Below are 71,820 nucleotides of genomic sequence, written 5' to 3'. Positions count from 1 at the left end.
CAGAAAGAAACACAAACTCTGACAAAAGAAACAGAAGCTCACAATAAAGGGTGCAACAGAAAAAGAATTTGAGGACCACGTGGCTGAAAACATCAAGGCATGCAATAAAAACTTCTTTAAACGTATCAAAAGCAGGAAACCTGCCAGGGAGGAAGTTGGATCCTTGGATAACAAGGGAATAAAACGGAAGGTTAAAGAGGACATGGAGACTGCAAAGAAATTGTACCAATTCTTTGCACCCGCTTTCACTGCAAAAATCACAGGGCAATAGCACATGCCTGAATGGAGTCTCTCTGGAAGACAGACTGAAGAACTGAGTGCAATAGATAAGATGAGATTATTTGAAGTGTATTGGCAAGTAAAATGTTAACAAATCACTCCATCTGGATGGCATTCACCCAAAAGTACTTAAGAAATCAAAATGTGAAAATGCTGATCTGCTCACAAAAATACATAACCTTCAGCGTGTGCCCTCCCTGTTAGCCTTCCGGCAAGGGCTGAAGACTTCCCTTTTCTGCCTAGCCTTGCCTTCTTAAATAGTTGCTTTGGGGGTTTGGAGGTGCATTTTCTGTTTAATTGTACTCTTTATGTTTTTATGATTATTGTACTATAGCTTTCATTTCCTAAGTTGGCATTTCACTGTTGTTTTCTCTACGTTGTACACCACCTTGAGTGCTCTGTTAATTTGGAGGAAAAGGCGGGAAATAAATCATTTAAATAATAGTCAATATTATATTTTTAAAAGAGATAAGGGGAGGAGGAATTCAGGACATTACAGGCCATCAGTTTAATTCTGTTACTGGTGGAAAGCATAATTATAAAATTGTTATGCATATGTGAGCCTTTCAGGAGAATTGGTATGGTACATCCTTCCTTACTAATCTTCGAAAGTTCTTTGAGAGTGTCATGAGACATGTGGATAGAGACAATCCAGTTGATACTGCATTCCAAAAGCTTTGATAAAGTCCCTCACCAAAGGCTTTTGCATGGGATAAGCAAGGGGCCGCCAAAGTACAACCTGCAGTGCATGGAGAAAATCCTCTCAGGCACAGTGGTGGCAAAGCCTTACCGTCCCACCGTCTCTTATCTTCATGCCCAATCTTTGCAGAAACTCGTACTGGGCATCTGCTTCTGTTACTGATCACTCCAGAAGGCTCTGCACCCCAGTTTCCCTGGGGAAGTGCACAAGTTTCTGAAGAAGAAGAAGAACTTTATGATGGTCATAAGACCAGCCACATATAAAATATCAAAATATGTATATATACAAAAATATGCAATATATTATGATTAAGTTTAAAACAATAAAACAGTTTATAATTATGTTTAAAACAGTTCTGAGGTAACCAACAACAGCTTCCAGCCATCTCCCCTAAAGCAATTCCAATATACCTAGCAGACTATGCTCTAACTGCAGAGGTTAGCACAAGTTTCTGCAAAGATTGGGCACAAAGATAGAAGTAGGTGGGGCGGAACAGTAAAGCTTCACCATATCTTGCCCAGGAGAAATTTCTCAGTGCACCAGATCTGGCCCACAAGCCTTAGTTTGGAGGCCCCTGGATAAGAGAGCAGATTGTTTTATGAATTGGTATCTACTTAAAGAACAGAAAGCATAGAGGAGGAATAAATGGACAATTTTCACAGTGAAGGAAGAAGTGTGGTCCCCAAGGATCTGTGTTGGGTCTGATGCTTTTTAGCTTGTTCATAAATGATCTGGGTAAGAAGCTAAGTTCAATAAAAATCTTGGTTCAGTGTGCAGCAGTGGTGAAGATGGCAATTTCCATGCTAGGAGTCATTAGGGAAAGCGGTAGAGAGTAACAGCCCGATCTTAAAGCCGGCAGCTCTTCCAGGTGCAGCAGTGCCAAAAGCACTACCGTTGCATTCAGCAGCACAGCCGAGGCCATCCCAGGTCTCCTTGGGGGAAGCACCAAGCCCTGCAATGGTGCTTCTCAAGTCTGTGCTGGCTAGTGGTCAATGGTATGCCACATTTAGAATACTGGGTACAGGTCTGGATGCCAAACCTCAAGGATATTGTAGAGATGGAAAAGGTGCAAGACGGCAAACAAAATGATCAGAAGGCTGGAGTACTTTTGTTATTGGGAAGGTTTACAATATTTGGGGTCTCTAACTTGGAAAAAAAGCAATTAAGGAGGCTCATATTTGATATGTACATATTTGATAGTACTTTTAAAATGATACATGGAGACAGAGAAGTTCTCTGTCTCACGCATACACAGACACACACAACACTGGAAGAAGAGATCATCCAATGAAATTGATTGGTAGGGGATTTAGGTCAGACAAATGGGGATGCATCTTCAAGCACCTTATTAGTTTGTGCCGCAAGGATATGGTGATGGCCACTGGCTTGGATGCCTTTTAAAGGGGATTGGATAAATCCATGGAGAACAGGTCTATCACTGACTGATAAAATGGGAAGGAACCTATCATATCATTGAATCAAACCCCCTATCAATGGAGGCTGTTCAGAATTACAACATCCCTGATAGATGGTTATCCAGCCTCTGCTTAAAGACCTCCAGTGATGGAGAGTCTACCACCTTCTGAGACAGAGGTCAGATGATGGCCATGCACCACCACCAGGTTCAGAAGCAGTATGCCTCTGAATACCAATTGCAGGGAAGCAAAGGCAGGAGGGAAGTATGCCTTTTTTTGCCTGCTTATGGGCTTCCCAGAGGCAGCTGGTGGGCCACCATGGGAAACAAGGCACTGGTCTACACGGGCCTTTGGCTTCACCCAGAAGGCTTTTCTTATGCTCTCGTGGTGAAATTTCTTCTGCAAGAAGGCAGCTGTCCTTCCAAGCCAAACTGTGTGCATGCACTGGCTCACTCACACTCAAGTCGGGCTTTCAGCAGCACCAACCACACCATCACTGTTTCAGTGGTGAGACACCCACCTCCTCAGATAAACCAAGTCTGTGGAGAAATGAAAGCCACAGGGGTCCAATCCAAGCAGAAAAGTACCATGCATAGACAGAGGAGGAAGTAGTGACAGAGACTGAAACCACAATGATGCTCATCAGGGTGGAGGGGGAGAAACAAAAGTTCCTATTTTTAGTCTCACAACAGTTGAGGGAAGAGCTTACCAGTGTCTCCAATACTTTCCCCCTGCCTCTGGGGTGAGCGTACTAGTTCCCTTCCAGCAGGGTTATTACAATGCAACAATGCACTCACTTCTTTCTTGGCACCAGGAGTTTGTAAAAAGGGGGAAAAGTAACTTGAATTGTCTCAAGGAGTTGCACTTCTGGGACAAAAGCAGAATATAAGAGATGCTGGCATCATTTCTGGACTGAGTGCCCCCAACCTGTGCACTAGAAGGAGTCTTGTGAGGGACTAATTTGTGTGTGTGTGTGTGAGAGAGAGAGAGAGAGAGAGCACTAGCTGTGGGGTGGATTTGTCCTGCAGACCACCACTAGTTAGCCACTGCTCTCCTTAGGAAACTCCCAAGCATTGATACTGTTAAGGTTGTGCCCTTGCATGAAGACAGTGTGTATGTTGTCATCATGTTGTGAGGAAAAAGCTAAAGAACTTCACTGCCATTCAGCTTTGGAGCCACCTGCTAGCGTATCAGAAATGATTTAATGAATGTGCCAGTCCCTTAGTGGCAGAACAACTGGTTTGCATGCAAAAGGTTTGAAACTCATTTCTACAGTAGAGCACTAAGCATAGGCTTAGGTAGTAGAAAACAGTCTCCTGGCCACCACAAGAAGCAACTGGTGACTCACCACAGTGGTATGAACACAGCCTCAGCCCTCATGTCTATTACTTGTCCAGACACCACTTTTCTGTGCTTGTGACCAACAATGCGTTTGTGCCTGTCAATGGCTGCGGACAAGTCCATGTGCATCTGCCTCTGTGCTTGTCTAGCAGCCTGTGTGCACAGTTCCCACCTGGTGTTCAAAGAGGCAGCTAAAGCAGAAACAACACTTGCATTCCAGGGGGCTTGGCTTTTGCCAACACAAGTGCAGCAGTCCCTACATGCAAACTGATTGTGACAGGCCAGTTGGTTCAGGCTGATCAGGAGCATTCGCTTGGGTTACGATGGCATCTGAGACACGGAGGCAGCTGGAAATAGCACCCAGGGGCATTCCACACCTAGCACTGTGGGTGTGTCTGGAGATTGGTGAGGGAGCTCTGAGAAAGTCCGCTGGAGACAGTCACAAAGAAGCCCTGGCTTCTAGGCCCTTCATTACAACAGAGAAGACCATAGTGCTCATCTAGAATTAGCAATTAAACCTAGAAGCCCTAATCCCCAGCCTGCTAGCATTGCCAGGGATTCTGTGTCTCCAATAGCTGCATGACTAGTAAAAATACAATGAGAGAAGCTTTAGCCAGCATAAAAATACAAGGAAGGTAAATTTTTGAATTTTTCCCTCTGCTGAATTTTTCCCTCTCTTGAATTTGTTAAAGACACTAAAGGCTTACTAGGAACAAGATGGCAAGCTTATCCTGAATCGACTTTGCTTGTCCACATTATTTTTGCTGACAGCTGCTTCCTAAGCAGTTAGAATACAGTATTAACAGATTGGGGGTGGGGGGAAAGTCACCCTTGTCCCTTGGTGTTTGTGAAACTGAGTTGAGCGTGATCACCTGCTAATGTCTACAAATCAAGTTGTTATTAAAGGCAGGGCTACAGGGGATGATTGAAAAGTTAACAACTTTAAACTAAACTATTCTGAAACATTCAATGACATCATAGCCTGTCAACCAATAGATAGGGAAGTTTACAGGCAACAGTCCATTTGAATCTAGTTTATATGCACTGATATTATATCTGTCTGTATGTAGGGTGTTTTATATAAGTGGGTGGGTCCTTTTTCTTCCAGAGGTAAGCTTGATGCATGTTACAAAAATCTCCAATCCATATTGATCAGCACTAAACAATAAGTATGGGTAACATTTTCTAACAGATATCTGCCTGCACATGTTCTTATAACTATGGTATCTAGAAAGGGGATGAAAAAAAAATAACCACTGCATTTAAAAAAAAAAAAAAACAAAGCCAGCAGATTTTGCACTGTAACACTTCTTCAGTTCAAAAACCAGTCATAGCTAAGAGCATTTATAAACCCTCTCTCTGTGACTTAGGAACAAATGACTTAATATTCCCATACACTCTCTGTGACCTCTTAGGTTGCCCTTCCTCCTTTTTCCTTAGACTCCATTTTGTAGGCAGCACTACGAAACATGTGGGCCAAGCTAAAATTCCGGGTGTATTTTCTGCTGTGATTCATGCTGACACTGGTGGGGATAAGATTGGATCCTGCTGTGTCACATGACCCAAGTCACATACTATGTGCTTTGTCTCCAGTGAGTTACCTAGTAGCGCATTTGGCATGGAATCTAGCCAGGGAGCAAGCAGTCACAGGCAGTCTAAGAGGAGGGAAGAAGATTCTGGGGCTGCATCTTGAGCCTATTATGCAAAAGGCTATAAAGGGGCATGTGGCTAAAATGTGATTGGTGTACTCGAGGTTCATCCAGCTTCTTTTCCTGCCAGGTTTCCTGTGGGATCTGGTGTAATTCCTGCTTGGAAACTCCCACCCCAGCCTTTCCTGTAACAGTGAGGAACCAGGATACTTTAAAGGATGTCTCAAACTGAATTGAAATTTACTTCCCCCCCTCCCGTTTTTAGGGAACATGGATTCTTTTTACAAGCACACCCTGGGTTATAAAATTGCCAGATCTTGGTTCAAATGGGACTAGCTGACTTAAAAATCTGTCAGCCAACCTGAGGCAGATGCAGCCTCTTCTGCCTTTGATGTGGGAAGCTGCGCTAGCTTAACTTTCCTTCACTATACCAATTGCATCCCTATCGCAACAGTGAAGGAATGACTCATGATGAACCCAGCCTCACAATAGTCTTAGGGTGCTTCAAGGCAAATATGCAGTGATATGAGTTTCAGTTGATTAATCAGCTAAACCATTTGATTGATTAAATCAATCAACTTGATTAACTTTGCAGAACTTGATTAAATTTGCATCTATTTGTAAACATCTTCAAAAAACCAATAGTTCTAGAACAGGGGTGTCCAAACTTTTCAGCAGGAGTGCCACATCATCTCTCTGACACTGTCAGGGGCTGGGGGGAAAAAAGAATTAATTTACAGTTCAAATTTGAATAAATTTACATAAATTTACATAAATGACTATATTAGAGATGGAACTTATATGAATGAATGAAGGTCTTGCAATAGTTTAAGGCCTATAAAAGGTCTTGCACAAAGCAAGTCTGGCCTTTCCATCACTGCCAGTACTGCACCACAGATGTGAAACAGCAAACTGCGAAGCTTAACCAGTTGCCCTACACAGAGAGCAGTTGCCTCGGGCCAGCATGGGCTCCAGAAAGTTTCTGGAGGGTCAGAGGCTCATTGGAGACTGGGGGCTCCCCTTGGGCTGGATTGGGAGGCCCTGAGGGCCGCAAGTGGCCCCCGGGCCGAGGTTTGGGCATCCCCGTTCTAGAAGAAGAAAAAACGTACTTTCTGGATCAAGCTTTTCGGAAGTCAGTCTCACTGATTTCAATTGGACTCACTCATAAAGAAATTCTGTCACAGTCTTCCAGTCTACTTGGAAGAGCATGGTATGATGACTTGCCCAGTAGCGTAGCTAGAGGGGGACCACAGCACTAAGTCTTACAGGACACCTCAATGCACCATGTAAGCAGGCCTGCCCCCCCTCGTCATCAGAGCCATTACGGGTGGTGAGAGCAAAGCAGAGATGTCTCCTCCACCTTTGCTTTACTCTCACTGCCAGAAATGGCTTTGACAGTGAGGGGAAGGAGCAGCTTATATGGCACATTGAGGTACCCCGCAAAACTTAGTGCTGTGTTCCCCCTGTAGCTGAGCTACTGGTCTTGGTGAGGTGGACTAATTGTCCTTTTTCCTTGACAAGCTTGTTCCTCCAAAAGTCAAAGGATGGCCCCAGGAAGAGCAGCCTCCTCCACCATGCAGCTCATGCTAATTTGGCACCACTGTACCAGCAGGGGGTTTCAATAGAATCGGGCTGTTAGTTAATGAATTGCGCCTTCTTTAAAAACCTTCTGTCCAGGCCTAAAAATGTTTCTCTTCAGATTAGCATTCTGATAGTATTATGGTCAATTCACTACAGTGGGCCCTTCTTATCTTCGAATGTAAACATTTGCAGATACCCAGCCTGTGGCTGGAGGACCTCAGAGACCTCCTAGACACAACTGGAAATGCCTCCCAGAGCATTCTGAAAGGCACTTCTGGTTTGCTGGCTACCCCCCCCCCCTAGATTTCACTATCCATGGAATTCAGATCCCCCTGGTGATACGAGGGCCCACTATATTGCATGTTGTGCAGGTTTTGTGGATATGTTTTACAGGTGTTTTGGATTTTATATGCTTTCCTCTTATACTATTGGATTATTGCTGCTGGTTGCTTTTAGTGATGATTTAATTTTTTATGAAATTGTTATATATTTTTGTAAGCACCTTGCATGTCCATCTTGGAAAAAGTGAGGTAAAAATTGAATGAATGAATGAATGAATGAATGAATGAGCAAGCCCAAGTAAATAACTGTCTTATTCTCAATATCAATACGTTTTAGCTTTGTCCTTATGCACCCTTCGTCACCCAACAGTTACCTGTGTCTATAAAAAGAACACTTTTCTTTAATGGAAGCTTTGGCAAGAACTGGCACAAGAAGCAAAAGTACAAGCAACAGCATTCTTCAGTGCTACTTATCAAATGTAAGTAGATATTCAGTCTGTGGTGGTTCTTAAAAGTAGGTAGACAGTGTAGTACAAGAGGCATATGCTGTAATCCTGTACTATAGAGAAGTGATTCTACCTTGCGCCACCTACTGGACAGAGCAGCAAATGCAACTATGATACTGGCAACAGATACCTCTTTGGAAGGAGACATAGAACTCTAGTATGTTTCTTCTTCCTGTAATCAGATTCAGAAAAATAAATATTCAGGTACTAGATCTGTAATAACCTTTTCAAGCTGCCAGCTCGCTGCAAAAGTTGCTTCCTGGAGCAACATATTCCAACACTCTTCAGAACAGGAGTGTTTCTTACTTGGAATAAGGTGCTCCTTCTTGAGCAATAGCAGCAGAACCTCCACTTGTTGCCATATGTTCCATTGCTCTGGGGTGCATTCATTTTGAAATGAATGGAAATTGATACAGATGGGACCCATTCATATCTATTTCCATTTGTTCCAAAAACAAAAGCCCAGACCCAGCACTTTTTAATATAACATTTGCTTTACTATACTTACAATGTACAAATAGACTATACATAGAAGCAAGAAAGCATTCACATTCCTACAAGGCTATACTGCAGCAGGTTCCTAGAGAGAAGAGTACTCTGAACCTCATGAGGCGCAGTCAACTGTATATCTCAAATCAAAATTGCTGTTCCTCCCCCCCCCCCACCAGACCCCTTACAATAGCCCTTCTCCTTAGCAAGAGGGGTCATCTTCACCAGGCTCTGTTGACTAATACTCAAGAGAGGACTCCAGATAGCAAAAAGACCATCTTTTAAATGGAAGACTTTTGCTGGAAATCTTACAGGCAATCCAAGGACATCCAAAGGCTGGATTCCTAACTTGGCATTCTGTTGAGTTACTCTCCTCCCTCATATAGAAGACATTAATGACAGATGCAAGGGAGGGCATCAGAATGCAAGTCTCTTATTGTCTTGTGTGCTCCCTTTGGCATCTGGCGGGCCATTGTGAGATACAGGAAGCTGGACTAGATGGGCCCTTGGCTGGATCCAGCAGGGTTCTTCTTATGTTAGAAGACCCACAAACATTTTACAAATAATCAAGGGTGCAATCCTACCCTGCGCTGGAACAGGCAAGCCAAGAGGCTTGCGCTGTATCCAGCTTAGGATAGGGACCCAAAGCGACTCAGTCAGTTGCAAGGGGAAACTTTTCCCTTACCGCCAGGTAAGGCGCCTTTGCCCCTATGGATCTCCTTGGACTTGCGCCACCTCCTGAGGTGGCACAAGTCAGAGGAGAGCAGAGTGGCTTGAAGTTGCTCTGAACTCCCCAGAAATGGAGGTTGGAATCCAGCATAAGTGCTGGATTCCAGCCCCGCCCCCCTGCTGTCCATTGCCTGTCCCCCCCTCCCCAAGAACGCCCTTACCTTGATGCTGGAAAGTTGGTTAAGATTGTGCCCTAAGTTGCTGATTGCTAATATGTATGCACCAATCTGACTTTTTAACACTTCCCCAAGTGAAGGTAAACTTCTGCCCATAAACAGCATTACTGGTGATTGACTAGTGATGTGATCCTCAGCTGCTACAGGTAAACTTGACAGACCATCTGCATGTGTATGGGCTGTTTTCTTGTAAGTGGAGTTTGCCAGGAAAAGAGCCCAGCATTGCATTTCTGCTGCAATCATCAAAGAAATTGCCTCCTGTGGATTCAGAGTACAGAGGCTGATGTTTAGTGATGAGAGTGAATTTTCTTCCATTTACTGTTACTGATTGAATTTCTTCCCATCCCACACTAGACTTAAGGCAGCTTTGTCGATCTGTGCATAATTACATTCTGCTACTGGCAGAGATCTGGAGGCAAATGCTATTGGCCATTCTTGACAGTCAGGCATCACATGAGGTAGTACTGCTCCTGTTCCATGAGGGGAAGCATCACATACTAACTTGATGGGCAAGGATGGATGAAAGTGTGTGAGCACATTCTTCTCATGCACAAAGGCTTCTTCACAGGCCTGTAATGAACTTTTGACCCTTCAGTAACCAACAGTCCAGGGGATGCAATACACTTGTCAAGCTGGGCGTGAGTCAGCTATAGTAGCTGACACAACCAAGGAATGATTTAAGTTGAGACACATCATTAGGCTATGGGGCTTTCCAGGACTGCATTAATTTTTTCTGGAGACTTATGTAAGCCCTGTGCATCTATAATGTGCCAACAGTACATTATTGATTCCTTTAAAAAAAGAAATTCACATTTTGCATGGTTAGCTCATAATCCATACTCTACTAAGCATTTCAGTACAGTATGCAGCATTTTCAGGTGTCATTCATTACTTTCGTCACAAAAATACCACCCAGATTGCACTGTGTTCTTGGGTTAACTTGCAAAGCTTGATCCATTGCTCTTTGCCAGGTAGCTGCAGTACCAAACACTAGTCTGTTTTATTGGTACAATTTTTTTTGAAGTCTTATTGTACAGTACTTTAATACTTTAAATGTTCAAGTTTAGAATCTTATCTGCAAGTGATCCTTTGTTAAATCAATCTTGCTGAACTGCTTCTATCTCACAGGACTGCAAATATGTCGGCAATACATGGTGAGGGGTAACTGCCCACTTTCAGAACAGGGTTAATAGTACCCTTGAAGCCTCCCCAGAGCCTAACTGCTCCCCCACCCTATATTCCCTCAGCCCCTTTCTCCTTAATACCCAGCCCAAAGTATAGCTCTGGGGAATTAAAATCTTGCTCACTAAGTAATGTTAGTTAGTGTGAATGATGGTACTGTGGCTTTCAGATTACTGTATTCAAAATGGCATTGATTCAAATCCTAGTGTTTAACATTGGCTGATTCTCACCACAGGAGGGCAGCACAACACAATCTTGCAGGATTAACACAGCCCAAGGCACGTGTCTGATGCAAAAAAATCCAACTACCACCCCCACAACCACCAGGAGGTTCTCCTGCACAACCCCACTGACCTGAATGGAAGATTACACAAGAACATAGATAACTGATGTAAAAATACTCCCTCATGGTAGATTGATGCCATGGTAGATTGATGAACAAGATTTGTTTCACGCTTGAAATCCAACTGATCTTGGAATCAACAAAAAATGTATTACCAGTTTAAACTGGAGAGGACAGGATAAATGTAACTTGGTTCACTTCCTTAAGCCACCTCAGCATCATAATAAGCTATTCCTTGATTCTTTTAGGTATCACTAGCATCAGGGATCTTGTTTGCTCCACCTCTTTTCAATCAACTTAATATTGTATAATCAAATTCATTGAGTTCTATAAGTAGATGCCACCTCAATCAAAATGCTATGCTGTAAATAGTTCTTGAAAGACAGACTACCTTAACTAATTAATTAATCAATCTCTCCCACACATACATACAAATGGCACTGTTAACTAAGCACGGTAACTAAACAACAAAAAATGTTACAAGCAATTACGTAACACAGTGCTCTTCAACCTGTGGGTCGTGACCCCAATAGGGTCACAAAGCCACACTTGGGGCTCACAGCAACCTTTCAAAGTCTGTACAAGAAATGGCATGAATCCAATCCAGTAATGGTACTGCTTTATTAAAACTGAGCTCTTGATATAATCCCTGCACAGCTTCTTCTTGCTGTCTTCCCCCTGCAGCTCCTAAGGCAGGCCCTACCCAATCACAGGATTGTTGCAAAGACACAAGAATCACGGGAAATGGGGCGGGTGGGGGGAGCACTGATGGGAGCAAGGTGTAGGCAGATCAGGTCCTGGGGTGGAATCGGTGGTGGGTCCCCACTTTATTTAAAGATGGGGGTTGTGGCACAAAAAAAAAAGGTTGAAGACCTAACATACTTCATACTGATCTAACATACTTCACCAGAAATCCATTTTATATCGTTCATTCTTTAAAATCTATCTTTATGTGTGCTAACAAAAGTTCTGGTTAAAAAAAAAACCACAAAGCAAAAAGGGAAAAACATCATGAGTCTCCCGTAGTCTAAAATGGCTTAATAAGTATAAATCCCAACAGTTTGCAGTGTGCTATTTATTTCCAGAAATTGAGGGGATAAGGGGAAAAACTCAGGGCCCAATCCTATCCAATTTTCCAGTGCCAGTGCAGCCTTGCCAGTGGGGCATGCACTGCATCCTGTGGTGGGGAGGCAGTCACAGAGACCTTCTCAAGGTCAGAGAACATTTGTTCCCTTACCTCAGGACTGCACTGCGGTTGCACCGGTGCTGGAAAGTTGGATAGGATTGGGCACTCAGTGTGAACACAAGCTCTGCACATCCATGGACATATGCAGGCCTGCAAGTCGAGTTTTCCCACCTCAAGGGAGCATCTGCAAAGCAGGTGGTGCCCTTCCCTCCACATAATGCCACACACTTGGGACAAACACAGTTGCCCAATCTGCTGGGCAGCAGAGAGATAGGTGGGGGTGTGGGGGAAGTAGGGAGGAGGCATTCCAGGGTAGGGAGGAGGCGCACTGGGGGAGGAGCAAAGCAGGAGGGAGGTGGAGATTTGCATCAGTGCTGGAAATCTGCATAGGATTGGTCCCTAAGGCACATACTTCTAAATACACTATACAATCTGTATGCACTTTCCTGAGAGCAGGGTTTTATTCATTTATTTAGCATATGGCATATAATACATGGATTTATGGATACATGTATCCATGTTAGACTAGATCAAATGTCAAGAGCAGGGTGACCAGATCTCACAGGGGACAAGGTCCCCCAAAATGTAGAACATCCAAGAAAAATGTAGGATATGACAAAATAAAAACGAAAAACACTTGTATATTGATTTCATGTCATTAAACACTATATTACTAATTATTAAATTTAAAGCTATATTACATATAATTTATTGCATATAATTTATTAATTACAAGAAGGCTACGTGTTGCCTGCAGGGCCTTATATATTGGCAACCTTCAGTCTCGAAAGACTATGGTATCGCGCTCTGAAAGGTGGTTCTGGCACAGCGTCTAGTGTGGCTGAAAAGGCCAATCCGGGAGCGACAATCCCTTCCACACCGGGAGCAAGTGCAGTCTGTCCCTGGTCTGTCTCCCTGGCTATGGGCCTTCCTTCTTTGCCTCTTAGCCTCAGACTGTTGGCAAAGTGTCTCTTCAAACTGGGAAGGGCCACTCTTCAAACTGCAGGGCCACTCACAGGGAAAAGTAGGTCTTCAAACTCTTCAAACACAGGGAAAAGTAGGTCTTCAAACTCTTCAAACTGCAGGGCCACTCACAGGGAAAAGTAGGTCATTTAAGTTCTTTTCCAGGACATGAGGCTAAAAAAGTGGACATCTGGTCACTCTGCCTGAGAGTAAGCTCAAGTAAACACAATATGAGTTATTTCTGAGTAGACATGCATAGGATTCTGTCCTGAGGCTGCACACTATGCACACTTTCTTGGGAGTAAGCCCCAAACACAATAGAATTATTTTGAGTAGACATGCATAGGATTGTGCCCTAAATTTAGTCTAATCGAATATGAACACAAAATCTACAATTGGCTGAACCAGCCGTTAGTTTTCCACACTCTATCCTACATTAGCAACCTTCATATATGGCATCAGTAGCATCAGAGAAACTCAGAGCCCAATCCTATGCATGTCTATTCAGAAGTATATCCGATTATAGTCAATGGGACTTACTCCTAGGAAAATGTGGATAGGACTGCCCCCTCAGGCAGCCCAATCCTGAGCAAATTTATTTATTAATAAATCCAACTGAGTACAACTGGTCTTATTTATGGTGTTTAGGATTGCACTCTTAGGGCACAATCCTAACCCACTTTCCAGCACCAACATAAGGGCAATGCAGCTCCAAGGTAAGGAAACAAGCATTCCCTTACTTTGAGGAGACCTCCATTTGTGTCCCCCAACTGCAGGATGTAGCACACATCCCATGGGCACAACTATGCCACTGCTGGAAAGTGGGTTAGGATTTGGGCCTTAGTGTCATCTGTGAAAACAAATGAGTCATTTGGGAAAAGAGGCTACAAAAGCAGCCTGCAGGCACATCCCAAGAAACAGGTAAACAATTCACCCTCTCCTATGGCTTTTTCCATACAGGAAGGTTTGTGAGGCAGTCCTAAGTATAATGTATTTATTCAGAAGTGAATCCCAGAGAGTTCAGTAGCACCTACTCTATTTTAAGTGTGTATATGTAATAGATTGTGCTGTAAGGCTGCATCCCTATACACAATTACCCAAAAGAAATCATACTGAAGTCAGCACAACTTCCTTTGGGGGAAACATGCACTACATGGTGCTTTTTAAGTGTCATGAGTCAGCGTTGTTAATGGAAAAGAGAAAGTGCATTCTGGCCAGCCCAGGTTTAACATGCGCATTACAACACCCGGGTGCCAAAAATGCTTCAAGCCTTTGTGCTAAAATAGTCTCTTAAAAACCGGAACTGCTCAGACATTTGAAGCTGGCCAGGGGTTGGCCTTTCATTGCAAACCAGGATGTTGATGATCATCTTTGTAAAGTGGAATGGCTGCAAGATTCTCTCTCCCTTGGGCTCCTTCATCCTTCATGAGAAAAACAAACATAAATTAACTCCATTTTTCATGTGGCTCAAAAGTTGAATAAGAACTGGGCATTCCTTGCCATACATCCATCCCTCCACTTCCTACAGATGTTTACTCAATAGTAAATCCCAGTGAATTCAATAGAGCTTAAGCCCAAGGAATAGCATGCATTATAGCAGCTCAAGGCCCAAGCCAAACATGTTTACTTTCAGAAGTAAGTATAGGTCAGAAGTATATCCCATCCCATCCAATAGGATTTTTCCCCACGTAAAGCTGCAAACTTTCTTAGGAGTAAGACCCACCCAACTCAGTGAGACAGGATTGGGCTATCAGGATGCATGGAACTGCAGCCTTTTGATCCAGAAGTAAACATGGAGGTAGACAATTTCCCCAAACTTGTAGCTCAGACATACTGTTCCCTTGCTGGACCACTTTTTCTTGATAGAGAGGCACTTTTCACACATTGGTTTTTTAAAATAATTAGTTATGTATACAGTATATATTGGTTCTCCAAGAGCTCACTTTCACTAACTATGTTTATGATCAGTACCTTAATGCTGTTTCTCTTTCAGAAATCTAGTATGTGGGGCAAGGCTGCCCCCCCCCATAATGCACTTCATCTCTTCCCATTTTTTTCTAGTGCCATTAACAGAAACAAAACTTGTTTTGCTCCTAAGTATGCTCACAGTGCAATCCTATGCATGTCTACTCAGACTTAGCCCCAGGTAAACATGCATACAGGATTGCAGCCTTAAGACTACACAATCCTATCTGCTAAAATATAATAACCCCACACTGTGTTCCTGCTGGCTGGGTTTTGGGGGGCCACTCCTCCTGACAACAGTGTAAGGCTACAGTCCTGTCCACACTTACCTGGGAGCAAGCCCCATTGACCATAAGGGGACTTACTTCCGAGTAGGCATGCACAGGCTTGGGTTGTCAGCTACAGTCCTGTCCATACTTACCTGGGAGCAAGCCCCATTGACCACAAGGGGACTTACTTCCGAGTAGGCATGCACAGGCTTGGGTTGTCAGCTACAGTCCTGTCCACACTTACCTGGGAGCAAGCCCCATTGACCATAAGGGGACTTACTTCCAAGTAGGCATGCACAGGCTTGGGTTGTCAGCTACAGTCCTGACCACACTTACCTGGGAGTAAGCCCCATTGACCATAAGCGGACTTACTTCCGAGTAGACGCGGCTCTCCGTTGCTTCGCCCCCTCTGCTTCCTGCGCTGCTTATGCAAGCGCCGCCGCCCACCCGCCCCAGAAATAGCCGGCTGGCGGCCAGGGCTCTGCCTCGTCGGCGCGGCCAGGGCGGCGGCGCGAAGACAACGCCGGGGGAGCCGCGGGGCGTGTATTTCGGGCTCGGAGGCGCCTATTTTTAGCCGCGCCGCGCTGGCCGGGATTCCGACGACGTCAATGGAGCCCGGCGTTGACGTCACGGAGCCTCCTTCCTGGCCGGGCGGAGCTTGCAGAAAATAACGCGGCGGACGGAGGGATGGAGCGGCCGGGCGCAGGCGGGCAGGAGGCGGGTGGAAGGAAGGAGGCAGCGGCCGGCCAGGCAGAGAGCGAGGCTGGTGGCCGGGCAGAGTGGGGCTGCAGGCGCTCGCCTGCCTGCTGGCGAGGACGCCGCCAGAGGAGAGGGAGAGGATGGCGCTTGAGCTGCAGGTGAGCTGGGCGCACGTGTTGGTGCTTCTCCGAGGTCTGCTCCACAGCTGTGGGAAGAGCCGGGAATGGGTGGGGGATGTTCTTCTCCTCCTCTGTGACGTGTGGGGGGGGGCCCATGTGGACTCTGTGGTGGGGGTGGCGGGAAGACACTTTTTGCTCCTGGATACGCTGTGTGAGGGGCCCAGCACTTGTGGGGACCTGAGGCTGATGCTGCTGTGGTGAGGGCTCCTCACAGCACTATGTCTTCTATGGTGTACTCGCCTCCCCCCACTGCACCTCTATAGGCACCTAACCTGGGAGTAAACCAGTGTTTCTCAACTGGTGGTGCAGGTACCACCACTGGCGCTTGAGTGGACTTAGCCCCTGCCAGCCAGCAGCAAGACCAAGAACAGGACACTACAAGCAGTGGTAGGAAGCTCAGCTCGGCAGTCATAGCTCCACAGCAGGCTTTTCCACGCTTGGAAAAACCCTCCTGTCCACCCTGAGCCTCTTACTGGTGTCTGTCAGATTGCATCTGGCCTCCCAACCCAAAAGCAGTTGGTGATGTTAGCACCAGTTACTTCCTGTGGTACTTTGAATAGGTGGACCATGTGCAGTGGTACAGGAGAGAACAAACACTGGAGTAAACTATTGGTTTCAGTGGGGCTTCCTTCTGAGTGAATACGTAAAAGCAGCCTAGTACTATCTCCTTAGGTTGTATCTGGGACTCCTGTTAAAGTCCTGCCAGGTGTCATGACCTCTTCCCCTCCCCCAAAAGCATTTGGACTTGAACTCATTTCTCACACACACAACTTCACAAAGCATGTTTGCGTAGTGAGATAGATGAAAACAAAACCATTCTGTGTCCCCAAAGGGCTCACAAAATATTTTTACCAGCACAAAGGAGACATCGACAAACAGACATTAGAAGAGATGCTTTGCTGGAGTGAATAGAGGCAGTTGCTTTCCTCTTTCTAAATATAAAAGAGCCAACATGCAAAAGGTGCCTCTTAGCCCTGTTGGCAAGCATGGGTCATGGAAGTCTGTGGCTAGACTCTGCTAAGAGGATAACTTTCCAAAGACGTCTGATCTTTTCTATATTCATTCCTTTCCTGGAGTTTGCAAAGCCAAGGCTACTTCTGGTTGTGCACCAAAGTTCAAAGATTGTTGTGCTCAGGAGGTTGGAAATCCCTTTCCTCCCACTCCTGTGACATTAATTCCAAGTTGAGGTCTGTTAGTCCATACTCTTTCATATAGTTTGCAGTTTTGCTTCCATCAAGGTGTGGGATAACAAAAAATAGAGTGACCAGGAGCAGCACCCAGCAGTTGGTGTGGGCTGGGTACTCTGAATGCAATCAGTAGTGCGGCAACTACTAGATTTGCATTTGGAGTAAATTGAAGCACTTGGGTCAGGATCCATGTGCATTGCATAATAATTCCAAATGACTTTTCGATGTTGGCCTGATGCAGGTTTATTCTGTGACACATGGAAGCATTTCTAAAAGAACAATGCAGAGGAGGTCAGCTTAAACCATCTCATTTCCCGTTGCGCTTGTAGTCTGCTCAAAAGCATGTTCCATGGAGTTCAGTAGAACTTATTCATTACTAGTATGTTTGTATTTAGGTTTGTAGCCTTAAAGATGGTTTAATCTGCGCGTTGGCAGCCACCAGACCTCACCTGACTGGACAGCAACAGTATCTTAAATGTTCCCTATAACATATGTGCAGCACTAATTGCTGTGTTGTGCTCATTGACCACCTAACAAAGGTCTGGTACCTACTCCCCCCCCCAAGTTTATGACTATTCCTAGCAGAATCATTGACTTCTTGCCATCTTCTCATCACCCACCAAGCAAACATGCTTGAGATGTAGTTATGTCTGTGCATATTACATAGCCTGTAATCTTGATAAGCATGGAATGGGATTTCTGTCATAGAATTACTCTACTTTTTTTAATAGTGCAAATTTTGTAATAAGCAGGTGGCTAGTCCTCATGGCTGTGAACTTCAGCTTTAAAATAATCTTTGAACAGAAATGTCTTCTCACTCTTTTGTAAAGCACTATGTACTGTGTAGTAAAATGCTGAATCCAAAGTGAAGGATGAGCAGTGATTCAGGTAGGTGAACAAGCCTTCAGTATCGTCCATATTTTATCCTCTACCTGTGGCTAAGGGATGTATTGGCACCAAATAACTCATTTTGCATTACAACTGGCACACACTTCTGTATAGGTGCTCACTTGTCCAGGCTTATTCCATAACGGGGTGCCCAGTGCAGGTCTTTGGCCCAGCATCCCTATCAATTTGATACTGGGTGATCCTGCCAGAAAAACTAGATTTTTAGATTCAAGACAGAGCCCTGGAATATGGACTTCAACATCTTTGGAGCCTGGAACTATAGCTGTACCTCTGACACCAGCTTTCAAGACCCAAGGATGGTAAAGGCCTAGCGAGCATAACCGTTTGTTGGGCTAAGGTTATTATTTAGCTCACAAGAAGTGGTAGCATGCTGCTAGTGGTAATGTGCTGCTCATCTAGACTCCATTTCCCACATGAAAACTCCTTACTAGAGATTGAATCTGTTCCCCCTCCCCCTTCTGGTGCATTACTCAAAAATATCTTGGTTTGGCTACTCAGTGCCAGTTTATAAGACTGGCATGTCTTGCTGCAAGTCTCCACTGGGCAGACTTCGGGGAAAAAGTTTCAGGGAAGCAGGAGATTCTGTCTTTTTCTTTTCCCAACCCTTTGGAAAGTGCCTTGCTAGACTTCTAGACATCTAGATTTTACCTTCTCCCAGACTGTCAAATGAAAGAACTGTGTACTCATTTGGTATTTCTGTAGAAAATAAAGATACTTATCAGGATGTTGATAATGGCAAGATGCCTTCCTACTCCATTCAAGCAGGAGAGTCCTTGCATTCTTGATAACTAACTTGCTGAGCTGGAAATAGGAATTATTGGGCTTCCATGGTAACAGCTCTACGTAGAATGATTATCGGTCACTTTCCTCTGTGAAATTTCAGGCTAAAAAAAGTCTTAAGTATTGGCATGACATAAATTGCTCTCCTTTATGGTGCTAAGAAGTGTGGGAATTGGTTAACTTTAGGAAGTCTGGCCTTCAGTTCTGGCAAAACAAGCTCTCTTTCATAACTAGGCTTGTTTGCTCAGAATTGCGCTGGTTTGTTGGCATAGGACCGGCCTTATTGGGACTCCCAGGTTCTCTTCCCAGCTTTGGCCAGAAAGTGTAGTTTAGAAGGTTAACAGGGGAGGGGAAGGGAAAATTCCTGGTTTAGAAGGGATTCCCCATGTGGCCTATATATGGCAGTTGGTGTGTACTTCCAAGACCTGCTGACGGGAGCCTTTGCCTGTCCAGTTGCTGACGTCCAGCGGTGGGTGGGACACCCCTTACGCTTCTCTGACGCCCCTGTGGGCTTGGCTTCCTCTTCAACACAAACATGCGTGCATTTAGCCTGCTGGCTGCCAAACCTCACTAGCAGTTCCTGGCCCAGCCCCGGGTGATTGGAACCAGCTGTGGCTGTTGCCCTCCACTACAGCCAGCAGGCAGCCAGATGGCTCCTGCACAAGGTGCTAGCTGCTCCTGCAGGCTTTTTTAAAGGAGGAGGAAAGAACACATCGGATTCCAAGCTGATCAAGGAATACCCCTTTGGTCAGCAAGTAGCTAACCCATGGAATTTTTCTGTTACTGGGAACTGAAGTCAGGAATGTAGCAAGAGGCCAGGGCAGGGGCAGGGACCAGAAAAAGTGTGGACAAATGTTTTTTTAGCCCAGAGTGCTGAGTTTGTTGTTGTCATGTTATGGAAGATGGAGGATCCTGCTGTGTGGATGGATAGAGAGGGTGACCGTCTGGAACAGGGTGTTAAATTAGTTATCTTTTTTGAAACTTAGTAAGGTTCAATTGCTTTCCTGTTTGAATGTATGTCATGCGCAGCCCAGTCTGAACCTGTGCTTACGCAACAGGGTGGCATGGCCTCCACCTTATCCAGCACTAATTGGGAGCTGGCTGGAGGTCTCCTTGGGGTAAGGGGATATTTTCCCCTTAACCCAGGTAATTGCCCAACCTACCCTATGGGGCTACTCAGATCTCCACCAGCGATTTAGCTGATGGACATTCAAGAAGCCTTTTGTAAGGCTGCCAGGCCTGGGAGGGAGGCTAGGATACAGGGGAGGAGGCTTCTACCAATCCTGCTTCCCTCCCTCCTGGGACTGATCTGCCCTCCCCGCTGTCCAGAAACAACCCTTCCCTGTTGCTTTCCCCAAACGCTTGTGCCATTCAGCACCAAACATACCTCCACTCCAGCCACGGGCTTGGAGGGGCTTGGATCCACCGGCGGCAAGGGGCTTTATGGTGCTTTTATGATGGCTCACCTTGGCATAGTAACCGCTGCACTGGTGCTTCTGCCAAATAGGATTGCATTCTGAGTTTTGCAAACAGAAAAAGGCAAAAGCAATCCAACTTAAGAGTGAACCGAAGAGCTGGGGGGAGCCCAATTAAGAATAGAAAGGTGTTTATTTGGGTGGTGGAAACCATTTTAAACTATTGAGAGTTTTGTCATGTTCCTTCTCATGGAAGAAAATGGTTATTTGAATATGGGACTGTGAGGATGTACCCATGGAGCGGTACCAAATTAATTCTGATTGTGTGAGAGAGGATCGTAATGATGTACGAAAGGACAGGAAGATTCCCTAAAAATAAAATGACTTCCTTTCAGGACTGTACTCTTCTTCAAACCATGTTGCTTTTCTTGGAAAGTTTCACTAAATTTGGTGCTCATCTTAGATTGTTTATCCACCTTGTCTTTCATCAGTTGGGCTGTGCCAAGAAAAGAATTTTCTTTCCTCTGCCAGCCAGGTTTGTTGTGGCAGGTTTCATGGGTGCTGCATATGTCATAGATGCATATTGCATAAAGGATGAAAATGTGTTTAATGCAGAAATTAGTACATCTCAAGAGGACTTGGACTCCAAGGATCTTGCTTGGCTAACCAGTTATAACATCTATTATCTCTTTTAGGATATTTCTAATTCACCTTTCAGTTTCATAAGTTGGTACTCAGGGTGGTGAATGATGATAATAAAACAATATTAGACTTAGATAAGAGGAGTTTGTTTCCTGTGAGTAAAATAGGATTGCAGATTAAATTTTACTGAAGACAATGGGTTTAATTCTGAGTAAAAACACCATTTTCAAACACTTCTAGCCATAGAACAATTTCGCAAAGCTCCCAAAAAGTAGACAAAACAATCAACTACAATTTTTTTCAAATTTGTGCTCCACCCTTTTTCTAAGGAGCTCAGGGTGGCATACATGGAGAGTACTATATAGATAACTTCACAACAACCCTGTGAGGTAGGTTAGACAGTGACTGGCCTGAGATCATAATGTCAGTGCTGTTGCTAAATGGGGGTTGAAAATTGGGTCTCCCTGGTCTCATATTGTATCCACTGTTCCATGCATGGTCTCGTATTTTATCCCGCAGGTGGGTACAGCTAGGGAATTTTGACTCCCTAGAATATTGGTTTTCAAACTCACTTGGAGTTTGAGCTGGAAGGTAAGTCTTTGCGGGGGTGGCAGTGATGCAAGTGGGTTGTGGAAGTGGGTTGCAATTGCTTTAACTTTCTGCAAGCTGTGAGGAGACCTGCAGACTGCTCTGCAGGACTCCCTGCACCCCCAGATCCTGGCAGCAGGTAAGTTACATTAAAAAGCCTCCTCTTACCCCACAGTGGTCCAATCCTGATTCCCCCTGCCCTTTAAATGGAAAGGGGCAATGGTTCTCCAAACCCACCAGTTTGAGAACCACTGCCCTAGAGAATCTTACTGAGAGTTGGGATTCATACTATTTAATCCACTGGAACCCTCAGCTCTCAAGTGATAACAAGACAGCCTTGAAAAAATATCAAGTTCTTTAATGTGTTTAGAAAATGGATTAAGTGACCTTCAGTGGAGGGACTCACCAGCTTTCTTGTGAATGATTTAGCTCCTTGGAAACATCTACTGTATCCTATCTTGAATATGCCACATTCCCAGGCAGGAACTCCAAGCCCCTTGGCACATTCCTGTTGGGAATACTCAGCCATGGGATAAGAGGACTTTGTACATTTGGCTAATCTGGTTTGCACCTGGGCTGTTGGGAGCGGGAGGGGCACAACTGCCCGCTTCTCAGCTGTTCCCTTCAACTCCCGAAGCTCCATGTCCAACAGGATATTGGATTGTTTCTGGGCAGGATGTCTGCGGAACAAGAAGCAATGAACAGGGAGGGTGGAGCAGCTGCCAGCAAAGCAGCAGGCCAGGGACTTTATTCTGCCTGGGGAGGGAGTAGGTGTTCATGTGTTGAATTGTGAGATGGCAACCAGGATTCCTAAACCCTGTTCTAGTCTTTTTGAATACAGAGGGATCTAGTGGCTGAAAAGGAGCCCAGATGCTGTACACAGTTTTGGCTCCAGAACATTCAAAGGACAAGCAGCAGCCTCTAGGATCAGCATCTGGTGCCTTTACTTGCAGCACATCTTTCATTGACACTTAAGGGGAGGGGCAAGCTGCACAGAATAGTAATGAACTGCTGAAATGCCTCCCTTGTCAAAACAGCAGAGAACAAAAGTATACAGTTGTGCTTAGAAATATGCTCCCATGTAGACCCTCTATACTGGTCGTATACACCTGGGCTATAGGGTTGGGCAGGTGTTATGCACAGGCAGTTGGCAGGCACTGATTTGTAAGGATCAGGTGTGCTGAAGAATTACCCTAGAGCAGTGGTTCTCACACATTTAGCACTGGGACCCACTTTTTAGAATGGGATTCTGTCAGGACCCACCAAGTGAAGTCATGACCAGAAGTGACATCAAGCAGGAAAAGTTTTAGCAATCCTAGGCTGCAATCCTACCCACACTTACCCAGGAGTAAGTCCCATTTACTATCATTTTTAAAAGAATATACATAGTAGCTTGTTAAAAGTACAGGTCTGTAAACATTTCCCCAAATGCAGTCACATACTGTAGTAGCATCAAGCCTAATATATTAAAAATAAAATATTGAAATGAATGGGGACCCACCTGAAATTGGCTCGCGACCCACCAAGTGGGTCACAACCCTCAGTTTGAGAAACACTGCCCTAGAGGTTTGGGGTGAAAAGCTCACCAAGTAATGTGTTGCCCTCCCTGCTCAACCCCAACCACCCAGGTTCAAGCTCTCAAGTTGTACAAAGAACTAGGAACACTGTGAAACCCAAGTGTTGTCTTAGGAACATAGCCTGAGTACCAAGCTTGCAAGGTATCTTTCATTTGGAGCTAGGCTGTTTTGGAACACTTTGTGGCTCAGCTTTTTTCCATGGGATAATTCCATTAGCCATACATGCGATTAAGTTGCTGGGTGTTAAGGCAAGGTCCATCTTGGCTGCAGGACTGGTCACTTGCTCAGCTCTACTGGCTGGCTAAATAATGGTCAACTACTTCAAGAATTCATGTCTCAGGCTGTAAAAAAAAAAAAAAAGAAAAAAAGACTTGTGCTAAAGCAAATCTGAGTTGGTTAATGCTTGTAAAACAATGAAAATAATGCATTTGTACTCCACGTCTTGGCCAACACTGGCTTCCATAGTAGCTTGCTTTTTAAATCCATGAAAGGGTACCATCTATTAATGTTTGTGGGAGTCTCATCTTGTTCCTGGCAGTTGCCCAATTTTCATGTGGGCTGCTGTTTCAGCAGTAACACCACAGCACTGATCAGCAGCTGAGAGCCTGAGGGCTGGATAAATAGCTTCCAGGGGCCGCATCCGGCCCCCCGGGCCTTATGTTTGACAGCCCTGACTTATAGCTTTCTATATTAAAGATTGCCTCTTGCCAATTGCAACAATGCTCTTTGAATATAAAGAATAATTCTCCCTCTTTCCACTATCCTTTTAAGTCACTGGGGAAAATGCTGTGCCTTCTTTACTTTTTATGAAATGTACTTGATCCTTTCTGCCTAAAATTCTAGGCTTCTAATTCAGAAAGCAGCATTGATGAGCAATCTTCCTCGAGCTCAAGCTTGCATGTGTTTGTTTTGGCTCTGAGCAGTTGCATATATTACCATTTGTAGGAGCACGTTGGTCAAGTACAGTGTACTGGGTGTTCCATGTGTACATAAAATTTTCTTCCTCTGACAGTTTGACCGAAACTGGTTGAGTTCAAGGGAGGAAAGAAGGCTTTATCTGTCTTTCTGAAGGAACGGAGATCTGAGTGGGTTTCCCCTAACACCCCCCCAAGTGGCAAGCCATAGATTTCCATGTGCTCAAGGAAGGTCTTGGCTCGCTCTTAGACATCACTAAGCTACAAGCCTCAAACCACTTACTCTGAAATACCCTTGTTCAGTTCAGTGGAACTTTCCATTTGAAGATTGGGTTGCTACATATATGCTTCTTTCATAGCACCTTTCTGAGGTCTGCCAGCTTGTTTATTTCTGCCATTCTTTGTTCTGGAATCACCCTTAGTAGCACTTCACTGGCCAAACAAATGTTTTTCATTTTTCTAAAACTTTTCAAACTGACTTCTTGCACCTTCTGAACACAAGCTGGCATGTATGGGTTATTCCATTTTCATCATTGCAATCCAAGCCTGTGAAGCAAGTTAGACTGAGACACAGTGACTGGCCTAAGATTACCTCAGGAGCTCTTGTAGCTGAGCTCACTATAGTCCAGAAATAGTTAGTGATTTTCAGTAATATTTTTACAGGGAAACAGAACTGAAGCTTGAATGCTTTGTTAGGATAGGGAATTGGCTAGATCAGGGGTGTCAAACTCGTTTCATACAGAGGGCCGAAGTTAGCATTCACAGTGTCTGCTGAGAGCTGGAAATGTCATCAAGCAGAAAGTGACATCATTAAGCAGCTGACGGCCAGAAATCAGCATCTTGCTTTCATATAGAAGTTCATTAACTGCAAATGACAGAAGAGAAAATATGCAAATCTTGATCATATTTCAAGATATGGGAAAGCCCAATTTTGATGTGGGCCGCTGTTTCAGTGGTAACACCTCAGTACTGCTCAGCAGCTGAGAGCCTGAGGGCCGGATAAAAAACCTCCAGGGGCTTCATCCGGCTCCCAGGCCTTATGTTTGACACTCCTGGGTTAGGTGATCTGGATTTTCAAATAGCTCTTGGATTCTGTGCCCCTATATTAGGGGTGTCCAAACCCCGGCCCTGGGGCCACTTGCGGCGCTCGAGGACTCTCACTGTGGCCCTCAGGGAGCCCCCAGTCTCCAATGAGCCTCTGGCCCTCCAGAGATTTGTTGGAACCCACACTGGCCCCATGCAACTGCTTTCAATGTGAGCATGAGGGTTACTGTTTGACTGATGAGGACTCCCTCCACTGCTTGCTGTTTCATGTCTGTGATGCAGTAGCGGCAGCAAAGGAAAGGCCAACCTTGCTTTGTGCAAGGCCTTTTATAGGCCTTGAGCTACCGCAAGACCTTCATTAATTCATGCAAGTTCCACCTCTAGTATATTAATTTATGTAAACTTATGTAAATTTATTCAAATTTTAAATGCAAATTCTTTTTTCCCCGGCCCCCCCCCGACAGTGCCAGAGAGATGATGTGGCCCTCCTGCCAAAAACTTTGGACACCCCTGCATATAAAGCATCTGAGGCTACCCTGAACAGAAAAAACTGTGACAGAGATCAGTTAGGGTTGGCTGCAGTCTCTGGTTTAGAAGCAGGTTAATATCAGTGCTACCCCAAGCAGTCCTGCTCCATGTGTTTTGTACAGTCATTCCCCTCAGTGATCTATTAAGAGTCTTTATTTTTTTTTATAAAAAAAAAAAGAGAGGAGTTCCACATTCCTTAAATTTGGGCTTTGCCCTAAAAAGCAAGCTACTGAAGATCCTGGAAAGATCTGACGATGACATTCTTCCCTACACCAGCTGCTCCGGGGAATCTTGCCAGGGCTTCAACTCAAACATGCAATAAAAACGCATCTTGTTACGTAGTCTGTTTTTACAAACGTTAGACCGTTAAGCAAACTGAGAGGCTAAAAATATTTTTAACAATAGGAAAATACATCAGTTTTTCCAGCTGCCAAGTTATCGGTGTCTTTTTTTTTTTTGCTTGGCCTGCTAAATTCTAGGTGGAAGCTGCATTCCCTGATGTATCACAAGTTTGGGAACTGTAAAATGGAGACTAGACGGGGAAGAAAAACTACCCAGCAGGGGATGGACTCTGCAGAGTGCCTGGGGGACAGACGCTGGGGGGGGGGGAAGAGAGTGTGTGCAAACTTCTGGTTCAAGGTTGAAACTTGTACCAATCTGGTCCTTCCTCATCCTGTCTAAACACAGCCTTGTTTCTGGGATAGGTGCCAGCCATCTGGGATACAAAATCCTGGGGCAAGGAAATGGCAACCAATAGTGGACACAGGATCCAGGTGTCTACTTCTGCAAAACTGGCAGGCCTCCCTCCCTCCATCATTCAGTGGTCTGAGAACCCAACCATGCTCTCCATCCTTAAGCACTTTGCATTTCAAACATGACATCAGGGAGGACCAATTGGAGCAGCAAATACAGACACCTTGGAGTAGGTTGCCCTTGTGAAACTTGTAACTAGAGCACACCACACAAAATATTGACCTGATCATCCTGAATGACTTCTATAAGTACTGATTCTTACTTCCAAGTACTCTTCCTTGGCCATCCCTTCTTTCTCCTGGCCCTAATTTTCAGTCTCTCGTTTCACATACTGTCAATAGCCATGTTATAAAACTAGTACCCGTTAACAATGTTGCAGCACCATCCCATACGATCTCAACAAAGTCATGTGGCAGTTGATAAACCATAATTTGTATATTTCAAGTCCTCTAGGACAGTGTTCATCCTTGGGGTCAAGACACCAGTGGGGTTGCGAAGCCTCAGTTGTGGGGTTGTAGCAACTTGCAGAAATGAAAAAAGTTGAAGATCACTAGACTAGAGTACCACCAGATAAATGGGGAGGCATCTGGTGTACCTAGGTACCAGGAGATAGTATATCACTCCTGCTCAGGTTTTTAGCAATTGTACTAAAATAGCTATCACTAGTGTCAGGCTTCATGGTAACATTTTCTGCTCTCTCTAGAACAGTGGTTCTCACACATTTAGCACCAGGACCCATTTTTTAGAATGAGAATCTGTTAGGACCCACTGGAAGTGATGTCATGACCAGAAGTGGCATCATCAAGCAGGAAAAATTTTTAACAATCTGAGGCTGCCATCCTACCCACACTTACCCAGGAGTAAGTCCTATTTACTATCATTGTAAAAAGAGTATACATAGTAGCTTGTTAAAAGTACTGGCCTGTCACATTTCCCAAAATGCAGTCACATCCTATTGGGGCATAATCTAATGTATTAAAATAAAATATTGAAATGAATGGGGACCCACCTGAAATTGGCTTGCAACCCCCCCTTGTGGGTCCCGACCCACAGTTTGAGAAACACTGCTCTAGAATATTTGATTACAGTGAACAATGCTGAGAGGACATAATAGGGGTGGGGAATGGGCTGCATTGGGGGCAGGGAGTGGGAGGATAGAGTCCCAGGATAGGACAGGACTAATGTTGAGTTCCCAGTTGTGACATGAAAAAGGTTGAAGACCACTGTTCTAGGATGTTGTTGAGCCATCTTTTCTTCTGTCTTCCTCTTGGTCTTCTTCCAGTACTTTTGGCATCATATTCTTGCTTGACTAGACGGGAGTTGTTCATATGCAATAATGGCCAAACCAGCACAACCTAGATTTTAAAACCTGCACTGAAGGTTGTTTCTCATCTGCTTGAACCATACATCTTTATTTCTTCATCTTTGCTATCACCTAACTTTCATTATTTTACATAGACAGCGGGTGGAAAGACTGTTCATTTTCTGTTGATCACGTTTCTTAAAAATTCAGGTATCACAGCCCTATAGTAAAGCAGGAATAAATGTGGTCTTAAATAATTTTTGTGCTTCATTAAAGGTAACTATTTCACACTTATTTGCATATGTAGCTGTTAGGCTAGCTACAATTTTCAATCAATGGGGCTTATATGTGCATAGCAGCGGCTCTCACACATTTAGCACCAGGACCCACTTTTTAGAATAAGAATCTGTTGGGACCCACCGGAAGTGACAACATGAAGCAGGAAAATTTTTAGCAATCCTAGGCTGCAATTCTACCCACAGGAGTAAGTCCCATTTACTATCATTTTTAAAAGAATATACATAGTAACTTGTTAAAAGTACAGGTCTGTAAACATTTTCCCAAATGCAGTCACATACCATGGTAGCATCAAGTCTAATATATTTAAAATAAAATATTGAAATGAATGGGGACCCACCTGAAATTGGTTCATGACCCACCTGGCTGGTCCTGACCCACAGTTTGAGAAACACTGGTGTATAGGATTGTGTGGTCTTGTTTGGGCTGTTTGAATGGGGGCCTGTTTACAACCAACTACTCCCTTCCCTCCTGCACACCAGCAGACCTTGGTATTCAATATTTTCATGTAATATTTTACAAAAGGTCGGAGCTAGCTTTCTAGGGAGAGAGCAGCATTTATTTAATTGGTAGTTGTGGGGTCCTGGCAAGTCAGGGGGATCCTGGCAGTAGTTTATTTTGATCTGTAGTGTTTCTTTCTAGGAGACTAGCCTCCAGTGCTGCTTTTATTTTTGCTATCAGTTATAAAAGCAGACCTCCTGGATCAGATTTGAGGTCTATTTAGTCTAGTTTCTTGCATTTGCAAAAAAAACCTCCAGGAGGCCACAAGGAGCATGTAAAGGCAATAGCCCTCTTCCACATTACTAAGAGGGAGGCTTTCAATGATGGTCTCCCTTTGCTTAGCTTTTGATTACAGTGATGTTTACTGATTTTGGCCTTGGCAAGGCAGTAAATGAAGAGAAAGGAAGGAGGTGCAGCCTTCAGGCTCCCTCCATCACTAGAGAAACCCACAAGCAGGACAGAAAGACATTTCTCACTCCCATCATTGCTCCCTTGCAACTGGTAATCTGATGCATATTGCTGCTGAACCTGGAAGCAGCATGTAGCCATCATGACTAGTAGCTATTGGTTGATCTGTCCCCTGCAAGTTTGTCCAACCCATTTTAAAGCCACTTAAGCTAGTGGCTTTTGCCACACATTGTGCCAAGAATTTCACAGACTAATTATGTGCCATGTGAAGTCCTATCTCCTTTTGTCTGTCCTCAGTTTCTCATCAGTCAGGTTCTAGTATCTGGAAAGTGAGAGAGAACTTCTCTCCCCTGCCATACCATGCATAATTTTATAGCTCTCTATTGTGTCCCCCTTCAAATCACCTTTTTTCCAAGCTGAAACTCCCAAGTATTCTAGCCTTTCCTTGTAAGGAAGGTGCCTCCATCCTCTGCTCATTTTGGTAGCCTTCTTTCAGTTGTGTACTCGGGGGGAGGGTCCATGGGAGCAAGTGCTTCCAGACAACAGGGTGGGGGGCATGTGTGGCCTCCCTGGCCCTCAGAATGCCTCTAGATGTGACCGATGGGGAAGGTGGCATTTTCCTTGGTGGGGGGGGGGGTGTTCATTTTGCAGTTCTGGCCTCAGGCAGCACAAGGGCCAGGATCACCACTGCTGCCTTTAGCACCTTTTTCAACTTGCCAATATCCTTCAAAATGTGGCAACCAGAACTATGCACCACAGGTTTGTATAGGGGCATAATATTAGCAACCTTATTCTTGATCTCCACCCTAATGACCTATAGCTTTGAATTTACCTTCTTCACAGCTGCCACATGCTAGCCTGACGTTTTAATTAAGCTACCCACCATGACCCAAAAGACCTCTTTCCTGGTTCATCACAGGCAGCTCAAACGCCATCAGTGTGTATGTGCTTGGGATTGTTTTTACTGCATTGTGCATCATTTTACACTCATCTACATTCAATGCACTTCACTTTTGGGTGCCTCAGTTTGAAGAGGTCCTTTTGGAGCCATTTACAATCTTTGGTTTTTTCCACCCTGAATAGTTTGGTATCATCTGCAAGCTTGACCACCTCACTGTTTACCCCTAATCCCAGATCCTTTATGAGCAACTTTAAAAGCACCAATCTCAATACAGATCTGGGGAGGGGGGACTCCATCCCTTCACTATGAAAATTGCCCATTTATTCCTATTATCTCCTTCCTGTTCTTTAATCAGTTGCCTGTTCATAAAAAGACTTGTCCTCTTGTGTCAAGGATAAGATGGGAAAAAACGGAGAGCTCAATCATTGCAGTTTCCTAGAGGTAGGTGTTGAGCTACTGTGGGGAATGAGATGATTTATTTCAGAAAGCCTTTGTTGCTTGATAGAGGGCATGATGGCTGCTTTTTTGTTTTATACTGCTGGTTTTATTGCTGCTGGTCTTGTTGTTTTATTATCTATTTTATTGTTTGTTGTATTTTTATAACTTTATGTATTGTATATATTAGCTATTAGAGGCCTATTTTTGATATTGGCTTCTTTGCTAGGTCAGCACACCTGTATTGCAGCCTAGAAGACTTCAGAAAAGTGGGCAAAATAGAGAAAATGGCATAATCGCAGTTTAGGTTTTGGACATCTTATTATCCACATTGGGAAGAAGACTGATATATTTGAAAAGGATCAACTTGCCACCCCTACCCTCCAATATGTATTTATGGGGCTTCTAGTTTGAATATGGAACTGGGCACAGCAGTTATTTTAAAGTGGAGCACAAGGATGCACTCTTCTATATGTAGTATTTTCTTCATAGTTTCCTATACTGTACAGCGGGAATGGTTTTGATGACCCTACAATGTAGGTCACTCATAGTCCACACATTGCAGGCTGGAGCTGTGATTAACTTTTCAGGTCCATTCAACAATAAATAATTTTTTTAAAGAAATTCTGAGTCAGATGTCCCTGCCTTCAGAAGGTAGGCAGCTGGGCCGGAGTCACTTCTTTGATGGGATCCCATTTCTGGAACACTGTTCCCAGAAAGAGCTATGTGGCACTAACTTGACAGTCTCTTATCACTGGATACCTATAATATGGTAACTGTTTCTTTCTCCCAAGAATTTGACGTGTAACATGACTTGTTGATGGTGGTTAATAAGGCAGAATGTTGTGTGTTAGTATTTATTTATATTTTATTATGTTGTATTAATGTTGTAAGTAGGCTTGAAAGCACAGTGGTGGACTGTAAAATTGCAGAGAAGAGAGTGGGATTTGGGCCTAAAATCTGCTTGGAAAGTGTGCTTAAAGGAAGGGAAAGAGGCTTCCCAGGGAGTGGGGAATGACTGTCAGGTGCCCTGTTCAACAAGTGCAGCTCTGAAAAGACTTGCCTGAAGCCTATGAAATACTTCTAAAATTACCTTTGGTTAGGACATGCAGGGAAAGCCGCCAGCAACAGGTGCAGAAGCGCACGTGCTGAAGGTTGGCCTAGTTTTCGGGACTCCTTAGTCACCCGTGTCTCTAGTTTCCCTTCCTTGACTGAGCAAACTCACAGGGGGTTCCACCAAGTTCTTTCCCGAAACTTAGCCAGCTAGAGATGGTGATAAAGGGCAAAAGTTTGGCTGAGCTCTGCGGTAGTCTTTACACGCATAGCAATTTTCCCAGTGGCTGTGTGTGTTTTTAATATCGGACTTGGAGTTCCTATGCGCTTCATAGTTGGGTGTTAGTGATGACACACGCCAAGCGTTATTGTGCAAAATACAGATGTTCAACTCACAGAATAAATTTTACAGACTAATAGAATTTTAAATACTGTATGTCTTAAAGTCAGGTCCATTGCAAGAAGACAAACCTTGGAAACACCAGAATTTCCCAATAGAAAAAAAAGTGCAATGGCTCTCCTATGATTTTTTTGTATTGTCCTTTGCAGCAGTCTGTGACACACACACACACACACACACACACACACACACACACACACACACAAATAAGCAGATTAAGCTTTTCCGTCACGCTCTCCAGACCAGGAAAAGCTTCATTTGTAACATGCTACTGTTGGGACATGGGAACAAGGGCAGTAAAATATTGCAAACTAGTTTTCCACACCCACAATTTTCTCTGAGATTTCTGCTCTTTAAATGAACAGGCAACCAACCTACAGTGTCCCTTTTTATAGTTCTGGTGAGGGCTGCAATATTAAATCAATTTGATTAAAACAACAACAACAAAATACTGTAAGGCTGCAATCCTGCACACACTTTCCTGGGAGAAAAGTTCACTTTCCATTGTACACAGTGGGGCTTGCTTCTCAGTAGACATGCATAGGATTGCACTGTTAAGAAGTTCCCCTCCCAATTTGGGCAGCAAACTTTTGTTCTTTTCAAACCATTTCTGCCATTGCATAGATGCAACAGGGACCCAATGTGTATACCTGTGGGCCTGGCAAAACTTATTTAACAGAAGTACTTAAAATGCAGATTGCAAATACTGTATCATCTTAAGAGGCATTCGTTTGTAAGATGCTTTTCTAAGGCATTTTTGCTATGCAGACATCATCCTTTAAAACCCCCAAATGCACTTTTTGCTTCAGAGCTCATCTTCTGTCAGATACCCGTGTAGTCGTCAGATGTATACTGTTAATCCGGGTATGATATCTTGAGTTGGGCAATAGAGCCCAAATTTCAGGTGGCACTTGGCCGCAGGTGGTATCCTGACACTGAAGTGTGTGTGATCACCCAAGCAGAGCCCTTCATTCTCCTCTGGGCCTCCAGGGGCCTTTGTGGATCGCCCTTGTCTGAGGCCTGCACGTTTCCAGGTGGGGGCAACTCCTGCTCCCAGGAACTGCAGGTGCAAGGAAAGAGGAGGAGCTGCAGGTGAGGAAGGGTGAAGCCATTGGCAGGTGAGGAAGGTGCCCTGCGCGTCTTCCTGTGAACAGCATGGTTGGTTAGTTCTGGTGTGGGAAGGGACAGCAGACCCAGTGGGAGGGGCGGCGAGGAGTGGGGTGGCGTGTCTGCCTTGCAGGGGGGGTGATGCCCCCGGTGCTGATTGGAAAGTGGAGTTCTTGCAGGATCTCCCCCCTGGCTGCTCTCGCCCCCTCGTTTCCGTGCCTTGGGTCCCCCTTTTGGTTCTTCCTACGACACCCTCCCCCCACCCCTTGGGCAAAGGCTCTATTTTTAGCCGGGGGCAGCTCGCGCTATTTTTAGATCAAACAATTCCAAGGCGTGCGTCAATGGAACCCCGCGTGCGTCACCCGCGCAGACATTCCAACCCCTCCCCTCGCTCCGCGGGCGCCGGAACATTCCGCCCCTTTTGGCCTTGTATGGTGAAGGCAGCCGGCGGGCGCGTGCGTCAGAGGATCCCCCTCCTCCCCTGCCCGCCCCTCCGCCTGTGCGTCACAGAGAGCTTAAGAGAATCTCCTGGCCGCGGGCTGGTGAGCCCCAGTGGCAGCTTGTGCGCGCGCCTCGCTCTGCCTCCCTGCGCTGGGGCGACCGGACGGCGGCGGGGAAAGTGGTTCGGCCTCTCTAAGCAGCCCGCCCCCCGAAAGTGGAAGGAAGCGCGGCAGGACCCCCGGAGGACGCGTGTGGGTACGTGGATCTCCTGCAGCCGAGTTTTGCAAGGTGCAAACTGGGGGGTGGTCCTGCGTGTCGGTCGCGGAAAGGCTCTTATGGAAGGGTGGGCGTGAAGTTTTGCAAGGCAGAAAGCCCTTCCTGCCGCCTGGGGGGAGTGGCGCATGTGCACGTAGGAAGATCGCGCAAGGGGAGAAGTGAGGGCGCTCCCGGGATCTCGGCCTTTGGGGATGCTCTTGCAGGCTGGGAAGCTCATTCCGCACGCTGCTGCAGGGCTGGGTGCAAACGCTTGTGTAGTAGTGATGGTCATTATGATAGGACGGGGAGGAGGTGAACCGCCCCTCCACACGCACACCCTGAAGGCTGCATCTTCAAGCGTGGAGTTTTGCCTCCAGCTCGGTTTTCCCATCTTGATCTCCAGATCCCTTGCTTCCAAACAGCCTACTGTTAGGAAAGTGAACCTGCGAGGGGCCCGATCTGCTGAGCTGTTCTCCTTCTGAACTTTGAAACGTGGGGTGCACGTGCAACTTAAGAAAGGTACTCAACAAGTGGCACAAAACCTGGCAATCTCTTGCATTCAGAAACTTCAGGCTGATTGCGCAAGAGGTGCAGGATTATGAGCTTTCTCAGAAGGTTTTCCCAAAGGGAGATGTTTTGGAGAAAATGTGGATTCCTTCTGCACTTTGGCTCCAGTCCAAGAAGATCTTGCTGGAGTCTCTGCCTGAGTTGATGGAACAATAATGGTGTGCTTGTTTCCAATGGGAGCTTTTGCCATCCGCATTTGCATTTGGAAGCATAAAGGTGCTGTAACCTGAGCTTGTGAGAGTTTTGACAGGTGTATACCAGAGAAGTTTATTTGGGTTTTAAAACTGTGGTTTCTCATTTCATAGCCTTGATTGTGACAGCAGGGAAGTCTTTGGGGGGTGTGTGAGTGTGTGGCTGGGCAACAGTGTTGTAGTGTACCAGCTTTGGTAAGAAGGCAGCTGACCTGATGTTGGGTAGGCAACCTGTGAATAACAAAGTGCATAGTGCAACCAGTGGAGGTGACATTTGATTGCTAACAATTTTTCACTCCTATTTCATTGTTATAGCCCATTATTTTGGAGAGGAAAAATTGTTGAGGCAACTTTTGATTAGGTTAACCTGTAACTTGTTTAAGATATAGGCGACTCTTATAGATGTTTACCACATCTTGCAGAACCATGCCTAGTAAAGACTTCTGCGTGACTTGAAAGCTCCTACACCCAGCATGAAAGCTTCAGATTTTTTGCTGATTGCTTTTGCATGCTTCATTTTTTCTGAGGCCAGTTAGATGAAGGGCTGCCTATACTGGATTTGTATCTAAGGTCAAGCTGGCCTCTTTCTGCAGCGTCCCCAAGGGAATCTGATCCTAAGTGGACTGGAGAACTTTATTTGCAGTGTGTAAAAGTCAACTGAATCAGCACCCATTGCCCAAATGTAGGGTCCTCCTTAAAAGGGTGAGGAGGGGAAAGGTTTTTAAAGCATGTTTTGGTTTCTTCTCACTTGCTTACAAGGTAGATGCTGTGTGTGTGTGCTCCCTCTTTTATAGTTTTGATTTGCAAAGCAGCTTGGTACCAGCACAGGTGCTAAAGGGCATAAATCAGGAAAGGCTCCTTCACGGCCTCTTTCATGTGGTTGCTTGGGGGCTTGCAGTCCCTGGCATGTTCCAGGCAACAGGTGCAGCATCAAGTTCAAGCACCTGGCAGCCCATTTTTTTTTCACAGCCACCAGGGCTCCTCTGGTTTCCAAGTTGGTGCACTAGACTTCAAAGGCGAACAAAGTCAGCTTGCTGCAGTTCGTGTTCCAAACACATAGCAGCACCTCCTCTTGCAGTGCTGGCCACATCCGATATCTCAAAGTGAGATAAAGGCATCTGAAAACATTGACTAGTAGGTATAAATCCACCCCTGAGTTACAGACACAAAATTGGAATCTTAATCATAATCTAATCTGCGTGGGGACCTGTGGCGTGATGTGCCACAATAAGGGCACTTGCAAGGATTATTAGACCACAGTTCTCTGCCCACTGAATTCAGAGAGACTAACTCTCTAGTGGGTGGGCACAGGAATGCAGTATCTGTCTGATTCTATGCATGTTTATAGAATAAGTCTTACTGCGTTCAGTGGGATTTATTTTGGAAAAATGCATAGAATCAGACTGTCAGTTACATTTTAAAGGTAGTCTTTCAATTTCCTCCCTTTACCCCCTGTACTGAGACAAATAGTTATTGCTAGTACAAAAAAGATAGTTGAATTCCTAAAAATCCTTTAACTGTCTGGCAAATTGGCACTAGACCATTCGCATGTAACAGTTCTTGTTTTGTCTGCTCTATCTTAAATTTTGATATGAGAGTCCAGATAATTTCTTGGATGTTGGTTCTGAGGATATGAAATGTACTTTCTTTGCTCTGCTGACAGCTTGCAGCGCAGTGTAGATTAGAGTTTCTGCTTTTCTGATGCCAGAAATTCAGCCCAGTTAAGCTTTCCCCATTGCTACCATCTGCATCTGAAAAAGCTGTACTGGTTGAATTTCAGCATGCCATTGCAGCTGTTAAAGGCACAGGAGACTGCAAAAGACAAAAGTAACCTACCTACTCACCCCCATGTCCCTGCCACAGGGTAGTTGTGCACTGGAACAAGGCCAAGCACACATCCCATTCAAATGAGTTTTAGTACAAGTTATTTACAACAGCCAATTAACATTTCTCTCGAGTATTTCAACCAGTAGGAAATTGCCTTTTAAGAAAAGTGTGTTTCTGAAAGTGGAAAGATGCATTTCAGATTAGCATTAATCATTGTTACAAAACTTCTAAAAACTGCCTATTCATTCTGTTTCGTAACACACTTTTGTGAGCAAGAATAGCATCTGTGGCTCAGACAAACCATGTTAAGAATCCTTAGTGGTTTTTCTTAGATTTGTACTGATAATGTGCTGAGAAATGCTGCTGTTTTGACTCTCCAGCAGGGGGTGCTTTTGAGCAGCTCACCTAAAACTTGAAGGTAGCAAGTCCCTTTGAGTGAATAGCAGGGGTTAGAGTGCTGTGTGAGATAGTCAGTTTTCTCAAGAGCATCTGGCTTTTCTGACCACTGTGAGAAAAAGGATATTGGAGTTGAGTGAGCATTGCTCTGAATCAAGATTATTATTACTCTTATGTAAACTTTAAAGGCAGAAATCTTGAGGTCCAGTAGCTCTGGGGTAGTTCATTGAGATCAGTGGGATTACTCCAAATGTGGCTGAATTCTGTGTCTGTCTTGAGACATTAAACACAATGTCTAAAACACAATGGAAAACTGCATCTAATGCTTCAAAATGAAGAGAAACTTGCAGGGGAAACTATCTCTTCCGCCACCCTGCAGTTAACTTGCAAGTCAGCTGCTCAAGAAATGTTGGTGCATCTGTTGTTGCTATTTACGATTAGTATGGGAGCTATTTGTGTGCTAAAACAATGAGTTTCAAAGGGTGGCTGGTGAGGTGGAGAGGTAAGTGTGTTGCTATAGCAATGTGGCACTGTTGCCATTCTTGAATTATTGGGAGAACTGAGAAGTGCACACAATGAAAGCATTACACATGGGAGGAGAGAGTGAAATTCTGGGAGCTTCTTTTGGAGGGAACTGTATTTCTCGCTGTGCACTGGGGCCACATGCAGCAAAGCAGTGCAGGTAGTACCAACCCTTCTGTAGCTCAGTTACTGGGCTCTTGAGACTCTGGTAAGAGGGTGAGAGTTCCCCTCATCCATGAGTAGAAGTGCTTGGACAGCATCCAAATGACTAGATAGAATGTGAGATTGAAAAGGACTGCCCCGTAATCATCTTAGTCGCTCTCTTTTGCACCTTTTCCATTCCCACTATGTCTTTTTTGGGATGTGGTGACCAGAACTGGACACAATACTCCATCGATGGTAAGGCCACACCTGGAGTATTGTGTCCAGTTCTGGTCGCCACATCTCAAAAAAGACATAGTGGGAAATGGAAAAGGTGCAAAAGAGAGCGACTAAGATGATTACGGGGCTGGGGCACCTTCCTTATGAGGAAAGGCTACGGCGTTTGGGCCTCTTCAGCCTAGAAAAGAGGCGCCCAAGGGGGACATGACTGAGACATACAAAATTATGCAGGAGATGGACAGAGTGGATAGAGAGATGCTTTTTACACTTTCACATAACACCAGTACCAGGGGACATCCACTAAAATTGAGTGTTGGGAGAGTTAGGACAGACAAAAGAAAATATTTCTTTACTCAGCGTGTGGTTGGTCTGTGGAACTCCTTGCTTGTCTGTGGAACTCTGTGCCTTTTTTTGATATTTTTGTCCCCAAGCATGGACTGAAAGTTACCTCTACCATCAAGCAATCTGTCTTAATTACTCCTAGAAAGGTTAGAATTCTTTCTTCTTTACCTGAGTGGCCCAGTGTGCTTCAGAGGCCTCCCCAGAGGAGCGTTTTCTAGTTACCAAAGATCTTTCATCAAATCGGTCCTTGTACTCTTTCATCCAGGCCACAACCCCTACAATTAGATCTCCAGCTAGCAGTGGAACTAGCTCAATTTTCCCTACCTAGGGAGATGGTCCTCTTTGCCTTTGCAGACATTGGACCTTCCTTGGGGGAGAAAGCTAATAAATACTGTGTTAACCTGGGCAGCATCTGTTAACTGTATTTGAGTACCATGTAAATCTTAACAAGCTTTAACAGTTAAGTGCCAAGTTTCTATTTTAGGAACCAGAATAAGTGACCTACATGGCAGTGGGGGTAGGGGTGTGCCAGTACACAGATATCAAAGGCATGAAAAGTAGATAACTGATCTTTTAGTAAGAAAATCGACCAGGACTGGGAGGATGGGACTCTAGTCTCTGGTGACAAGTCTATAGTAGTCATTGAGTTGTAAACTGCCTAAACTCTAGTGTTTTTGCACTTTCTATCCTGGAAGGAAGTTTCAGAAAACAAGGTGTCCAGTCAAGCTCATAATATATAGTGTATTGGAAAAATTACCACAGAAAGTCCTTTGGGTAATACTTGCAGGTTGATGGAAACTACAGGCAGAAAAACAAAGAGGCAATAATAACCTTTGGGCACCCATTATTGCTACAGTATAATCATTAATGTTTTCTGTCTAACTGTTTTCTCTGTCCTTATGACTCTGGCCTGCCACAGTGCATATGCATGCATGCTCATTTATGAAACACCACACTCTCTTGAGAAGTGGGGGGAGGGAGAAATCCTCATCTCTTTGGACTGATAAGAGTGATAACTTGCTTTTGAGCTCGTTCCTCTGTCAGCCAGCCACTTTTTAGATGATTGCGGCTCATACGATGTTAAATGTAGAGAGCTCTGGGTTGAAATTCTTACTTGGCTGCAGAGCTCACTGAGTGACCTGAGCCAGTAGTGCTGTCAGCCAAGCTTGCCTCATATGACGATTGTGAGGATAAAATGGAGGGAGGAAAATAACCATGTGAACCATCCTGAGGTCCTTGATGGAAAAAGGTGGGATAGAAGTGTAAGAAATACTGTACAGAAATAAAATATTCTAGAGGTGCAGTCATTGTGGCACCATTCTAGATGGAGAGGTTCTTTCCAACCTTGAAAGAAGAACCCTGTGCCACCCAGAGGAGCGTCTTAGCCTTGTTCCAGTGGCTTGACCCTGTGAAGTCTCCTTGGAATTCAGTGCGTCTCAACTTTCGATAGTTCTTTACTACCTATTAAAGATGGCACTCCTTGACCACCAGAACCTAACCTTTAAAGGTCTGTCATATGAATGACATTATCATCTTGTCACAAGGGTTACTACTGTCTTGGCTTTCAGTTCAGCCAAAGACTCTTATTACGACTTATTTTACAGGGTGCCACTTACTGTCAACGCCACAGCACTTTTTGAGAACTGAGGCTGCTCTCCTATGACACTGGTTGGCTTCCTGATTATTGTAGATCATTTTGAGCCATTACTTAAAAACTTTAATGGCTGGCTATATCTAAGGTTAGGAGTAGCTCCTTCAAGAAGAGCCATTTTAAGGTAAATGTGGCGTGATCAAGTAGAAAGCAACTTGGCTGCAGCCTCCTTTTAATAATACAGCTTTTCTTTTTGTTCTGTGATGAAAAGTGCATGGTTGCATATGGCCTCTTAAGCTTTTCCTGTCTAGATTTGGCCAAATTGTGCATGTGTTATGAGGGTTATAATAGAGAAGTTCTTTAATGTGGACACAATGTGCTCAATGCATTGGGGGTAGGGGAGTCTATGTTAATTAACATGAATTGTTTATGACTAAGAATATCCAAAACAATCTCCTTTTTCCTTTGTTCACATATACTGAAATTATTCAGATTCCCAAGCCAACTTTCCCCATAGAATGGAAAAAGCTTAAAAGTGTAGGAGCACTTAGTCCGCCCTGCTTTTTAAGTTCAGCAGTTTTAACTGTAGGATTCTTGATGCATTCAGGAGTTTTCTCCCTCCCCCCCCCCCAAAAAAAAAAGAAGGGGAGAGAGAATTAATATTGTAAGCTGAGAATTGCAAGTTAAGGGGTTTCAACAGGTCTTGGAAACTAGAGCCTTGCAGCTTAATATCTAGACTCAAGAACAATTAAGTTCATAGTGTTTTGAGAGTCTGTTTTATACCCTTGTGTTCTTTTTTTGTTTAGCAAGGATTTTTGAAACATAGGTGGAAGTTTTAAAAAACATCAATAACCTCACCAGTTCTCCTTTGCTGTTACTTATGCCTAGAGTTCCCTCTCAGAACACAGTATGGGTTTTCATAATACCTTTTTTCTTTAACATCTTTATCTTCATCCTTGGTTGAAAAGAGACTTACGTAAATGTGTAGTCTTCCTTTCTCCCCCTTCCCCCCCATCAAAATGTCAACACTGGTGAATATGATTGGGCAGACAGCATACTCCACCCCACTTATTCTAATATATGGTGCAGGTTAAACCATTTCTGTCCAATGTTGCATATATGCAACAGGGATCAAATGTGTACACCTGTGGGCTGGGCAGAAATGTGTTAAGCTGATTTTCTATATTGGCAAACTATGGCAGGTGGTATTGAACAGTAAAAGTATTCTCCCTCCCTACAAGCTACAGAATTTATTGACTAGTCTTTTAAGGAATTGTGGTGATTCTTGCTTTTTCTTCAGGTTTTTTAGATCCTAAATTCAGATTTCTATTCCAAGTGTTCATATATTTTGAAAGATGTAAATTTTTGAAGTTAATCAAGTATGTTTAATATTTACTTAGGTTTTGGTGTAGAGTGTTTTTAGCAAGAGACTGTAGTTGCATCTCTGAAGATTTGTGGATCTACCGGGGTAATGAGATGGAGTGAAGGGAACACTTTAGATTTTTCACTGTAATTTTTGTTTTTTTGCACATGTAAACATTGCAATGTCTCACTTGCAACTACTAGGAGGAGGAATATTTTAGGAGAAAAATATTTTAGGAGGAAACCATACAATGTTCCATTTATAAAATCAATAAAAACTTCAGACTTAATTATCATCTTTAAAAACAAAACAAAAACACCCTAAGAAATTGGAACAAATTGACCATCTGCTTCCTTACATAAAGAATTGAACTGTTTAATTGCTACTTCCTAACAGTGCACAGAGGGATGGGTATTCATTCTGTAGCAACATAACTAGTTGGTAACTGGGGTGGAACAGGAACCACAGAATTGTTCAAAGCCAACTGCACCTTGTTTTGAATTGGGAGATGCTTTGCCTGTTTCTAGGTGTGTGGTAAACTTCCCAGTTGGTCGTTGGTATTCACTCACAATGTGTTCCTGGGTTAGAATAACAGCTTTGCTCATGTAGGGATTTAATGACTGATGTAAAGTAACATTCAGTAACTGACACGGAACTGTTTTTCTCTTCTCTATTAGAGATGCCCTGTATTCAAACCCAATATGGGACCTTGCTTCAGAGTGGAGGACCCTGCGAGCGCTACCCAGCAGACCTCTTGACCCCTGAGCTTAGCAAATCCACCATGGACCTGATCAATACAGAGATCACTGCTACCACCACCTCTCTGCCCAGCTTCAGCACCTTCATGGACAATTACACTGGTGAATTTGACGCTTTCCTCTACCAGATCCCAGCAGCAAACCCTACCACAGCCTCCTTCAAACTGGAGGATTTCCAAGTGTATGGCTGTTACCCTGGCTCTTTCAGCAGCCAACTGGATGAGACCATGTCTTCAAGTGGCTCGGACTACTATGGCAGCCCATGCTCTGTTCCCTCCCCTTCCACACCAAGCTTCCAGACTTCCCAGGGGCCATCTTGGGAGAACTCTTTTGGGGCTTATTCTCCCACTCACACTTATGAAGGCATGAGGCCTTGGGTGGCAGCAGCAGCAACGGAGCCTTCAAAAAGTAGCTCTACCCAACCTTCCTACTTCTCCTTTGGTCCCTCGGCTCATAGCCCTGGGGTCCCCCCACAGAGTCCCTTGAAGATGCAACCAACTGCCCACCAGCATATGGTGGATGGAGATGTCTTCTCTCTTCCACAAGCCTCCCCCTCAGTTAGTTTTTCTCCTTTGCCACTTAGCCAGGCCTCTCCAGTCCTGGACAGCTCCGGCTTAATGGACAATTCTCTTTCTCCAACAAAGGCACGCAGCCCTGGATCCAATGAGGGGCGCTGTGCTGTATGTGGGGACAATGCCTCATGCCAACACTATGGTGTCCGGACCTGTGAAGGCTGCAAGGGGTTTTTCAAGGTAAGACGAGCTTGTCACTAGAACCCAGAACTTCCCTTCTCTGCTTGTGGAGTTTGCTGAATAATATGAGGCAGATATGTTCTGGCGTCCTCTATGCTGCTATAGTCCATGCAAAGAATGCCGGGACTTCAATGCCTCTGGCAGGGGAGGGGGGAGAGAGGGAGAGCCGCTGCTGTTGACTGTTACAGAGATGAATCATCAGACCTTTCTGTGGCCTCTTCAGATAAAGGAGGTCATTGTGGAAACTCCCCCTCTCATGGGGTAGGTGGCAGGAGCATTTTGGGGAGTAAGATTTAACTTTTTGCAGACTGTAGGAGCCCTGTGAGGTCTTCTGTCAATGGCTAACACTACGAATTAATCACAACTCATAACTACCCAAGAACTTCACTTGCAACTGCTATAAATCTGTTAGTCTCTGCAGTTTGCAGAAATCCTTTCCATTGTAAATGACACCTGTGGCAGAAAAGACTAGATCCGAACAGTTTATAGAGCTCTTTTGTGCCACAAAAGTATTCCTTTATGCAGGTTCTCTGGGCAGAGCATTGTAGGCAGAAACGCTACAGCCTGCAAAGTGTGTTGGCATTTAGGTGCAATAACCCCCACTAGTTACTCAATATGACTGAAACTTGGGAAGGCCAGGAATAAGGAAATGTAGGTCTTCTGGCCAGTCTGCATTGAGACCTGCCCTGAGCTCCATCTGTACTGTCCTAGTCTTCACTCTGCCTCACTCGTGGGTAGCCCAATCTATATCTCAAAGACCTTGAAAGAATTTAAGAAAGAACCACCTCTATTAGTGATGCCAATTTTAGGATAATATACCCATAGCTACATCCCCTGTATTAATTTATCCAGGTGTCTGAAAATCTGCTCACCAGGGCAGGTGCTTCTGACAATCTGCAAGGATGACAGCTAGCAGCTCACGTTCTCCTCTTCCAAGTCCTTGCTTATGTTTCAACTTGGCAGGCTTGTTCTGCTATTTCTTACCATCTCAAATTGTAGATGAGTCTCTTGCCGTTAATGTCCTCCAAACCACCATGTAAGTGAGAGCAATCCCTGCTTCTTTCCTAACCGTTCTGCATACACCAGGGGGCTTGAGGGTTGAGGCGCTGAGAGGAGATTGGTAGCAAACACTAATATTTATGGATCCAAAGTGGAGCGACTGCAAGTGAACATAATTGTCAAGATTTCTGAGAGCAGCAAGCATTTCTTGGGGATAGCTGTCCTACTGCTGATATGATAAGAAACGGTGCAGTTAATGACTCCTTCCAAAGAAACCTGGGAATTGTGAATTGGTGAGGATGCTGAGAATTCTGGCTTGAGATTCTTACGCCCCTTGCGGAACCACAGTTACTAAGGTTCTTTGGGGGTGGGGATGACAGTGAAGTTTGTACCACAGGCATGCCTTCTCTCCAAATTATGCAAAAAAGGGTTTGTGTTGACTTTTTCTGAAATCTTGTGGGCCAATTCACATGGCCAAACAAACACGGAACCCAAGTCATGTTTTCTAACTGTGAAGCAGTCATGTGATTGAGCAGTCATGTGCCCATTGCTTCCATAAAAACCAGCAGTGATAGTCAGGTAAATGTGGGCTGAGCCTTGAACTAGGCGTGTAACAAAGTAATTTCATAATTTGCCACAAAAGTGGGATGCCATGGACATCTGATATTAACACTTGCCTCTTCAAAATATGGGAACTAAAATGTTGCATTAAAGAACTGGTTCACACATATTTATCATTTGATCGTAACATCCAATTGGTGACTCGCGTGGGCTGGCCATCCCTTCAACCAGAATGATCTTTCTGGTGGAATCCATCCACGCATTCAGCTGCCAGTAATGGAGGGCCTGGGATGGGTGCACTAACCTAGAGCATATCACTTTTAAACTGAGCTTGTTTTAGCTGAGGCAAAGGGATTGTAGACCTGAGATGCATCAGTTTGTCTGATGTCAGGCTTGCTCAGGGTCACTTCAATCTTTCATCATCACATTTCTGTGGTGTTACAGTAATATTACCACGTGCGGAAGTGCACAGGCACAGCTGTGGCTGGAAGGTGCACCCACATGGAACATGAGACTTCTGTCATACCCTTGGGACAGTGCCCTTATGAAACTAGAAACTGCAGGTTGTGGAAATGTGGCAGTAAATAAATCACTAGTAGACGGGCCTTTTGTTTCTTTTGCCACCAAGGCTAAAATTTTACTGTGTCTCTGTACATAAGTGTGATGGTCTGCCCCCTTTTTCTCCCCATAGCGTACGGTACAGAAGAATGCCAAATACATCTGCTTAGCCAACAAAGACTGCCCTGTGGACAAGCGGCGGAGAAACCGGTGCCAATTCTGCCGTTTCCAGAAGTGCCTTGCTGTGGGAATGGTCAAAGAAGGTAAGGCATGTTGGTTCCTCTTTCTGATGCTTGGGTTATCCAGGGCTAGATTTTTCTCTCTTCCACACAGAATTAGCAGTTGCTGACTCAGAAAGGCAAGTTACAAAAAAGGACCTCTAAGAAAGATCACACCCTTGTAGAGTACATCACCTGAGATAGCCACCTCCTTGCTTCAGTAGTTCTAAAATCATTAAGGCAGATTAGAATCTTCTTGAAGATCATAAACCTGTGCTAAGACAATGAAAGAATTCATTCTTCCACCATGAGTGATTAGACCAGCAAAATGATTGACTTCTATGTTGATGCTCAGCTGGGCAACATCACAGTTGGGTTCTATATCCAGTATGTGCTGATGAACAACCAAGGCAGGAGTCTAGACCACAATGGTTATTGGTGCAGTTGGCCCAGCCGCATTCAAAGAAGCAGTAAGGGGGGAAGAGCAGGTGCCTGCTCTCCAGTAAGATGTGATCTTTCAGTGCCTCTAGGTAGGTCTGAGAAGAATTGCTAGCCTCACTGCATCTCTGCAGTGTCCAAAGTTGCTCCTGGGTTGTCAAGCTCTGTGTGCAGTATCAAATTCTGTACACTCATAGTGTGACCACAAAGTATAGAATACCACCGCACCAAACCCCCATCCGGCAGGTTCCACAAAACGGTGAGTGTGTGAGTAATTGGCTCACTGCCTGCTTCTCTGGCTGGGATTCAAAACAGGTTGATGATGAGAACCTTCCTAAGCCCATGCTTCCCCTGTCAGTCACTGCTGCTTGTCCACAGTTCTCTTCTCACCTCTCTGTTTTCCTCTTTCTTCCCTCAGTGGTACGGACAGACAGCTTGAAAGGCCGTCGTGGTCGGCTGCCCTCCAAACCCAAACAAGCTCAGGAGGCTTCTCCAGTCAGCCTCATCTCCTCTCTCGTGAGAGCGCATATAGATTCCATACCCAGCGCCACCAAGCTTGACTATTCCAAGGTACTGCCTGTTGTTCTGAAGCATTGTGGCCTAATGTCTGGTGAAAGGGAGAGGGAGGATGTTCTGGGTGCTCTGTCCAGTTCAAAGATTCTGCCAGATGAATAAATGGAACGGCTGGCCAGATATCCTTGGACCTAAACTCTAAATCCAATCTTAGGGCACAACCTGACCCAAGATGCCACAACTGATGCTGTACTTCACAACAGGGCGCCTAGCAAGCGTTCTCAGAAAAATGTCCTTCAGAACATGCTGTGCTTGCTATGGAACGCCTGCAATTTGGGCTGTACAGTCTGTCCCAGTCCCTTGTGACTCTATGGGTCATTGTGGTACCAACACACAGTTATTGCATCTGTGCAGTATAATGATTTATACAGTTTTAGGTAATTGGAGCTGCAGAACTGCTGTGATGAATCAGACCAGAGTCTGTCTAGTCCAGCATCCTGTTTGCAACAGCAAACAGATGCCTCTAGCAATCCCACTATCAGGACACACAGGTACTGGCCCATGCTCCATTGTCTGTCTTTGGCACCTGGTGTTCAGAGGTCTACTGCCTCTGCATTCTAGACCACTGGTCTCTGCAAAATCTTGTGCCAGTGAGTTCCATAAGTTCATTATGTGAAGAAATTATTTTCTGTCACCCGTCTTAGATCTGCTGCCAGTCAGCTTTGAGATCCTACACAAGTAATTTGTTGTATTTATTAAGATACTTTTCCTCCTCTGTCTGAAGAACACTCTGCCTTAAGGCAGTTGATGGTGTCAAAACAACTTTAAAAAACAAAACCATATGCAGAGTAAACTCCCAAACAGCAACATCACACAAAATAAAGTTGCATCTTTCTTTGGGTTTTGTCTCCAATGCCCTGGCCGTTCCCAAGCACAGGGTGCTCTACAGCTAGGAAGGTGGCTGTCATTCCTGAGGCAGAAATTCTCTGTGCCTGAGGCAGTTTTGTTGAATGTTACCTTCCAAGCTTCAAACCACTATCCAGAGAACAGGTTTGCTCTGGAGCATGCAGAAGCTGGAAATCTCGGCTTCAGAATTAATTACTTTGCTGTTCAAATGGTGGCCTTGGGTAAATCACACTCTGCTCTCATTTTACAGAAGAATTAAAACAATGAAAGAGCAATTGTCTCTGGTGTCTTCAGCTCTCCCTGTTTTTACTGTAAAGTCACCCACCCCTGGTTCTGCCTGTTTTTCAACATCTTGCTTGTGTTTTGTTAATGTCAGTTCCAGGAATCTGTCTCCTACCAGTTTGAGAAGGAGGACTGTGTGGATGTACAGCAGTTCTATGACCTGTTAACGGGTTCAATGGACGTAATTCGGAAATGGGCAGAGAAGATCCAGGGCTTTCTAGAGCTGCCAAAAGAAGATCAAGACCTGCTTTTGGAATCTGCTTTCTTGGAACTTTTCATTCTCCGGCTAGCATATAGGTAACATACAACAGTAGTTCTGTAGTGTGAAGCCAACAGTGGTCTCTTTAGGCCCTGACAGGATACTTTTAGTACCAACTGAGAAGAGGGAAGCCTCTGTTGGGTTGTACAGAAGTGGCTCTTGGTGGCTGTAGGCCAATAATAGAGGAGCACAGGTGGTTTTTTTGGTCCCTAGACATCTTGGTGTCAGATGGCAAGGAGGGTTGGGATCATTCTGTTTTTCTGGGTGCTTCTGAAGCATCTGATCCTGGGCTGCCTGAACCAGCAAAATGATGACTATGTTAGGCCTATTTCTATGGGTGTAAGATCTATTCATAGCACATCTTTACAGAACAGCTTATTGCAAGTTTGTCTGTCTGTGACACTCTCTTGCATGGTTTTTCATTCTGCACACTCTCTTGCTTCTTAGGAAGTCAAAGACTTATGTAAAGGAAGCTTTGGGGCAAAACAAGCTGGACAATGGGAATGTTGGTTTCTCTCAACATCCCCAGGTGTCCAGGAGCAGGTGAGGTATACTACTTTGAACAGGAAGGCCACCATTCTTTCCATTAGCCTTTTGGTGTGTGTCTCTTTACAGGGTGGTTGGGAGGGAGCATGTATGTCTCCATGACATCTTTGGAGAAAAGGCAAGATAAATGTGGTTGGTTTGTACTCTGCCTTTCTACAAAAGCATTCAAGGTGGCTTACAATGAACTTTCAGGATGTATTTTATTTGACACCTTAAAACCAATATCCATACTGAAAATAGCAAATCAAGAACTAGTTGGGACCAGCTAATTGACCCTGGCTAATGACACAGATTGTGGAAATGAAACTTGTCTTCTCTGTGCATTTCAGAACAGGCAACATTGAGGGACCAGGCATAACCTCATATGAGAGATGCTGTGTATAGCACTCAAGGACAATAGCTAAAGCTGAAATTCTGTGCGCACCTCCTTGATGAGAAAAACTCCTGGTGACAATGCACAGGATTGGGCTACAAGCTATTGAGCATAAGGAGGTGCATCTAGCTTCTCTCATGGGCAGAGATGAAAGGAAGGTTGTTTCCGCCATATTTTTGCAGTCTGTTCAGTTCATTGTCTGTAATGAATCCTGTGAATTTGAAAGGGGAGCAGAAGTATCGTGGCCAACCCAGAAGTCTGTTGGTTTTAACTTCTGTCACTCCTGCTTGCCTGAAACCCTGAAAACCAAGTTTTTGGGCTGTGGCAGGATTGGGACTCTCAATTGCCTAGAATGGTGACCCTGGGAGGGAGAAGGCATGTGCCAAAAACCCCAGCCCCCATCAGAAAATGTGCTGTCTTGGGCCAAGGCTTTGCTTTTACAAGAGCAGTATGATCAAATTCCTCCCCCTTGGCTTATCTCAACCATTTCTTATCCTTCAAAACGCAATTTCAGCTGTTGGATGTGTTCTGCTCTTTAAGTCGGGCCTTCTGTAGAGTCGTGTGTTGAGCTCTTCTCTGACAGCTTGCCTACCTCTCTCACAGGTCCAGGCCTGAAGAGGGCAAGCTGATCTTCTGCAACGGCGTGGTGCTGCATCGCATGCAATGTGTCCGGGGCTTTGGGGAATGGATCGACTCGATCATAGAGTTCTCCCAGAGCCTCCATCGCATGAATATTGATGTACCCTCCTTCTCTTGCCTGGCAGCACTCGTCATCATCACAGGTAGATGTGTGTCAGGACTTTCGGGGTGATTGGACATGTAAGCAGAAAATGGCAAATCCACAGTGCCTCCCCAATTAGGGTTGGGAGCAGCAAGCCATATTCATGGTGTGTCTGGATTCAGAGGCACTTTAGCTTGTACTGAAGTAGCTTTTCATGTTTTTTCCAAACAAAGCATAGGTGCTGATGAGGGTTGACATCAACTGTCAGGTGGGCTTTTGTCTGCCTTAAGTTGATGGATTTGGCATAAATTTCAGTCTTGGAAAAAGAGGACTAATTCATCCCCCCCCCCCCGCTTTTGTGATATGGAAGTGATATTCTAAAAGATTCTGCAATAGTGGCTAATAACATAGGGTGGGATCTCTCAAGTGTTGTCCATAAGGACTTCTAATGCAACCACCAAGATATTGGTGTGCTTGTGGCCATTGAATGGATAGACCTCCAGTATGTATGCCAACTGCTTTAAGGCCTTGTCTGCTCTCTTCTTATGACTTCTCCCATTTTTCTTTTCACCCCACCATCAAACCAGACCGCCATGGGCTAAAGGAGCCAAAGAAAGTCGAAGACCTCCAGAACCGCATTGTCAATTGCCTTAAAGACCATGTGACATCTACCACCAGTGAGCAGGTGCATCCAAACTGTCTCTCAAAGCTGCTGGGCAAACTCCCAGAACTCCGCACTCTTTGCACCCAAGGCCTACAGCGCATCTTCTACCTGAAGCTGGAAGACCTGGTTCCCCCACCTCCCATTGTGGATAAAATATTCATGGACACGTTGCCTTTCTGAGGACTAAAGTAGAGAAGGAACTAAGAAAACAGTGCTTTCTTCTGGGGAAGGAGTTACTGTTTTGGCTTTTTTTTAATACAGTAACTCCATGGACAGAGGGAATTCCCTGCCACCCACCACCTGGAGGGAAGAGAACATTTCCAGAGACACTGGAGGGAGAGTGATTTAGTCCAACAGTTTGAGATTGAAGAATGCTACCATCATATTTCTCCCCCAGCCCCTTGTTTCCCTCTGAAGCTTAGAGGCTACTGGGACATTAAGAATCATGTCATTGTCTCTTAACTCGGGACAACTTCTTGGGTTTGTTTTTTAACCTTGAGATCGGGGGGGGGGGGAATCCCAGTGTGCCTTCTAGGGTTACATGCACAAGATCCCAAAATGATGCTGCCTTTTCCATGACCTGCCAATGGCTCCTCATACAACACAACACCTGAATTCCATATGGTTGCACCAGTCAGCTTTATGTAATACATGTGGGGTTTATTGGTTTTAACAGTCAAAGTCGGGTTAGGGACTTGGAATGGAAAATGTGTTCCCTTCTCTTCTACTTGTCCATGGATCAGCTTTGGCTGAGACTTTATTCTCCGATATGGAACTGAGATTTTCCAAGCCTCGTGCACAGAAGCTGCCCATGTCATGAACTTGCAATGGGGGACAGTCATGCCGTAAATAAGCACATACCCATCAGATACGGTTTGCTTCCACCTGCTAAAGTCATGTTTTTGTTGGATGTTTTGAGTTTTTTTTGTAAAAGTTGTATATAAAAAAACCGCATGTCAATCTTGTTAATACAGGTGAATCAATGGCAGAGGTGAGATGGGGGAAGGGAGGGCTCTTCTGGTGGAGCCATCAGCATTTGTGCAAAGCCCTACACCTGCAGGACGTCTTCTGCCTTTCTGTATATATAACTTTGTACTGTAAAGTCCACCAATTTGGGGGGGGACATTTATATTTGTCTATCCTTGCTTTCCAATTTCCAGTATGTGACTTTTTTCCAATTAATATATTTAATATATTGAATAAAAAATACCCTGAGTAGATGTAACTCTAATCCCATTTGCTTCTGTGCTTGATTTTAAGAGTCATGTACATGCCAGTGTTGTAACCCAAGCTGTTGAGATCGAAGTTCCCTTGATAGGTTATAGGAGCCAGTCCCTTCCCCTGTTGGTAATGAGACCATGTCAGTAATATTCCTATTTTAAAAAACTAAGGCTGGAGATAAACCTCACTTCCATGCTGTGCACATTTACTTGCTCAAAAATGGCACTCAGCACAGTGTTTCACAAATTTAATAAAAATGACATAACTTAAGAACATAAGAAGAACCCTGCTGGATCAGACTACTGATCCCATCTAATCCAGCTTCCTGTATCTCACAGTGGCCCACAAGATGCCTCAGGGAGTACACAGACAACAAGATACCTGTATCCTATCGTCACTCCCATGTCTGAAATTCCGAGGTTAGGCTACCTCTAAAACTCAGAGGTTACATACAGTCATCATGACTTATAATCTGTGATAGACTTTTCCTCCATCTACCTGTCCAATCCCCTTTTAAAGGCATTGAGGCCAGGTGCAATCATCACATCCTGTGGGCAAGGAGATCCAGAGATTACTTGCAAATATTTTGTCTGCTCTAACTTGCCCAGTACTCAGTTTTAGTGGGTGTCACCTGGTTCTGGTGCTGTGCAAGAGGGAAAAGAACTGCCCTCTCTGTCCCCTGCTTAATTTTTATGTGTCTCAATCATGCCCCCTCAGGCACCTTTTTTCCTAGGTTGAAGAGCCCAAAGCACTGTAGGCTTTCTTTGTAAGGGTGGTATCCCAGCCCAGTAATCATTTTGGTTGCTCTCTTTTGCACCTTTTCTATGGAACTGGCCCTCTTCATCACCACCATACACTGGATCAACACTTTCATTGAGCTGTCCACCAGCACCCCAAGATCTCTTTCCTGATCTCCCACCGACAGCTCAGAACCCACCAACTTATGTGAAGTTATTTCTTGCCCCATGTGCATTACTTTATACTTACTTGCATGGAAGTGCACCTGCCATTTTGCACCCATTTCCCAGAAGGATCCCAGAGATCCTTCTGGTGCTCTTCACAATCTCTACCAAGAAAAGTTTAGTGTCATCTGCAAACAAAGCCACCGTGCTGCTTATTCCTAACTCCAGATCACTTCTGAACAAGTTGAAAAGCACCAGTCCCAGGTTAGATCCTTGGGGCACACCACTTTTCACCTTTCTCCATTGTGAAAATTGCCCATTTACACCCACCATCTATTTCCTGGTCTTCAACTATTTCCTAATTCATAAGAGGTCCTGCCCTTTTTATTCTCTTATTCACCAAGAGCCTTTGGTGAGGGACTGCGTCAATTGCCTTCTGGAAAACCAGATATCTACATAATGCCTGTTGTCAACAAAGAATTCTAAAAGACTCACGAAGCAAGACTTACTCTTGCTGAAGCCATGCTGATTCTCCCTCAGCAAATCTTATTCTTCTATATGTTTGAAGATCATTGATTTTGCTTTCCTCCATCTTACCTGGAACACATGTTAAACTGACCAGCCTTACTGGGTCTCTTCTCCCTTACTTTGGGCTGCATTGTGCTGCATCAGTGCTGAAAAGTTGAATAGGATTGGGCCCTTCGTTTGTTAGCCATGCTAGCACCCTCCTGTACTTAGCTGAACCTTTTTTCCTTTGTGGTAGACACTTCAACTGGGCCTCTATTACTGTTTCAAATAGCCTCCATGCACTCTGGAGAAATTGGACTCTTTACTTTCCCTTTCAGCTTCTAAACTTGAATCTTTTCAAGGGTGCGTGTGAATGGTTTTGTTTTTCATTTGTTAGAAAAGCTTGTAAAACTCTTGCTGCTTTTGAGTCTTTAACATTTTTCTTTTACTAGCTTTGAATATCAACTTCCTAATCAGTAGTGTCACTAAAGTTTGCAACATCTGGTGTGGCAGGTCAGCACATCACCCCCTTGATGGACCTCCTCCCAAGCAGTGTGCGGGGCAATGTCCTGGGTGGTAGCTATGGTGATGTACCATTGCCCCACCCCCACTGTTTTTTTGGCTCTAACTTTTGATAGAATATATTTCAACGTGGTTTGTTTCATTGCATTCCACATGAAAACATGTGTTGAATGATATGACATGTGGATATGAATTGGAAATAACAAGATTTCAACAGTTGTGGCTAGTGGTGTCTCTCTCTCTCTCTCTCTCTCTCTCACACACACACTCACACACACACACACACACACACACACACACACACCCTCGGGCACGTCACCCAGTATGGCCCACACCCCCATAGCAACACCACTTTTCCTAATAACAGTACTTTTGTATTGTGTCTCCTGAAATCCCTATCAAACAGCATCCAGGATTTCTTTTGGGAGGATCTAACTTGAAACTGATGCGGAACTTTGCTTAAATTTTTCCTCCTCACCCTTAGCTTTAGCATTAATGGTGGTAATGGCTTTAATTACAATCAAAGCAAGTTTGATCAATTTGAAGGAAGACACAGGACACAAATTGAGCTTAAACTTTTTCTTTTTTTCTCAGTTTTGAAAGTTCCGCAACTAAAAGGTGCAGAAGAAATAGCCATAGTATAAATTTATCACTTGCTATTTTGAGAGCCATTAAGTTACTAGCGCACAGCTCCAGTGGCATAGTAGCATGTTTACAAGCTCACTTCCTGGCACAACAGCAACCAACCTCTATGCTGGGTTTGTGAACTTTATGCTAATACTGGAGGGGCAGGCTGTGGAGCTGGGTGGACACTGGAAACTAGGAATCCCCAGTGGCTAAATGTATATCCAATTGCCACCTTAGTGGTTTTGTTGGAACTTCTGTAGCAAATTGTTTTAAGCGGACTGAGAACAGCTTAAAAGTAAATTTGTTTTGTGTATTCAGAAAACTGGACTGGTTAATACATAAGGCTGTCAAACATAAGGCCCGGGGGCCGGATGTGGCCCGCAGAAGCTTTCAATCCGGCCCTCAGGCTCTCATGTGCTGAGCAGTGCTGTAGTGTTACTGCTGAAAGGGCAGCCCACATGAAAATTGGGCTCTCCCATATCTTGAAATATGATCAAGTTTTGTGTATTTTCTCTTCTGTTTGCAGCTAATGAGTTCCTAAGTAAGAAAGCAGGGCTTATTTTTGATTATGATCTGCTTAATGACATCAGTTCCTGCCTAATGACATCACTTCCGGCCCTCAGCAGGCATCATGAATGCTCTTTGGCCCTTGGTATGAAACAAGTTTGACACCCCTGGGTTAATAGGTTGTGTGATAGGCAGTTGCTTGGGTGGGGCTAAAGTACTACAAAGAGACCTCAATTCTCTTAGGGCCCAATCCTATCCAACTTTCCAGTGCCAATGCAGCCCTGACATAAGGGAACAAACATTCTCTTACCTTGAGGAAGCCTCTGTGACTGCCCCCCCCATCGCAGGATGCAGTACATTCTCAGTTGGCACAGCTACATCACAGCTGGAAAGTTGGATAGGACTGGACCCTTAAACAGTACCCAAAATCTATGTATGGGCTTCTAAAGTGGGAAGAGTGTAAATATCATGAGCAATGATCCTTCTTTTTCTTCACGGCTTTCAGCTTTGGGGGGGGGAATAACAGTGACTAGTAACTTAGGCTGGAGAGTGACAAATCTGCATCTTGCAGAATGAGATGACAAAATGTTATCATCCTGGACTTCAAGTGGTGGAGGGATGCCATATTTTTGAATGCTGTTTAAAAAAAACACAACCAAACAAACCACCCTCTGCATGTAATTTAGCATGTCGGTGAGATGGTAGCATTTTAAACTTCTCTCCCCGCTATGCAAGCTTCCTCTGTGCAGGAAACTTCTTACAGGGGAAGTACTGAAAATGACTCCACCTGCATTTTGAAATGGGCTAACCAAAATTCTACCCACACACTCTGGGCAATGTGTAGAATGGCTCCTGGGACTGAAAGATGCAGCACCTGTATAAGAATTCCACACTCAATTGTCGCATTTAAAAGCACTTCTCATGGAGGTTGGCCCACTTGTGTGTAGCATTAGCACACCTGTGACTGTAGCATTAGCACACAGTGGTCAGGACAGATGTATAGCAAGCATGCTAAAGCTACATATAAATGGGACAACCCAGAGAGTAAGTGAATTTAAATGTGATGGAATGTTTGAAAGGGTAAGTGCTTCATCTATGACCCAACTGGTGTCTGCTTCTCAACCCTTGGCTTCATCTTTCCCCACTAACTTAATTAATCGGCTTTCTCTCTTGTCATTTTTCCCTATGGTTTTTCTTCATCAGGAATTGTGACCTATGTTCTAGGGACATGTGAAAGAGGAAGCTTGGCTTGGGCAGCACCATTCTGCAGAACATACAATTAGCATATAAAACTGCTATAGTTTACCATAGCATATAAAACTGCAAAGATAACTGTCATAGTTATCTTCTCCTAATTAAGTAAAATCAGCCTTTAAGACTGCTTGGAAAACATTAAAGTTCAAGTTTTTAAATTATTAATAAAACAATGAAGGGTGAAATCTTAAAAAAGGCCAAACAGCAAAAGACAAGGTGCACCTAAAAGCACATTAGATATTCAAAAGTACACTTCCAATTAAAATCCACAAGATAGAAACCAGCCAACCAGCAGTGGACAGCAAAGGAAAAGAGCTGTGTGTGTAACCATGTGCCTGGTGTGCATCCCACAAATTCCTGAAACACTTCCACTCTTTCTAAAACCCTGTGCGCATCTACTTCTCCATGTTTTGTACAAATACACAGGTAATTTTATTTGATAAAGCAAGGTACCAGTCTTTTAAATGGGAGATTGATACTGGATTTTCAATATTTTATTGAGGATATCCTAGTCACTTGTGTAGAGAAGAAAATGACCACATCTTTAAAATAGCTCAACTACCATGTTTTGAATGATATGAATGCAAGGCTAGTTTGGACAAAATTTTAAATATCCAACCACCCCTATGCACATTTACTCTGGTCCCTCACTTTGAATCCTAATCATTTCCCCTAATCACATGGCGGGGGGGGGGGGGGAATAGATCAAAGCAGCTTCTCCCATTTGTGCTGCTAAGCCTATTTTAAAAGGTTCAGCACTGATTTGGATGATACTCCCACTACCAGCTGCGATTAGCAGAATTAACCAGACTTAACCAGGTTCCAGGATATATTCATGCTAATTTTTAAACATGTAGGGCTGCTTGGATTTTTAAGGTACTCTCTGAATGAGTCTTCTGTGTACGTATTTTGTTTGCTGAGTGAGTAATCTGAATGTAAAAAGCCTTTGCATTGGAACATTTCTGCCAACAGTAAATAAAGTATCCTCTCTCCATGATTCAATGTTATACAGTGGTAAGTAGCAGGATATTGTTAGTTTTTATGATGTGGTAAATTAAGGAGCAATTGGAATATTCAGATACTAAACTTCTCAGAGCTTCTGTTTTCTTTCTTAGGGTGACTTTAATATCTTAAGCTGCCAGAAGGGTGTGGATGTCCAGGAAGTAGTTTTTGTTACCCCTGTTTATTTTTTTTTAAAAATTTCAAAAGCATCTCTATCTGATCACTTTTGCAGGCTAGGCCCAGGACATGGTATACCATTGGTGTGATCCAGAACAGCTGTCTATATATATGTGTCTGGTAGGCTAAACATTCCCAGTTTCATCAGCTTATTGGCAGGCTGCACATTCCAGTTGGTGGAACCATAGGCGTTTCCTAAGGAGGGGCCCTCTCTTGTGTCTGATCTCTTGCTATCAATGGGTAGAGAGGGGGTGGATGATCCCCTTGGGAGGGGGAGGAGGCCCCGCTGGCTTGACAAATGCCAGACTTATCTCTGCCACCCAAATAGCCTCCCTTTAATCCATAACGCAGGTGGCTATGAGAGGAGCTTGGCAAGGGAAACTGGGCATCCCAGATCATTGCCAGGTCCCTGACCCCACCCATGAGATGGGATGTGGGAGGAGCAGCACATTTCATTCATCATGGCCTGGAGAATGGAGTTCCTCGGAATTACTTCAAATGCACCAAGATTTCCAACACAGGAAGTATTTTGTGTCAGAAATAGCATCCAACATGCATGGTGATCATATTGGGTTTGTATGAAATGGCACCATTGATGGTGTGCAACAGCATGGGATGGAAAACCATAGCTATGGACGTAGACTGCAGGGTCCAGAAGAGTGATATCATGGCTCTCTTGTAACTTTTACAAGCTGAACAGATCCCCAAATTGACCGCTCAGGGAACTGCTTTCTGAGGAAAGAGGTTGTAGTAGACAGCATATCAGGTTCCCTCTGGTGCCTTTTATGTGGTTGAGCTGAGGGTAACAGCCCATATGATTGATCCCCTAGTTAATGCTGCATTGCTGGAGCAAAGCCCAAGTATCCTGTTCTTCACTGGTTTTGTCCACTTTTGTATTCATATAATGTATGAACGTAGATGGTCAAACGAGTGGATGAACTGAAGCTGGTATAAGAGTAGAGGCAAAGAGCTGAGTTAATAGGGAAATCTCCATTCAAATTTCCAGCTTCTGCCATTTGCTCATGCAGTGGCCTGGGGCGAGCTACTTCCTCTTGACCTCAGCTCCCAAGCTGCAATATGGGCATAATACTTTCCTAATGGGTGTACATAATATGTGTGAAGCATCTGAACGTATAAACAGAGGTGTAGTTAAGGCATCTGGCACCCAGGGCACAAACACTTTTATCACCCCACATACTCTTCCATAACAGCCCCCCCCCCCCAAACCCACATATGAGAGGCCTTTCTGAGGCTCAGGAGGCACTGGGTACCTTCAGAGGCTCCTGGAGGCCTCTGAAAGGCACTTCCAGCATTCTGTGAAAACCAGAAGTGCCTTTTGGAGGCCTCTAAGACACCTCCTCAAGGCGTGGTACCTGGGGCAATGTACTGTCTGCCTCCTCTTAGATACACCACTGCATACAAAAATGCCATACAATTTATGCATTAGTACTTGTCTGCTCTCCCCCACCCCCCCCATTTAGTGTGCCGCTAAGGAAGCTTTCTGACACCTTTGTCTATCTTTTATACCAGATGAATTTAGCACTTCTACTCAGGAGCTAGTCAATGGGGTTTACTCCCTCATAGATAGGGTTGCAGCCTGAGCTGCAATGCCATGCCCGCCTACCTGAGAGTTCATTTCATTGAAATAAATGGAACCTACTTCTACGAAGACATGCCTAGGCTTCTGCTGTCACTGTATGGTGGGTTTTTCTAATCACTGCTAATCTCTCTACACTGCACTCTCAATTCCCCTCATTGTAAGAGACATCCTGTATCTGGATAATGACTTTAATACCTGCCTCCCACCGCTACCTGCTGGCTTTGCATAGTTTTCCAACAGCTCATCACTCTCAACCCCCACAGTTTCTCAAAGTGGAGAACAGGTGGGAAAGGCCTATCTCAACTGCAGGGTGCTCCTCAGCCAGGTGGAACACTTGACAGCCTGTTCTTGTTCACCCTTTAATTCTCTGTGAAAGTGTGGGAAGCCTGCACTTTGAGCTGCCTGATAGAAATCCTCCCCTCTAGATTTATAGTAATAGCAACAGGAAGTAAAACAAACAACAACTTAGGCGATGGCTACGGGATAGGGAACGTGAGTCTGTCCAAAAATGAGTTCTACTATTTATGGCTTATGTGTTGAATATAGCAAATCAGTCAACTGTGGTGAATGTCTCCTATGAGGAGACATTTTCTTCTCCCTTAGGGTACTGTTGGGCTTTCAGTGCCAGTCCAGGGGAAAACTGGACTTCTTTCTGGTAGAACACTTTGGAAGGAAGGGGCAAGGGGCCTTGGTGGGGAAAACGATGCACGTCTGCTCTTCAAAGTAAACCTCCCAGAAAGCTAGTTGCCAACTGGAGCACTAAACAATTATCTTTCAAAGTTGACCTGAGAGGTTGAGTAGCGTCCCCTTTCAAATTCAATAGTGGCACCCAGAGCCTATGACTGTCAGGTATCTAGCTGCCCTAGTGCAGGTACCACCTTGTTGAAACTGAGCAGGTGTACATTTGGACAATACCTGGATGGGTGACCATTTGAATACCACCTCATGTTCCATCATGAGCTCCATGATGGAAAACGAGTGGGTTAGAAATGCCCCACACAGTGATCCCCTCCAAGATGATTCTGCTGTTTTAAGTAGGCTGATGAATGAGAACGGAAAGTAGCTGGATTTGAATCTGAAGCCAAGCAGTAAAAGATAACTTGGTGTTCATTCTGCTGTTCAGTCCCTTCTTGAGTGTCTCTTAACTCTAGGAGCCATTTAGCACCCATCCTTTTCAACCTCCTCTAGGCTATACGTTGCCAATGCGCCAATCTGTTCAGTCTCTTTGACTCTTCTCTCAAGAAAGGGATCTTTGTCAGGGTGGAGCCACGTTCAGGCACGTTTGTCTGGCTTGCTAAGATATCCATGTCCCTTGCAACATTTGCAAACCTTGCACTGGGTCTCCACTTTCAGTCCAAATTGAGGCTCATCTGGCCCAAAGAAATGGCTTCACATTTGGGCAGCAATGCATTGCCAATAGGTGGGTGGGATTACAGTATGGCGAGCCCATGTGGAAACTCTGATGCCCTTGAACAGTAAGTAATATCCCCTAGGCGGCAGCTGTAAGGCTCACCACCTGTTGTGCTGTTGATTTGTTCTCCCCAAAATAGGCCAGGAATCATGATCTCTTTGCTCTCCCCCACTGGCTGGAATAATTCCCTACCTGGCACAGAATCAAAGGCTCCCCGGTGCCCCTGCTGCAGTGGCACTCTCTTTTGGGTAAGGGTTTCATCAGGTCGCTGAAAGAATGGTGTTTAAGCAGAGAGAGGAAGCAGAGAGAATCCTGTCTCCTGAGGAATATATGACTCACCAGCTCTATCCTATGTAACCGACAAGGGGAGAAAGAGGACAGACTTTGACTGCGGTGGAGGGAGAGGTTGTCTTGCACAGAGCACTGATGGCAGGATCAGTAGTACTGCACATCCTTAAGTCCATGAAGTCCCAAGCCTTGAATGTTGTCATTCAGGTCGCCATTTTACTGTGTTGCTACCAGGATTGGTATGCCAAAGTCTTCACAGGACATAAGCCACACAACATACTCTTAATTGTTGCAGACAGCTGTGTAATCCAGCTGCGTAATCTTGCAGCTAAGAGATCAGAGCCTGCCCAGCTATGAAGTGAACCCCAGTGGCTGTTTTCCGTTGCGGGCTGGAAGAGGCGGCAAACTGAGGAGGAGTGCCTCACCCCTGTGCCCTGCACCTGCCTGCCACCCACTTCCTCCTGTGCTTCAGTCCTCTTCTCACTTGCTGAGAGCCAGGGGGAGGAAGATCAGGGCAGCAGCCCCCCCCCCACACACACACATACTTCTTCCTCCAGTACTGCTGACACAAGCAATTGTGGCAGTCATGCTGGAGAATAAAGTAGCATGGAGCCACAGTGATCCTACTCTGACTGCTCCCCTTCCAGGAAAGTGATCAGCTCTGCATCCTTGCCTGTTCACCTGGCTGCAGGTAGCCAGCAAAAGGGAAGCGGCCTCCCCCTTCACCCCTACTCCTGCTGCCTGCCCATTCCTCCACCATCCAGTTCCCATGCTGGAAGTGGGAGAGGACTTGACTCCTAGCATGCTCCATCCAACCTGTTTGTTTGAAAAAGTGGTGGTGGGGGCAGGAGGGGGACATGGTACTCCGGGACTGCAGTGCTAAGAGGTCTTCTCCTTTCCTCACTTTCCTGACTGCTTCTTCACCCAGGCATGCCTCCTCTGTTTTAAAGAAATGAATGGGCAGGCAAGGAGGCCATGAAACAGAAAGGGGGGTGGAGGAATTAGGGTATCACTTCAGGAATTATTGCAACTTGAGCCGGGCCTGTAAGAGACTGAGCAGTGAAGCCTCATTCTTGCCTCCATCATGAATGTACTAAATGACCATAGGGCAAGCTACTTCTTCTCAGCTTCACCCCCTTATCTGTAATATGGGGTTAAGTCATTTCTGCCCAGTGTTGCATAGCAACAAATGTGTACACCTGTGGGCTGGGCAGAAATGAGTTAATGATACTGACCTACCTCACAGGGCTGTTGCAAGGACTACAAGATAATGCTTGTAAGGAAGCAATCCTAACCCCTTATGTCAGTGCTTTCCAGCACTGATATAAGGGCAATGCAGCTCTGAGATAAGGGAACAAACATTCCCTTACTTTGAGGAGGCCTCCGTGAGTGACACCCAACTGCAGGATGCAGCACACGTCCCATTGGCACCACTATGCCAGTGCTGGAAAGCACTGACATAAGGGGTTAGGATTGCACCCTAAGGCACATAGTTGCCTTGAAAGGGTTATATAAATATGACTTGCATATGATTGGCTTTCCATTGTTTACAGTGAATTGTGGGAACTGTAGTTCAGTGGTAGATTTTCCAAACACATACCGGTAGTTCATTTTCTCTTGCCAGGCTCTTTCTGCCACACCGAGGCAGACTCATTATGCCAGTATCCATCGCTTTCCTCTGTACTTACATGGAGTAAGAGCCCAGTCTTGCTCTTCCTACAATATAATCTTCAAATTGCAAATCATGTTTTAAGAGAGATGACCATCTCTGAGTACATGGGCCAGGTCAGTCAGGACCATACAGTCACCAATATTCCTGTAAGAAATTGCAGTCCAAAGCAAATCCCCTGTAACAGCAACAACCAATTGGTGCGGTTGAGCCAATGCGCGCACATCTCATAGGAGTCTCCATCAAATGACTGTCCTGCCTGTTCTTGCACATGATGCATTGCAAGATCAATCAGGTGTTAGAGTTTATTCTTTGTATATTCCACAGCTGCAGTCAAGACCCTCTGCAAATCACTGGTGCTCCCCATCCCCCTGGCCACAACTGTGGAACCACCTACCTTGCCCTCCATTTGAGTACAGACAGCCAGAGCCCAATCAGCAGCAGAAAATGTTGGCAAGGAACCTTGGGGAGGGAGGGAGCGAGGGAAATAGAGAAGTTAGCTGAACTGCAGAGTGCAAGGAATGGGCTCAGTGGTTCTCAAACTGTGGGGTCGGGACCCACCAGTGAATCATGATCCAATTTTTGATGATTTGCAAAATTGACAGGACAGATTAGGCTATGTGCATCAAGGGTTAAACATGCTACTTCTTTGAGGAGGGCACTGCTGCCCAATCATAGCCACACCCTTTGGCACGTATAAATCAGGCAGCAGCCTCTAGGGCAGCCATTCTCAACCACTGTGCCATGGCACACTGGTGTGCTGTGAATGGTCCCCAGGTGTGCCACGGGAATTTGGGAGAGGGTCATTTATCAATAGGACCACTGGGGGATGTGAGCCCCCATTGACAGCACAGTGTGCCTTGTCAATTGTCAAAAAGTTGATGGTGTGCCTTGACCATTTTAGTACCTTGCCAGTGTGCCACGAGTTGAAAAAGGTTGGAAATCACTGCTCTAGGGCCTCAAATGTTTGAAAAGCACTGGGCTAGTAGTGGATTAAATGTAGGCAGCCTGAACTCATTCATTTCCTGGGCTTTTGGTTGTCAAAGCAGATATCACAGATGCAAAGCCAAGAAATAGGTACATAATACAAATGTATAGATTCACTGGGAATCTACAGAAACCAAACAAAAAACTGGTACTATTCTGCCCCACAAAGCTCTTGTAAAGACTGCCAAGAAATTGGCCGATTCCTAGTGTTCCCTCCAAACTAATGGGAGTGATGGTCTATAATCCTTTATGGTCACTGAATGAACAAAGACAGCTGCTACAAGTCAAAGCTTGTGTTTAAAAATGGAATAGATTTTACTTATTTATTTAAAGGATTTATATCCCATCTTTGCCCCTAAAATATAGGGTGCTCAATGCAGTTTCCTCTCATGCACCTGCAAAGAGTCTCCACAGAACTGTAGAGGCCCTTCACAAAGGAAGACAGGACCTGCTCTGCAAGATCCTGTCTGTTTGTGTGGGGCTTGGCGCCCTACATGAACACATTTACCTTACCACTGACCTTCTGGTCAGCAGTAACTTGAGTAGCCCCATTGTGGGGCTGCTTCCTTTACCCAGGAGAAGGGGACAAAAGTCCCCTTCTCTTGAGGTGCCGCCTGCTGTAGCCCCTGGGGTTCAGGATCCGGCGGCAGCCGTTTTCTGTGCTGCCAAAGCTGCATGCCAAGGGAGCTCAGGATTGGGCTGTGAGTGTGTGTTAGGTGAGCTCTTTGTGCTTAGAAGTTCTTTCTTCTTTTGAGTTAACCGTTTAATTATGTTTATCTGGATAAAAAGCAGTTATCTATAGTTATTAGAATTTTGTAATTTTATGCTGTTCCTTCCTTTATGCTGTTCCTTTTAGAAATGGGCTATGTCAGAATGCCAGGTGCAGGGGAGGGCACCAGGATGCAGGTCTCTTTCTGTCTTGTGTGCTCCCTGAGGCATCTGGTGGGCCACTGTGAGATACAGGAAGCTGGACTAGATGGGCCTATGGCCTGATCCAGTGGGGCTCTTCTTATGTTCTTCATCACATTAATGTATGTTCTTCATTAATTCATCACATTAATGTATGTCAAGTGTAATGGAAGATCAGAAGATGATCAGGTGGATGATGTGGTGTTGACAGCAATTCCATGTTTTGACAGCTGGTTGACAGCCGGGAGAAGGGCAGGGCTGGCTCCACAGCTGTAATCAATCAAGGCCAATGGAGACCTGGATGGACACCTGAGCTTCATTTGACCTTGATGGGGTTTTGAATGAGCTAAGGAGGTAGCTCACAGCTGAGCTGCATTTGCACTTAATGGGACACAAAGGATAAAAGGCAGCTTCAGAAGGACCAAAGGAGCAGGATGCTGACCAAGCTGGACCCTGAGCCAGAGGGAGATGCTAGCTGACCTGGAGGGAACCAGACCAAGAGGGCTACCTAACCCAGACCTACACGAGAAGGGGACTGCCAGGACTCTGCTGGAGGACACAGAAGACTGGGAAGACTGGACTGTGCTTTGGAGACTGGACTTGAACTGGAGGCTTCAGACCTTTACCCACTGAGTTAAGTGGAGTTTTGGGGAGGGAAAGCCTCTGGACAAGAGGACTTGCAGGGAGCGTCTGTGTTCATAGCAATAAATTTGGGTAGTTGCTATAGATAAGGAGTTCTGTGTTCATTCCTTTGCACACCACAGCGGTTGTTCTAGAGATAAAGAGGGTGTTAATTAGCCAAAAAGCGGGCATTAGAAGGGAGTTGAGATATTTGGATGGGACATCAAGTAAAAAAAAAATTCTGTTGCCCAAGCTACCCAAAATTCTTCATAAGGTTGATGTTTCCCTTTCATGGGATGAGGACAACAGCTATAATGACCAGAGCTTTAAAGAGGCCCATTCGAGGGTGCAGAATAACTGAATTTGCTACGCTGGAAACCATCAAGAAAATGTGGCTGCAGGCTAGGCACCTGAACTGTCCGGTGCCCTATTCTGTAGCTTCTTTATCAAATAGTGAATTCATCCCCATGAATACCAGGTCAGCACCCATTGTCTTCTTAGCGTGGGATAAAACCAAGTGAACCAGCTTGGTTACCAGTGGTGTAGCTAATGATCATGTAGCCTGGTGCCAAGCTCAAAATGTTACCCCGGAAGTGATGTCACAACCGGAAGTGATGTCACATCTGGGTTTTTTCAAAAGTGAAAAGGCATCTATGTGCTGTCTGGGGTCAAAGAAGATTTGTAGCCCCCCACCAGACAAAATCAATTAAGTAAATAAATGAAAAGTGTACCCCGATACATTTGAGACACTGTATTGTGGTGAAGAGGGATGGTTATTCTTCTCTTGCTAAATATAAGAGGGGCACCTCTTGAACAACAATCACTCTCATAGGTCAGTTTTGAGTTAAGAAAATCCACTTTTTGTTCTATAAGGCAATTGGGTTTTCATTTTCTAGTTAATTAGCCACAACTTTTGATAGAATACAGATATTCCAATGGGGTTTGTTTCATTGCATTCTACATTAAATTACCTTTCCAGTGATATATAACATAATGGTATTAATCATATATATCAAGATTTTAACAATTTTGGTCACTTGTGTCAAGCTCAGCTTGTTGCCCCCCTAAAGCTTGATGCCTGGTGCAACTGCTACCCTCTGCACCTCCTTAGCTACACCACTGGTGGTTGCTTACCATAACCTCCAACAAATATATACATTACTGGCTGGAAAAGTCCAGCTATGTTGAGAGGGCATTGAAGAAGGTTGGGAAGAGAGTTGCTAGTGATTCTACACTGAAAGAAACTTTGTTTTGCTCCTGAAGTGCAAATGCAAGTAATGGGTGCATGGTGATGTGATGGGTGCAACAGTGGAATCCTAAGCATGTTTACTCAGAAATCAGGCTGACAGGCAGAGGTATGGACAAGGCAGAACCCTGGCCCTACGTGAGCCTCCACTGCAGGGCGCAACAGGATCCATGTGTCCCCCTCGGTGCTGTGCACCTTCCTCCCACTGGAAGGGCAGCCTTGGGTCCCTGACCGCTGAGTCCAGGCGTGGTAGAGACAGATGCGACCCCGCCCCTGTCGTTAGGGGTGCTTTTTGCCCCAGGGGGGTACCTAGCTCTGTTTTTAAAACCTGGACCAGGCAGGCCTGGTGTAGCTTGTAGGGGTGCAGCAGCTGCTTCAGGTTGGCTGTGGCAGCCTGTTGACATTCTTTGGTCTCTCTTGCTTCAGTGGCTGCCTGCCAGGAGTGGGACCTGAGAGTCTGATGTCGAGGTGGGCATGTGCAGGATTTCAAGTGGTAGAAGTGCTGGAAAGTTGAAGAGGATTGGGCCCAAAGCCCTCAAACACTTACAGCAGTGGTTCCCAAGAAGATGCAGGGGAGCCATGGAATCCTCACCAAAAATCCACCACCCTAGATCATGTATAGCAGTGGTTCTCACACATTTAGCGCCAGGACCCACTTTTTAGAATGAAAATCTGTCACGACCCACCAGAAGTGACATCATCATGAAGATGACATTTCCCCCAGATCAGCTTCCCAATTCCCTAGGGCCAGGGCACTTTGTGGCCCATCTGGTCAGATCCAGTTACTGGCTGAGCAAGGTATCAGTGGTGATGTGGCATACAGGACGAGCCAGCAGACACGTTGTGCTGCAGTGATTGGTCTTGGGCTTCTCAGTTGGCCCTCCATCTTGAAGCTGCAGCATGGAACTGAATGTTCTAAGTGACGAGTCGCTGCCAATGCACAGCCAAGCAACCATGCACACAGAATGGCAATACAGGTGTTATGCCTTGGTTCATAAAGTCATTTAACAACTGTGTGATGGGTAGAAATTCAACAGGCAAAGCATTCCCCATCATACCTGCTGAAGTGCTACACCTGTCAGATTGCTGCCTCATGCAGCTATGACACCAGAGCCCTGTCCAGGATTCCAGGCAGGGAGTGGCATCTCTTAGAGAGACAAAGAGAATCAATGGCTCTGAAGAGTTTGTTAAACTGAAGCCTGTTTTTGTGCCTGAATGTGGCTTTTGAAGGAGGTGGTATCTCACTCTTCAGAAGAGACACACGCACAGGCAAATGCACACTCTGTGCCACACCTGGATCCCTAGCAGCATTAGCACCAAAGCCAAATGCTTCCGCTCCCCACAACTTCTGGCAGCCATGAAGAGTTCTAGCTTTCATGTGCCCGTCATTCAGAGACATCCGGTCTTGGAATAGAAAGTACAGCCCTACCCTCTGGCAACGAAGAGCTAACAAAGGAAGCGGTGTATAAATGTCAGGGCCCTTGAGAAAGGCAAGCTTCACGGAGAAAGCACGAGAATAAGCACGAGCAGCTCCTGATGTGCCCAGATGGTTCTAGGAGCAGAATGGGACAAAACCAAAGCCATGCACATGCAGCACCATGAGGTAGAGGCAAGGGAACAAGAATGACTCTACCACAGTGGCATCACCCAATGTTACCCCCATGCAGTGGCCGGGTATGGAGCATGGTGATGCACGATTGCCCTGCCCTGGTTTTTTGGCTTTACCTTTTTTGGCTATACCTTTAGATAGAGTAGAGATATTTCAATGTGGTTTGTTTCACTGCATTCTGCATGCAATTGCACATTGAATGATATATAACATGATGGTATTATTTGAAAATACCAAGATTTAAAAAACTTTGGCCAGTAGCAGTGTCTCACACACACACACCCTTGCACATTAGCCGGTGCAGCCCACACACCCCTATCAACGCCACAGCTCTACCAATTCCAATTGCAAATGGAGGGGATTACATTTCTGAATGCTTCCATACAGAAAAAATGTCCTACAGACAGAAACTCAAGCGGCATGACAGGGAGCAAATGGGACTCTCTGTGGGAGTGTGCAATTCTTGCAACTGCCCCAGGTTCACTGACTGAGCTTTATAGCTGAATGGGGATGTGAACCAATGACTCCCTGCACCAAGTCCCACACCCCAATCATGCCACCATGCTGGCTGTCATGTATGCAGCTACATCTGGGGAACTTAAGGACAGAGGGCATGAATGGAAAGCCTGCTTCCCACTGCACCCAAGTGCCTAACTCCATGTGTAACAAACTCTACTGGTAGCAGGTTGTGTTCTGTTGCTCCTTAAGAAAAGAAGCTGCTGGATGGGGCAATCTGGAGTGCAGAAATGGCCTTTCCCCTTCCACCAAGCTTCTCTTTCCCCAACCACAGGGTTCCAAATGCATTTAAAAATAAATAAATAACAAAACAGCTGCCGGATAGTGTTACATACATTGCATGTGATCTGTAGCTAGACTCTGAGAACCCACAAAGAGAAGGGGAGCCTTCAAGTCAGCTGGCATGGTCTCAATAATATGGAATTTTTGCTGCAGTAGCAGATGGGTGTCCAGGGTTGCCTGGTTGCAGTCAGGAGATCCATGCTATATTTTTCGAATACCTTAACTCCTGCTTCTGCAGGAATTTTAAAGGTATTGTGCAAATCCCTAGATTGCAGCTGGCAACGACCCTAAGAACATGTGCGGCATGAATATACCCAGCCTCTGATAAACTGCAGCAGGGTTGGCTAACAGCAAGGTTTCTTTAGGACCTACTTGAGAGGCAGAAATTCATTTGGTGCCACTTTTCCCATCATGGCCTCCTTACCATGGGAAAAGCTTCATGTGTTCACAGAAGAGAACTAGGTCTTTGGGGCCCTTTCCTTCTCCTGGAAGTTGAACCCTGCATAATCCAAGAGTGTTCAGCCCTGTGGGTGTGGAATGTTCCATTCCATCTCATTTCACAGTGAGCGAGCCAGGAAGGGGGAACACTGCATGCTGGCCGGTCGTGGGTATCTGCGCTCTGGACAGAAGCAGCATTGAGGCCTGAGTGGAACAATGCGTGGGCGGGAAGGGACATAAAATCAGATGCACGCACAGAGCTCTCCCAAGCTTATGTGCCAGAAAGGCTGAGTGTGTGGCTAAGTCAAGCTTTTGCCAAAATACAGACATGATGGTGGTATCACTTCAGACTGAGGCTTCAGGAAACACAAAGCTGAGCCTGAAACTAGAGAAGAGCTCTTGGGAAAGAGATATCCTGGTCTGCCCCTCTGAGAAACACAGGGATGCATTATCTCTGTCAGGGCCACTCATGTAACATGTCTATCCCAATATAGGGGAATCAACAGCAATCAGCTCCCCAATCAGGCCAGAGCAGTGCTGACCCAAGCAGAACTGCTGCATCCCATGACTTATACCTAGTGCTTCTGTTAACACATCCCAAAATAGCATTCGCTTCCCCCCCCAAACAACACTGCACTGTTGATTCAAATTCAATAGACTTTGATAATAATATCCTATTGTCTTCCCAGTTAGCACAGAGATTCCAAATTAACTCTCTCACACACTGTAATAAAATGTATGCGTATTTCCATTAATATGAGACTCTGGCACCGTCAGGCTCATTTTCAAGAAGTGGGGAAGATAATGAAAGATGAGCCCCAGTCGTGCCTTACCACTTTCCTGTGTAGGGTGTGACCAGCACAGACCATACAGAATGTACTCAAAGGAAACCTGATCCTATTGGGAACATGTGTGGCAGAATAATTCCCATTCCCATTCAGAGCATGCTCAGACAACTATTTTCCTTCCCCTGACCCTGTGAGGTTGTAGCAGGAAGAAGTCAGTTCAGTTCCATCAGAAGGAAGGCCCAGCTTTACAAATGAATGGGGTTGCTTGCTCCAAAGCAGTATCTTGGTACAAAGTCTCTTTTTTCCATTTTAATGTCACAGGCCTAGTACAGACAAAAGATTTAACTATGCTTTGCTTTAGCAATCGTCTGCTACCTTAACCATGGTTAAGATCTCAAATGTACAATGAAACTGTGGTTTGCTGAACTTAGCCCAGCTTTGGAGAGCCCCAGAAACTCCTACTTGATACCTTGCAAGCAGAGAGGTATTGATCCCACCCTTCCTCCAAGGAGCTCAGAGACCACATGTTCTCACCCCCGTTTATCCTCACAACATCCCTGTGAGGTAGGGGAGACTGGGCAACAGTAACTGGCCTAAAGTAACCCAGTGAGGTTCATGGCTGAGTGAGGAATTGAAGCCAGGGCTGGCACTCTAACCCCAACACTACACTGGCTTGCTAGCCTGTATCTTCAGCTGTGATGGTGGCAAATTTTTCTGACTAGTATGAAGGTTTCTTAGACTTCCCCCTCCTACTTGTACACAGAGACAGTGGACACATCTGCTCTGTTTCCTGCTGTGATGTGCCTGTAAGAAACTTCAGGGACAATCATAACCAGGTCTACTCAGAAGTAAGTCCTATTGTGTTCAATGGGACTTATTCCCAGTAAAGTGAGGTTAGGATTGCAGCCTTCATTGATAATGGCTCCTTGACAGCACTGTCCACACCTCTGGTATCCAAAGCTCCTGCCAATCACAACTTCTCAGTTTTCAGTCATTGAGTTCTGAGAATGTGGGCAAGTCTTTTGGAGCTCTTCAGCTGACATCCATCATGTCTGGGAAATCTTGCCCAAGCTAATTGGCTGATTCCATCAGATCCATTATCAATATATCCGTAAAGGAGGGAGTGGTCCCAGTCCCCCTCAAAGAGACTCTGATGAGATTACACCTGCTAAAACATTCACTTGATTCTTCAGAACAATTATTAACCAGTATCTAACCTCCCATTTCAGCACAGGTGATGCCTGATCAACTTCAGGATCACTTGGATGAAACTGATTAATGAGGCCCATTTCGATGCAGCTAAGGTAAGTATAGGAACAGAACCTACCTTAGCTGCACTAGTGGACAGTCTTCACTGGGAGATGGACCTGAGGAGTGTGCCCCTGTTATCCTGGAACTCTTGGTGACCTTTAATACCATTTGTCAGGAAAGGCTTCTGGACCACCTGTCAGATTTAAGGGTTTGAGCTCCACTTCTGCTCCACATGTCAGGAAGGTTTCAGAAGGGGCCAAGAAGGCTGCTGCTCTACCCCATGGAAGTTATCTGTGAGGGGCTGCAAAATCCTTTTCTGTCTCGGATGTAATTAAATCTCTACAGAAAGCTACTAGGAGAGGTCATACAAGGTTTTGGAGGAGAGTCACCAGCCTGCTAATGACACCCAATTATCTCTCTCCTTTTTCTCAAAATCTGCTGGAGCAGGTGCCTCCAGTCAAGTCAAATCACATCAAAAGTGTATTTGTTTAAAGAGAAGGTCATCACAAAAATTGGCATTCTATCCTTGAAAAAGCAAAGCAAAAAGCTTGGAGTCAGTAATGAGCTGGATGAAGTTCAATAAAGTGAAGTTCCATCCAGATAGGAAAGAGGTGTGCCAGGTGGGTGGGTCAGTCAGTCAAATTGAGAGTAGGTGGACAACATGTTTTGGATGGTGTAGCAACTCCCTCTGCAGGGCTAGCTCTGGATGTTTGTGAGTCCCAGGCATGAGATCTCATATATTTACATACAGTAGCACCTGAATACTGCTTTCCTTTCTGCCCACTTGTCACAGAAACTTGAACCACATGCCTCCCCCCCCATGAAAGGAAATCTAGATAGGAATTGGGTGCCCCCCAAATATGAATGGTCATATCAGTAAAAGGATGCGCTCAAGTCCAGCATTGGGATGTGGGATAAATCTGTTTCTTTGCCTGGGTCAGCCAAGCCTGGTGGGCCTCTGATGGGCATGGGACTCTGGCCTGACCCACCTCTAATGTCACCTAACATCAGAAATTGAGATTTTTTTTTCTGGATTTAGCTGCAGAAGCAACATCAGAAGAGAAAGACAGAAATTAAAGAAGCCACTAGTCTAAATATTTGCCTTATCTAGAAAGGTAAATTTCCTTTGGTACAAAACAGTGATAGTCAGAGTTCTCCAGATACCTGGGAAAGGTGTTGATGGTTTCAAAAAAGATGTTGATGGTTTCATAAAAAACAGAGCTGTTATCTTACCAAACACGTGTATCCAAGCCCCTGCAGCCCCCCTGAGCGGCACGATCCTGAGGATCCTGAGGATCGCGCCGCTGTCTCCTCCCTGCCTCCAGGCTGCCCCTGCCCGGGCCAGGGCGACGCCCCAGTTTGAAAAGCCCTGCTTTAGGACATTGGAGACACAAAGAGTACTCTGTGAATTCATTACTGAGTCAGCATTTGAACCCTCCCCTTAGTACAGGGGTGCCCAAACCCCAGCCCGGGGGCCACTTGCAGCCCTTGGGGACTCCCAATGTGGCCCGCGGGGAGCCCTCAGACTCCAATGAGACTCTGGCCCTCCAGAGGCTTGCTGGAGCCCATGCTTGCCCGTCGCAAGTGCTCTCAGCATAAGGGTGACTGTTCAACCTCTTGCATGAGCTGTGGGGTGAGGACTCCCTCCACTACTTGCTGTTCCACATTTGTGATTCAGCAGTGGCAGCGAAGGAAAGACTGGCCTTGCTTTGCACAAGGCCTTTTATAGGCCTTGAGCTATTGCAAGACCTTCATTGATTCATATAAGTTCCATTTCTAATATATTAATTTATGTAAATTTATTCAAATTTGAATTGTAAATTAATTATTTTTCCCCTGGCCCCCGATACAGTGTCAGAGAGATGATGTGGCCCTCCTGCCAAAGAGTTTGGACACCCCTGCCTTAGTATAACACCCAATCCATTGAGCCTCTCTCATCCATTCATTAATGAGGCCGTTGATCGATAGATTTCCTTGCGCTCAATAAACTCTGCTGAGCCTTCTTGACGACTGCTCGGTTTCCCAGTGAGTTCCATACGGAAACGTTCCCCACCAGCAGAAGCTTGGCAGTTCTTCATTTGCGGCATTGCAAGTGGCTCTTTCGGGTGGGGGTGGGGGAACGGCAATAACTGTGCTAACAAGAGGGGCATTGACATGGCCCGAGATAAACAGCTGGCTACCCGGCCTCTCTGGAACAACAGCCTTTCTGTTTGGTATTGATCGCTAATTTCCAAAGCCGTACAATAGTAAAAGGGAATCTGACGTAAAGGCAGGGATGGAATCCCAGGCTGTTCTTTTTCCAGGCCTGGATGCCACGCATTGTTGGCCGTGTGGGTTTAGGAAATCCTTGGTCACTCCAAAGACAAGGGCTTCCTTGCAAGGCTGCTG

At 45.1% G+C, this 71,820-nt stretch overlaps 1 protein-coding gene across 3 annotated transcripts; it reads left to right on the top strand.

The window, feature by feature from the left end:
• The first annotated feature begins 15,740 nt into the window (after window positions 1-15,740).
• Window positions 15,741-50,329, top strand: NR4A1 (nuclear receptor subfamily 4 group A member 1). 3 transcript variants are annotated; one of them, XM_066614568.1, is made up of 7 exons: window positions 15,741-15,911; window positions 41,228-42,060; window positions 44,312-44,441; window positions 45,253-45,404; window positions 46,630-46,832; window positions 48,317-48,495; window positions 49,022-50,329. In XM_066614568.1, exons 2-7 carry the CDS (start codon window positions 41,230-41,232, stop codon window positions 49,276-49,278), a joined length of 1,752 nt encoding a protein of 583 aa, XP_066470665.1. In that variant the 5' UTR covers window positions 15,741-15,911; window positions 41,228-41,229; the 3' UTR covers window positions 49,279-50,329. The 3 variants fall into 3 exon arrangements, with proteins under 3 accessions (XP_066470665.1, XP_066470663.1, XP_066470664.1); XM_066614566.1 differs by lacking the exon at window positions 15,741-15,911 and adding an exon at window positions 33,225-33,370; XM_066614567.1 differs by lacking the exon at window positions 15,741-15,911 and adding an exon at window positions 33,225-33,403.
• The last annotated feature ends 21,491 nt before the right edge of the window (window positions 50,330-71,820 follow it).

Source organism: Tiliqua scincoides, chromosome 2 (genome assembly GCF_035046505.1).
Source record: "Tiliqua scincoides isolate rTilSci1 chromosome 2, rTilSci1.hap2, whole genome shotgun sequence".
Lineage (NCBI taxonomy): Eukaryota > Metazoa > Chordata > Lepidosauria > Squamata > Scincidae > Tiliqua > Tiliqua scincoides.
The sequence above is the reverse complement of the archived record's forward strand: the minus strand, read 5'-3'. Positions and strand labels throughout refer to the sequence as shown.

What these genes read in the sequence shown, in the direction of transcription:
- NR4A1 (XM_066614568.1), top strand. Translation starts at nt 41,230, where the DNA reads ATGCCCTGTATTCAAACCCAATATGGGACCTTGCTTCAGAGTGGAGGA. An exon ending in GCTGCAAGGGGTTTTTCAAG is followed by an intron (nt 42,061 to 44,311) that starts GTAAGACGAGCT and finishes TTCTCCCCATAG; the next exon opens with CGTACGGTACAGAAGAATGC. An exon ending in TGTGGGAATGGTCAAAGAAG is followed by an intron (nt 44,442 to 45,252) that starts GTAAGGCATGTT and finishes TTCTTCCCTCAG; the next exon opens with TGGTACGGACAGACAGCTTG.